The sequence below is a fragment of the Cololabis saira genome, chromosome 21 (assembly GCF_033807715.1).
Source record: "Cololabis saira isolate AMF1-May2022 chromosome 21, fColSai1.1, whole genome shotgun sequence".
NCBI lineage: Eukaryota > Metazoa > Chordata > Actinopteri > Beloniformes > Belonidae > Cololabis > Cololabis saira.
The window spans coordinates 1,227,454-1,292,500 of NC_084607.1; the positions used below are offsets into that span (position 1 = coordinate 1,227,454).

The following is a 65,047-nucleotide window of genomic DNA, read 5'->3' on the forward strand; positions in this document are numbered from 1 at the left end:
TCCACTAGAGGGCAAATAAATGCATTTAAATGCAGTAACCTTTGTGTCCACTAGAGGGCAAAAAAATTAATTTAAATGGAGTATTTTTTGTGTCCACTAGAGGGCAAATAAATGCATTTAAATGCAGTAACCTTTGTGTCCACTAAAGGGCAAATAAATGCATTTATATGCAGTTTCCTTTGTGTCCACTAGAGGGCAAATAAATGCATTTAAATGCAGTAACGTATGTGTCCACTAGAGGGCAAATAAATGCATTTAAATGCATGTAAATGCAGTAACGTATGTGTCCACTAGAGGGCAAATAAATGCATTTAAATGCATTTAAATGCAGTAACGTATGTGTCCACTAGAGGGCAAATAAATGCATTTAAATGCAGTATTTTTTGTGTCCACTAGAGGGCAAATAAATGCATTTAAATGCAGTAACCTTTGTGTCCACTAGAGGGCAAAAAAATTAATTTAAATGCAGTATTTTTTGTGTCCACTAGAGGGCAAATAAATGCATTTAAATGCAGTATTTTTTGTGTCCACTAGAGGGCAAATAAATGCATTTAAATGCAGTAACCTTTGTGTCCACTAGAGGGCAAATAAATGCATTTAAATGCATTAATTCATGTGTACACTAGAGGGCAAATAAATGCATTTATATGCAGTTTCCTTTGTGTCCACTAGAGGGCAAATAAATGCATTTAAATGCAGTAACGTATGTGTCCACTAGAGGGCAAATAAATGCATTTAAATACAGTATTTTATGTGTCCAATAGAGGGCAAATAAATGCATTTAAATGCAGTAATTTGTGTGTCCACTAGAGGGCAAATAAATCCATTTAAATGCAGTAACGTATGTGTCCACTAGAGGGCAAATAAATGCATATAAATGCATTTAAATGCAGTAACGTATGTGTCCACTAGAGGGCAAATAAATGCATTTAAATGCAGTAATTTATGTGTCCACTAGAGGGCAAATAAATGCATTTAAATGCAGTAACTTTTGTGTCCACTAGAGGGCAAATAAATGCATTTAAATGCATTAATTTATGTGTCATCTAGAGGGCAAATAAATGCATTTAAATGCAGTTTCCTTTGTGTCCACTAGAGGGCAAATAAATGCATTTAAATGCAGTAATTTATGTGTCCACTAGAGGGCAAATAAATGCCTTTAAATGCAGTAACTTTTGTGTCCACTAGAGGGCAAATAAATGCATTTAAATGCATTAATTAATGTGTCAACTAGAGGGCAAATAAATGCATTTAAATGCAGTTTCCTTTGTGTCCACTAGAGGGCAAATAAATGCATTTAAATGCAGTATTTTCTGTGTCCACTAGAGGGCAAATAAATGCATTTAAACAGTATTTTTTGTGTCCACTAGAGGGCAAATAAATGCATTTAAATGCATTAATTTATGTGTCAACTAGAGGGCAAATAAATGCATTTAAATGCAGTTTCCTTTGTGTCCACTAGAGGGCAAATAAATGCATTTAAATGCATTAATTTATGTGTCAACTAGAGGGCAAATAAATGCATTTAAATGCAGTTTCCTTTGTGTCCACTAGAGGGCAAATAAATGCATTTAAATGCATTTAAATGCAGTAACGTATGTGTCAACTAGAGGGCAAATAAATGCATTTAAATGCAGTTTCCTTTGTGTCCACTAGAGGGCAAATAAATGCATTTAAATGCAGTATTTTTTGTGTCCACTAGAGGGCAAATAAATGCATTTACATACAGTAATTTTTGTGTCCACTAGAGGGCAAATAAATGCATTTAAATGCATTAATTCATGTGTCCACTAGAGGGCAAATAAATACATTTAAATGCAGTAATTCATATGTCCACTAGAGGGCAAATAAATGCATTTAAATGCAGTAATTTTTGTGTCCACTAGAGGGCAAATAAATGCGTTTAAATGCATTAATTTATGTGTCAACTAGAGGGCAAATAAATGCATTTAAAACAGTATTTTTTGTGTCCACTAGAGGGCAAATAAATGCATTTAAATGCATTAATTTATGTGTCAACTAGAGGGCAAATAAATGCATTTAAATGCAGTTTCCTTTGTGTCCACTAGAGGGCAAATAAATGCATTTAAATGCATTAATTTATGTGTCAACTAGAGGGCAAATAAATGCATTTAAATGCAGTTTCCTTTGTGTCCACTAGAGGGCAAATAAATGCATTTAAATGCATTTAAATGCAGTAACGTATGTGTCAACTAGAGGGCAAATAAATGCATTTAAATGCAGAATTTTTTGTGTCCACTAGAGGGCAAATAAATGCATTTAAATGCAGTATTTTTTGTGTCCACTAGAGGGCAAATAAATGCATTTACATACAGTAATTTTTGTGTCCACTAGAGGGCAAATAAATGCATTTAAATGCATTAATTTATGTGTCAACTAGAGGGCAAATAAATGCATTTAAAACAGTATTTTTTGTGTCCACTAGAGGGCAAATAAATGCATTTAAATGCATTAATTTATGTGTCAACTAGAGGGCAAATAAATGCATTTAAATGCAGTTTCCTTTGTGTCCACTAGAGGGCAAATAAATGCATTTAAATGCATTAATTTATGTGTCAACTAGAGGGCAAATAAATGCATTTAAATGCAGTAACGTATGTGTCAACTAGAGGGCAAATAAATGCATTTAAATGCAGAATTTTTTGTGTCCACTAGAGGGCAAATAAATGCATTTAAATGCAGTATTTTTTGTGTCCACTAGAGGGCAAATAAATGCATTTACATACAGTAATTTTTGTGTCCACTAGAGGGCAAATAAATGCATTTAAATGCATTAATTCATGTGTCCACTAGAGGGCAAATAAATACATTTAAATGCAGTAATTCATATGTCCACTAGAGGGCAAATAAATGCATTTAAATGCAGTAATTTTTGTGTCCACTAGAGGGCAAATAAATGCGTTTAAATGCAGTATTTTTTGTGTCCACTAGAGGGCAAATAAATGCATTTAAATGCAGTATTTTTTTTTGTCCACTAGAGGGCAAATAAATGCATTTAAATGCAATAACGTATGTGTCCACTAGAGGGCAAATAAATGCATTTAAATGCATTTAAATGCAGTAACGTATGTGTCAACTAGAGGGCAAATAAATGCATTTAAATGCAGTTTCCTTTGTGTCCACTAGAGGGCAAATAAATGCATTTAAATGCAGTATTTTTTGTGTCCACTAGAGGGCAAATAAATGCATTTACATACAGTAATTTTTGTGTCCACTAGAGGGCAAATAAATGCATTTAAATGCATTAATTCATGTGTCCACTAGAGGGCAAATAAATGCATTTAAATGCATTAATTCATGTGTCCACTAGAGGGCAAATAAATACATTTAAATGCAGTAATTCATATGTCCACTAGAGGGCAAATAAATGCATTTAAATGCAGTAATTTTTGTGTCCACTAGAGGGCAAATAAATGCGTTTAAATGCAGTATTTTTTGTGTCCACTAGAGGGCAAATAAATGCATTTAAATGCAGTATTTTTTTTTGTCCACTAGAGGGCAAATAAATGCATTTAAATGCAATAACGTATGTGTCCACTAGAGGGCAAATAAATGCATTAAAATGCAGTTTCCTTTGTGTCCACTAGAGGGCAAATAAATGCATTTAAATGCAGTATTTTTTGTGTCCACTAGAGGGCAAATAAATACATTTAAATGCATTTTCCTTTGTGTCCACTAGAGGGCAAATAAATGCATTTAAATGCATGTAAATGCATTAACGTATGTGTCCACTAGAGGGCAAATAAATGCATTTAAATGCAGTATTTTTTGTGTCCACTAGAGGGCAAATAAATGCATTTAAATGCAGTAACCTTTGTGTCCACTAGAGGGCAAATAAATGAATTTAAATGCAGTATTTTTTGTGTCCACTAGAGGGCAAATAAATGCATTTAAATGCAGTATTTTTTGTGTCCACTAGAGGGCAAATAAATGCATTTAAATGCAGTAACCTTTGTGTCCACTGGAGGGCAAATAAATGCATTTAAATGCAGTAATTAATGTGTCCACTAGAGGTAAAATCAATATATTTAAATGCAGTAACTTATGTGTCCACTAGAGGGCAAATAAATGCATTTAAATACAGTATTTTATGTGTCCACTAGAGGGCAAATAAATGCATTTAAATGCAGTTTCCTTTGTGTCCACTAGAGGGCAAATAAATGCATTTAAATGCAGTAATTTTGTGTCCACTAGAGGGCAAATAAATGCATTTAAATGCATTAATTCATGTGTCCACTAGAGGGCAAATAAATGCATTTAAATACAATATTTTTTGTGTCTACTAGAGGGCAAATAAATGCATTTAAATGCAGTATTTTTTGTGTCCACTAGAGGGCAAATAAATGCATTTAAATGCAGTATTTTTTATGTCCACTAGAGGGCAAATAAATGCATTTAAATGCATTAATTTATGTGTCAACTAGAGGGCAAATAAATGCATTTAAATGCAGTTTGCTTTGTGTCCACTAGAGGGCAAATAAATGCATTTAAATGCAGTATTTTTTGTGTCCACTAGAGGGCAAATAAATGCATTTAAATGCAGTAATTTATGTGTCCACTAGAGGGCAAATAAATGCATTTAAATGCAGTAACTTTTGTGTCCACTAGAGGGCAAATAAATGCATTTAAATGCAATAACGTATGTGTCCACTAGAGGGCAAAAAAATGCATTAAAATGCAGTTTCCTTTGTGTCCACTAGAGGGCAAATAAATGCATTTAAATGCAGTATTTTTTGTGTCCACTAGAGGGCAAATAAATACATTTAAATGCATTTTCCTTTGTGTCCACTAGAGGGCAAATAAATGCATTTAAATGCATGTAAATGCATTAACGTATGTGTCCACTAGAGGGCAAATAAATGCATTTAAATGCAGTATTTTTTGTGTCCACTAGAGGGCAAATAAATGCATTTAAATGCAGTAACCTTTGTGTCCACTAGAGGGCAAATAAATGAATTTAAATGCAGTATTTTTTGTGTCCACTACAGGGCAAATAAATGCATTTAAATGCAGTATTTTTTGTGTCCACTAGAGGGCAAATAAATGCATTTAAATGCAGTAACCTTTGTGTCCACTGGAGGGCAAATAAATGCATTTAAATGCAGTAATTAATGTGTCCACTAGAGGTAAAATCAATATATTTAAATGCAGTAACTTATGTGTCCACTAGAGGGCAAATAAATGCATTTAAATACAGTATTTTATGTGTCCACTAGAGGGCAAATAAATGCATTTAAATGCAGTAACGTATGTGTCCACTAGAGGGCAAATAAATGCATTTAAATGCAGTAACTTATGTGTCCACTAGAGGGCAAATAAATGCATTTAAATGCAGTAATTTGTGTGTCCACTAGAGGGCAAATAAATGCATTTAAATGCAGTAACTTTTGTGTCCACTAGAGGGCAAATAAATGCATTTAAATGCATTAATTTATGTTTCATCTAGAGGGCAAATAAATGCATTTAAATGCAGTTTCCTTTGTGTCCACTAGAGGGCAAATAAATGCATTTAAATGCAGTAACTTATGTGTCCACTAGAGGGCAAATAAATGCATTTAAATACAATATTTTTTGTGTCTACTAGAGGGCAAATAAATGCATTTAAATGCAGTATTTTTTGTGTCCACTAGAGGGCAAATAAATGCATTTAAATGCAGTATTTTTTGTGTCCACTAGAGGGCAAATAAATGCATTTAAATGCATTAATTTATGTGTCAACTAGATACGTAAATGCAGTTTCCTTTGTGTCCATTAGAGGGCAAATAAATGCATTTAAATGCAGTAATTTGTGTGTCCACTAGAGGGCAAATAAATCCATTTAAATGCAGTAACGTATGTGTCCACTAGAGGGCAAATAAATGCATATAAATGCATTTAAATGCAGTAACGTATGTGTCCACTAGAGGGCAAATAAATGCATTTAAATGCAGTAACTTATGTGTCCACTAGAGGGCAAATAAATGCATTTAAATGCAGTAATTTGTGTGTCCACTAGAGGGCAAATAAATGCATTTAAATGCAGTTTCCTTTGTGTCCACTAGAGGGCAAATAAATGCATTTAAATGCAGTAATTTTGTGTCCACTAGAGGGCAAATAAATGCATTTAAATGCATTAATTCATGTGTCCACTAGAGGGCAAATAAATGCATTTAAATACAATATTTTTTGTGTCTACTAGAGGGCAAATAAATGCATTTAAATGCAGTATTTTTTGTGTCCACTAGAGGGCAAATAAATGCATTTAAATGCAGTATTTTTTATGTCCACTAGAGGGCAAATAAATGCATTTAAATGCATTAATTTATGTGTCAACTAGAGGGCAAATAAATGCATTTAAATGCAGTTTCCTTTGTGTCCACTAGAGGGAAAATAAATGCATTTAAATGCAGTATTTTTTGTGTCCACTAGAGGGCAAATAAATGCATTTAAATGCATTAATTCATGTGTCCACTAGAGGGCAAATAAATAATTTTAATGCAGTAACTTTTGAGTCCACCTGAGGGCAAATAAATGCATTTATATGCAGTTTGCTTTGTGTCCACTAGAGGGCAAATAAATGCATTTAAATGCAGTAATTTTTGTGTCCACTAGAGGGCAAATAAATGCATTTAAATGCAGTGTTTTTTGTGTCCACTAGAGGGCAAATAAATGCATTTAAATGCAGTAATTTTTGTGTCCACTAGAGGGCAAATAAATGCATTTAAATGCAGTAATTTTTGTGTCCACTAGAGGGCAAATAAATGCATTTAAATGCAGTTTCCTTTGTGTCCACTAGAGGGCAAATGAATGCATTTAAATGCAGTGTTTTTTGTGTCCACTAGAGGGCAAATAAATGCATTTACATACAGTAATTTTTGTGTCCACTAGAGGGCAAATAAATGCATTTAAATGCATTAATTTATGTGTCAACTAGAGGGCAAATAAATGCATTTAAATGCAGTTTCCTTTGTGTCCACTAGAGGGCAAATGAATGCATTTAAATGCAGAATTTTTTGTGTCTACTAGAGGGCAAATAAATGCATTTAAATGCAGTATTTTTTGTGTCCACTAGAGGGCAAATAAATGCATTTACATACAGTAATTTTTGTGTCCACTAGAGGGCAAATAAATGCATTTAAGTGCAGTAATTCATATGTCCACTAGAGGGCAAATAAATCAATTGAAATGCACTAACTTTTGTGTCCACTAGAGGGCAAATAAATACATTTAAATGCAGTAATTAAGGTGTCCACTAGAGGGCAAATAAATGCATTTAAATGCAGTAATTTGTGTGTCCACTAGAGGGCAAATAAATGCATTTAAATGCAGTAATTAAGGTGTCCACTAGAGGGAAAATCAATGTATTTAAATGCAGTAATTTGTGTGTCCACTAGAGGGGAAATAAATGCATTTAAATGCAGTTTCCTTTGTGTCCACTAGAGGGCAAATAAATGCATTTAAATGCAGTAATTAATGTGTCCACTAGAGCGGAAATAAATGCATTTAAATGCAGTTTCCTTTGAGTCCACTAGAGGGCAAATAAATAATTTTAATGCAGTAACTTTTGAGTCCACTAGAGGGCAAATAAATGCATTTAAATGCAGTAACTTATATGTCCACTAGAGGGCAAATAAATGCATTTAAATGCAGTATTTTTTGTGTCCGCTAGAGGACAAAAAAATAATTTGAATGCAGTAACTTTTGTGTCCATTAGAGGGCAAATAAATGCATTTAAATGCATTTAAATGCAGTAACGTATTTGTCCACTAGAGGGCAAATAAATGCATTTAAATGCAGTAATTTATGTGTCCACTAGAGGGCAAATAAATGCATTTAAATGCAGTAACTTTTGTGTCCACTAGAGGGCAAATAAATGCATTTAAATGCAGTATTTTTTTGTCCACTAGAGGGCAAATGAATGCATTTAAATGCAATAACGTATGTGTCCACTAGAGGGCAAATAAATGCATTTAAATGCAGTTTCCTTTGTGTCCACTAGAGGGCAAATAAATGCATTTAAATGCAGTATTTTTTGTGTCCACTAGAGGGCAAATAAATGCATTTAAATGCAGTAACCTTTGTGTCCACTAGAGGGCAAATAAATGAATTTAAATGCAGTATTTTTTGTGTCCACTAGAGGGCAAATAAATGCATTTAAATGCATTTAAATGCAGTATTTTTTTGTCCACTAGAGGGCAAATGAATGCATTTAAATGCAGTATTTTTTTTGTCCACTAGAGGGCAAATAAATGCATTTAAATGCAGTATTTTTTGTGTCCACTAGAGGACAAATAAATAATTTGAATGCAGTAATTTATGTGTCCACTAGAGGGAAAATAAATGCATTTAAATGCAGTAACGTATGTGTCCACTAGAGGGCAAATAAATGCATTTAAATGCAGTAATTTATATGTCCACTAGAGGGAAAATAAATGCATTTAAATGCAGTTTCCTTTGTGTCCACTAGAGGGCAAATAAATTCATTTAAATGCAGTATTTTTTGTGTCCACTAGAGGGCAAATAAATACATTTAAATGAAGTTTCTTTTGTGTCCACTAGAGGGCAAATAAATGCATTTAAATGCATTTAAATGTAGTAACGTATGTGTCCACTAGAGGGCGAATAAATGCATTTAAATGCAGTATGTTTTGTGTCCACTAGAGGGCAAATAAATGTATTTAAATGCAGCAATGTTTGTGTCCACTAGAGGGCAAATAAATGCATTTAAATGCAGTTTCCTTTGTGTCCACTAGAGGGCAAATAAATGCATTTAAATGCAGTATTTTCTGTGTCAACTAGAGGGCAAATAAATGCATTTAAATGCAGTTTCCTTTGTGTCCACTAGAGGGCAAATAAATGCATTTAAATGCAGTATTTTCTGTGTCAACTAGAGGGAAAATAAATGCATTTAAATGCAGTAACGTATGTGTCCACTAGAGGGCAAATAAATGCATTTAAATGCAGTAATTTATATGTCCACTAGAGGGAAAATAAATGCATTTAAATGCAGTTTCCTTTGTGTCCACTAGAGGGCAAATAAATTCATTTAAATGCAGTATTTTTTGTGTCCACTAGAGGGCAAATAAATACATTTAAATGCAGTTTCTTTTGTGTCTACTAGAGGGCAAATAAATGCATTTAAATGCATGTAAATGCAGTAACGTATGTGTCCACTAGAGGGCAAATAAATGCATTTAAATGCATTTAAATGCAGTAACTTTTGTGACCACTAGAGGGCAAATAAATGCATTTAAATGCAGTATTTTTTGTGTCCACTAGAGGGCAAATAAATGTATTTAAATGCAGCAATGTTTGTGTCCACTAGAGGGCAAATAAATGCATTTAAATGCAGTTTCCTTTGTGTCCACTAGAGGGCAAATAAATGCATTTAAATGCAGTATTTTCTGTGTCCACTAGAGGGCAAATAAGTAATTTAAATGCAGTCATTTATATGTCCACTAGAGGGCAAATAAATCATTTAAATGCAGTAATGCATGTGTCCAGTAGAGGGCAAATAAATCATTTTAATGCAGTAACGTATGTGTCCACTAGAGGGCAAATAAATACATTTAAATGCAGTAATTTATTTGTCCACTAGAGGGCAAATAAATACATTTAAATGCAGTCATTTATGTGTCCACTAGAGGGCAAATAAATGCATTTAAATTTAGTAATTTATTTGTCCACTAGAGGGCAAATAAATTCATTTAAATGCAGTAATTTATCTGTCCACTAGAGGGCAAATAAATGCATTTAAATGCAGTAATTTATCTGTCCACTAGAGGGCAAATAAATGCATTTAAATTTAGTAATTTATTTGTCCACTAGAGGGCAAATAAATTCATTTAAATGCAGTAATTTATCTGTCCACTAGAGGGCAAATAAATGCATTTAAATGCAGTAATTTATCTGTCCACTAGAGGGCAAATAAATGCATTTAAATGCAGTATTTTCTGTGTCAACTAGAGGGCAAATAAATGCATTTAAATGCAGTTTCCTTTGTGTCCACTAGAGGGCAAATAAATGCATTTAAATGCAGTATTTTCTGTGTCAACTAGAGGGAAAATAAATGCATTTAAATGCAGTAACGTATGTGTCCACTAGAGGGCAAATAAATGCATTTAAATGCAGTAATTTATATGTCCACTAGAGGGAAAATAAATGCATTTAAATGCAGTTTCCTTTGTGTCCACTAGAGGGCAAATAAATTCATTTAAATGCAGTATTTTTTGTGTCCACTAGAGGGCAAATAAATACATTTAAATGCAGTTTCTTTTGTGTCTACTAGAGGGCAAATAAATGCATTTAAATGCATGTAAATGCAGTAACGTATGTGTCCACTAGAGGGCAAATAAATGCATTTAAATGCATTTAAATGCAGTAACTTTTGTGACCACTAGAGGGCAAATAAATGCATTTAAATGCAGTATTTTTTGTGTCCACTAGAGGGCAAATAAATGTATTTAAATGCAGCAATGTTTGTGTCCACTAGAGGGCAAATAAATGCATTTAAATGCAGTTTCCTTTGTGTCCACTAGAGGGCAAATAAATGCATTTAAATGCAGTATTTTCTGTGTCCACTAGAGGGCAAATAAGTAATTTAAATGCAGTCATTTATATGTCCACTAGAGGGCAAATAAATCATTTAAATGCAGTAATGCATGTGTCCAGTAGAGGGCAAATAAATCATTTTAATGCAGTAACGTATGTGTCCACTAGAGGGCAAATAAATACATTTAAATGCAGTAATTTATTTGTCCACTAGAGGGCAAATAAATACATTTAAATGCAGTCATTTATGTGTCCACTAGAGGGCAAATAAATGCATTTAAATTTAGTAATTTATTTGTCCACTAGAGGGCAAATAAATTCATTTAAATGCAGTAATTTATCTGTCCACTAGAGGGCAAATAAATGCATTTAAATGCAGTAATTTATCTGTCCACTAGAGGGCAAATAAATGCATTTAAATTTAGTAATTTATTTGTCCACTAGAGGGCAAATAAATTCATTTAAATGCAGTAATTTATCTGTCCACTAGAGGGCAAATAAATGCATTTAAATGCAGTAATTTATCTGTCCACTAGAGGGCAAATAAATGCATTTAAATGCAGTACATTTTGTGTCCACTAGAGGGCAAATAAATGCATTTATATGCAGTAACTTTTGTGTCCACTAGAGGGCAAATAAATGCATTTAAATGCAGTAATTTATGTGTCCACTAGAGGGCAAATAAATGCATTTAAATGCAGTAATTTATGTGTCCACTAGAAGGCAAGTCAATGCATTTAAATGCAGTAACTTATACGTCCACTAGAGGGCAAATAAATCCATTTAAATGCAGTATTTTTTGTGTCCACTAGAGGGCAAATAAATTAATTTAAATGCAGTAACTTTTGTGACCACTAGAGGGCAAATAAATGCATTTAAATGCAGTAATTTATGTGTCCACTAGAGGGCAAATAAATTCATTTAAATGCAGTATTTTTTGTGTCCACTAGAGGGCAAAAAAATGCATTTAAATGCAGTAACTTATATGTCCACTAGAGGGCTAATATACATGAATACTGCAGTATTTTTTGTGTCCACTAGAGGGCAAATAAATGCATTTAAATGCACTATTTTTTGTGTCCACTAGAGGGCAAATAAATAATATAAATGCAGTAATGTATATGTCCGCTGGATGGTTACGCTCTTTAATGAACAGCTGGATTGTTACGCTCCTTGGTGAACAGCTGAATGGTTACACTCAGCAGGGGATCCTGATAAAGAGCGACTCTCTCTCTCTCCTTCTCTCCTCATCTCAGTGTGGATGAGTGGTGCATTATGGGTACTGCAGCTGGGCCTCCTTCAGCTCCAGGTCGGTTCAAAGGCGTTCACATCGAGGCGTGCAGGGTCCCTGGTTAAGCTTTCTGGGGCTCAGAACGTCGGCCGGTCACTCGTTGCAGCTACAGACAGACGATTCTTCAGTCACGATCATGGAGGAGGCTGGTCCGTAGCTAGTAGCTCTTCGTGCTAAAATAGGAGCTGTGACCTACTTCATGGCTCACAGAGAACTCCATTGGACTGTGGACAGGTCCAAGGTAGGAAAGACCTGGAGGGAAAAGAGAAAAAGAAAGAGAATTGGTCGAGAGAGAGAGGGGGGGCTGCTCTTTATAGCTGGCCCATGCTGCGACTGCGGCCCCCCCTGCGGTTTGGGGTCCAGGCCCAATGAGAGGGCGATTCCTCATCACGGAAGGGCCGTAAATGCAAATCCTGCTTGGACTTTGAGTCATTATGATGGTTCCTTTGTTCCAACCATGCGGTCAGTTTGTAAGAAAATCCAGGCTGGTCTAAGAGTTAGACCTCAGAGCTGGGCCTTAAAGTTCAAATGAAGGCTTCCCATGTTCACATAGGACTATGGCCCGACAGGATGCAATCCTACAATTTTAGAGTCGCCAACTACATAATGCAATCCTCCGTGTTGTGCTAGTTAATGAAAAATAGTAACTAGTTACCTTTACTAGTTACTTAATTAGAAAAGTAACTCAGTTAGTAACTCAGTTACTTAGACCAAGAAGTAATGCGTTACTATGAAAAGTAACTATTTAGTTACTTTAAATAAAAAAATGTTTTTAAATGCTCCCATTAATCCCCTCTAGCCTTCATTTCAGCAGGTTCTGCATGGATTTACATTGTGCATCGTGTTCTGCATTCTGATTGGCTCAACAGTCTCCCCGCTTCTTCACTTCCTGTGTCAATAACGTTGGTTGCTTAGCAACAAGCTGAGAACGGCCAATGAGCCTCAGCAGCAGCTCAGGAACAGAACCCTTTGATGAATCGTTTATTACAGTCTCCAATATAATCAATGGTAGCATGTCGGTTTATAAGAATCTTTTTGCCCAGAAGAAAAAACAGCGACAAAACGACCTATAACTATTTTCTTCTCTTGAAAAAACACACCTGCACCGTGGCTTTAGGAGAAAAATACGCTACAGAGTCGGGATGCAGAGGCTCAGAAGAGCAGTGGAATACGTGCAAGGCGGTGCTGATCTCTGCAATTTGAAGCCTTCTATAATAATTGTAAAAAGAATTTCACTTACCACGGGTTCTTTTTGGAACGTAACCCCTGCGAAAAACCAGGGATTACTGTAATGACAATATCTCCACGTTGCAAAACTCGCCTTCTCTTGGCTCATGACCGTCATGTTTTTGAATGCACACAAAAAATCCAAATCCGACAGCACTCGATCACAAGAGGGTTATACTGTACAAACATAGAACACAAAACCTCCACATCTCAACTTCCAATAAAAAATTAAGTCAGTCAAAGTCCAGACACACCAAGACATATTTCATAGTGCTATAATCATGCCAAATATTCTAACCAAAAATTCTACTCATTGCACTAATTGAAAATACCAGATGTAGGAAACACTTCATGTCATAATTTTCCTATCCTAAGTTGGGGCTGGTCCGTTAAAGAACCAAAATGATGTCCAAACATAAACCCTCAAAACAAAACGGAAACAAAACCAAAAACCTAACAAAACAAACAGAGGGAAACCCCACTTAAAACAAACAAGACAACAAAACAACACAAACCATTGCACTCACTATGCCTTACCTTGCCTTACCTTGACTGGCACTATGTAACTTTGAGGAGCATGGTAGGAACCCTGCCACACTAAAAAACTACACATTTTTACAGCTTTGACTGCTTTACGGCATACGTCACTTCCCCCTCCTTCCCGATTCGCAGTCGAGACGAAAATGGGCGGGGACCTGTTGCTGTGTTGTAGCTGCAGCAGCTCCACACAACAGACGTGGGGAAAAGATCCTAATGGTTTAACTTTTCAACGGTTTCCTGCTCGGAGGCAGAACCACGCAGGCCAAGTATCTGACATAACAAAGTAAAAGAGTGAAAGAGTCGTCGGCTCGCTTTGGATCGCGGCTGTAACGACCAAACCTTCCACACAGTAAAGCCTGAATTATGGTTCTGCGTTAAATCAACGCACACCTACGGCGTAGGGTATGCGGCGACGCGCAACGTACGGTGCGTGTCGACGCGTACCCTACGCCGTAGGCTCTGCGTCGATTTAACGCAGAACCATAAACAGCCTTAAACCACAAACACTCACAGACCGGGTCGGATCAAAACACGGGTTTTATTCCCCACTTCTCCAGCTAAACGCAGTTGCTGGCCAGCTCTCTGCGGTGCAATTAACCCCAATCTTCAGATAAAACTAGTTTGTTGAGGAAAAAATATTAACTCTTATTTGTAGCTGCAGAGGAAAAAAATAATCTCACGAGGAAAAAAAAATATTGCTCACGCCTCTTCACCATAATATAGCGGTCAAAAAAAAGAAAAGAGAAGTAAGAGGGATACAAAACATGTACTGTATGTTGTACTATTATACAAATTTATTGAAACACATGGGTCTTCAGTAGGGATTTCATATGGATCCAGACCGTTAATAATAATAATTTTCTCCATATACCGCTGCCTGCCTTCCTTGTTTAAGGTATCCCGGTAAATTCCAGTTCCTTTCCAGCAGTTTAACATCTTTTTTTTTGCGTTCCGTCTGTTCACTTGGTGAAACAGAAAAGTCCGTCCCGGGACGGCCGTCTTGATTCGTTTGTTTGTTTGTTTGTTTGTTTTGATTCACTATCAAAACAAATGCAGCGACGGGACAGGAGTTTTCCGGCAGTACCCGCTGATGCTCATGGGAAACGTAGAGTTCTTTCTGGTAAAACACTACCGCTTTTGTCCAAAAGATGCCGCCAAACTCAGAAAAGCTGAAAGTTACGTTGTGCCAAATTCTATATGAGATTGCCATATTTTTTTAAAAGTCTGAGGATCTGCCTTTACTCTTGTAATAAATCGTTCCACCAGTGGATTAATACTTGGGGGTTTAGATTCTTTCCAATTTAAAGTTATACATTTCCTGGCTGCCAACATAGCAAGATCTATATATCTGCATTGATATTTGTTCCACTTGTCTGACATACTATTTCCCAAAAGACATAAACGAGGTGACAGAAAGACAAATACATGTAAACATTGAGATATCAACTTGGTAACAGAATTCCAAAAAAGGAAAGTGACCAAAACATATGACAAAATGTTCCTTTTTGTTTATTACAATGCCAGCAGAGAAATTACATCTCAGTGTTCATTTTATGCATTTTCTCTGGCGTATAATAAATCCTGTGTATCATCTTAAATAGAGCTAGTTCATGCCTTAGATTGTAAGAACATTTATGAACTTGCCTACAAATGTAAGACCAATCCTCTTGGGGGTCGGCTTCTCAACGGGTGTGTCGCTGAGTAGGGAAAAACGGTTAGACACATGAAGCGGGTGGTGGTGGTCCGTGCGCCCTTTAGGACTACGCTTCCTCCGAACCGTCAGCCATCGGCCCTGACTGGCCGGCTGCTCGGGAGCTGCAGGGGAGCGGCTAGCAGCTGCTGCTACAGGCTGGTCCGCCGCTAACTTAGCCTGGCTAGCTGAGCCTCGCCTCCAGCCCTGCAAATAGACTACACTTTAAGCACTTATCGTCTTCACTAAAGGAGGCAGAGGACTAAACATTTCACACAGTGAGCAGCAAAGAGGTGAAACGGTGGGAGAAGGGGAGGCCATGCTAAGATGCTAACAGACAGAAATTACCGGCGATTGGTGAGAGAAAAATGTGCGAGTGTTGAATTAAAGACAGAACTTTAACAGATATAAGATAATTTTACCAGAAAACAATCTAAGTTTAGACAGAAAAGTCTGGAGACATCAGAGCCTGCAACTCCATACAACGGCAACAGACTGCAAACACCAGAATGTGACGCAATACGTTACCGAATCAGGACCGGCCCCCACATATGAATGAATGAAGTTTATTCAATCATGACAACACAAAAACAACACAACACCAAAAAACATTGTGCACAGCATTGACATTTCACACAAAACCAATAATCATGTTGTAGCAACCTCGTGCCACTGGGGTCGACCGACAGGACAGACGACACGGGGTTTCATGGAGGAATTATAAACTTTATTTTGAATCACCCAGACACAGACGTGAACCGGCAGCTCTGTGTCATCCCTCCTTGTCTCCAGGGCCCGCACACTACTGATGTAGTACTGAAGCAGAGCATAATGAGGCACTCCTGTGCACCATCAGCTGTTCCAGCTGGGTCACCTGTGCTGCTCCCTCGCACACCCTCTCTCCCCTGCAGACCACGCCCCTATCATACAGACCACGCCCCCATCCTGCAGACCACGCCCCTATCCTGCAGACCACGCCCCCATCCTGCACCCTGCCGCACATGTGTTGAACAATGACTGAAAAGGCAGAAGCAAACTGCTTAGAAAAGCCTATCCTATATTACCAACTTTCTTTTTTTGGCTACTGACCGCCAGAAAAGCAAAGAAACAACAAAAGGCAAAGAAACATTTACAGATAGTCAATCACACTTATAAGCTTCAAAAATAGCTTTACAAAACATTTTCTTAAAATTCAAAAGAGAATGACATGTTTTTAAATGTATGTTGGCATCATTCCAGAATTTAACTCCGGTAATGGAGACACGTCTCCTTTTCATACTTTTTTAGCTTTTTGTACAGTAAAATGGCTGACACCTCTAAGATTATATGGAGTCTCCTGAATCCTGAATTGAAAAGAACCTTTGTATTGAGTCATGGAGCATTTTTGGATTTTGCTCTGAACATAATTTGCATGATTTTAAACTTAAACTTAAATTTAAACTTTATTTATTTATATAGCAATTTTCATGCAGCTGGAGTGCAACACAAAATCCATCCATCCATCCATTATCTTACCCGCTTTATCCCTTGCGGGGTCACGGGGGTCTCCTGGAGCCTATCCCAGCTCATTTTAGGTGAGAGGCAGGGGTTACACCCTGGACAGGTCACCAGTCCATCACAGCAACACAAAATGCTTTACATTAATATATGAAAAGAAACAATCTCCCTTGACCCCCCCACTCCCCGTACCCTCATTTATGCGACAAACACACATATACACACAGCACACTCACACAAACACACATATACACACAGCATACTATACAGATGGATACAGGACAGCAGGACCCCCAACTATCCAGGCCAGCAGGACCCCCAACTATCCAGGACAGCAGGACCCCCAACTATCCAGGACAGCAGGACCCCCAACTATCCAGGACAGTAGGACCCCCAACTATCCAGGCCAGGACAGCAGGACCCCCAACTATCCAGGACAGCAGGACCCCCAACTATCCAGGCCAGGACAGCAGGACCCCCAACTATCCAGGACAGCAGGACCCCCAAATATCCAGGACAGTAGGACCCCCAACTATCCAGGACAGCAGGACCCCCAACTATCCAGGACAGTAGGACCCCCAACTATCCAGGCCAGGACAGCAGGACCCCCAACTATCCAGGACAGCAGGACCCCCAACTATCCAGGACAGCAGGACCCCCAACTATCCAGGACAGTAGGACCCCCAACTATCCAGGACAGCAGGACCCCCAACTATCCAGGACAGTAGGACCCCCAACTATCCAGGCCAGGACAGCAGGACCCCCAACTATCCAGGACAGCAGGACCCCCAACTATCCAGGACAGCAGGACGCCCAACTATCCAGGCCAGGACAGTAGGACCCCCAACTATCCAGGCCAGGACAGCAGGACCCCCAACTATCCAGGACAGCAGGACCCCCAACTATCCAGGACAGCAGGACCCCCAACTATCCAGGACAGCAGGACCCCCAACTATCCAGGACAGCAGTACCCCCAACTATCCAGGACAGCAGGATCCCCAACTATCCAGGACAGCAGGACCCCCAACTATCCAGGACAGGACAGTAGGACCCCCAACTATCCAGGACAGCAGGACCCCCAACTATCCAGGACAGCAGGACCCCCAACTATCCAGGACAGTAGGACCCCCAACTATCCAGGACAGCAGGACCCCCAACTATCCAGACCAGGACAGTAGGACCCCCAACTATCCAGGACAGTAGGACCCCCAACTATCCAGGCCAGGACAGCAGGACCCCCAACTATCCAGGACAGGACAGCAGGACCCCCAACTATCCAGGACAACAGGACCCCCAACTATCCAGGACAGCAGGACCCCCAACTATCCAGGACAGCAGGACCCCCAACTATCCAGGACAGCAGGACCCCCAACTATCCAGGACAGGACAGCAGGACCCCCAACTATCCAGGCCAGGACAGCAGGACCCCCAACTATCCAGGACAGCAGGACCCCCAACTATCCAGGACAGCAGGACCCCCAACTATCCAGGACAGTAGGACCCCAACTATCCAGGCCAGGACAGCAGGACCCCCAACTATCCAGGCCAGCAGGACCCCCAACTATCCAGGACAGCAGGACCCCCAACTATCCAGGACAGCAGGACCCCCAACTATCCAGGACAGGACAGCAGGACCCCCAACTATCCAGGACAGCAGGACCCCCAACTATCCAGGACAGCAGGACCCTCAACTATCCAGGACAGCAGGACCCCCAACTATCCAGGACAGCAGGACCCCCAACTATCCAGGACAGTAGGACCCCCAACTATCCAGGACAGGACAGCAGGACCCCCAACTATCCAGGACAGCAGGACCCCCAACTATCCAGGACAGCAGGACCCCCAACTATCCAGGACAGCAGGACCCCCAACTATCCAGGACAGCAGGACCCCCAACTATCCAGACCAGGACAGCAGGACCCCCAACTATCCAGGACAGCAGGACCCCCAACTATCCAGGACAGCAGGACCCCCAACTATCCAGGACAGCAGGACCCCCAACTATCCAGGACAGCAGGACCCCCAACTATCCAGACCAGGACAGCAGGACCCCCAACTATCCAGGACAGCAGGACCCCCAACTATCCAGGACAGCAGGACCCCCAACTATCCAGGACAGCAGGACCCCCAACTATCCAGGACAGCAGGACCCCCAACTATCCAGGCCAGCAGGACCCCCAACTATCCAGGACAGTAGGACCCCCAACTATCCAGGACAGCAGGACCCCCAACTATCCAGGACAGCAGGACCCCCAACTATCCAGGACAGCAGGACCCCCAACTATCCAGGCCAGGACAGCCCCCCGTAGGCAGACCAAGCTCCCGGCGTGGAGGGGGCCCATGAGGAGAACACTGGAGCTGAGAACTAAGAAACAATAAACAAGATATGAACAGAACTAAAAGGAGTGTAAAACATACTAAAAACAGCATAAATGAATGCTAATATAAAAGATAACTAATGGGCACTAAGGCAGTAGAAGCAACATTACAAAATAAATAAGTAAATAAGAAAATAAATAAGTAATAAATGAAAGCTTTAAGAGGAATAAAATGACATAAAGGAAAAAATGAGTAAGTAGTGCTAAACAAGTAAAAGGAGACTCAGTTAAAAGCTAATTTAAAAAGTTGAGTCTTGAGCCTTTAAAAGCATCGACAGACTCTGCAGCCCTAAGTTCCTCCGGCAGGCTGTTCCACAGGCGTGGGCCATAAAAGTGGACAAGAAATTTTATTTTATGATATAACAAATCATAAAATTTAACAACATGAGAATTTAGAAAAAGTGTCTCTGTGTGAGCAAAGTAATCAGTCTTATTGATGATCCGTACGGCTCGTTTTTGCAGTTTTATTATTGATTTTTAGTTGGTTTTAAAGGTGGATCCCCACAATTCCACACAGTGAGATAAATAGGGAACAATCAATGAGTAGTATATATCATCATATCAGAGGACTGTCGTTCCTGAGAGGATTATCTGGGTGTGGCGGCAGCTGCTTCTTCAGAGGGTCATTGTTTCTCCGGTAGGGAAATGTCCTCCTATGTTTGCTCATTCAAATGTCTGCTAACGGCAGCTGGTCGGAGGTCGGCCTCCCCAACGGCAACGAGTTTATCTCAGCTCAGACTGGTTCGTGTCGGCCGGTGGTTCCTCTCTCACCCTCTCGTTCACATGTCAGAGGTTTCCTGGAGGGAGTGATGAAGGCTGGAAATGCTTTCTGAGCTGCAGACGTCCCACAGCCTTCAGGCAGAACAAAACCGCCAAAGAAACGGTTTCAATCAGACACAGAAGGAGTATTTGGAGAAATAACTTGTTTTACTGTTTAACCATCTAATGTCTTTAGTCTTCTTCATGAAGTCAGAGGAAGATGAGGCTGAATAAAGGACGTTTTCCCCGTCAGCCGAGACCCAACCGCCTTCTAGATAGAGATTCAGTCTCAATACTGTCCTTAAAAATAAAAAAGTGCAACATGGATTTCATGATGATGGTTCAGTTCAGTTTGATGGAAGTCTACATTTGGAACATGATATAAAGTATAAAGTAAGAGTCGTACTGAATGAATCCAAGAGACACGTTTCTCCAGCAGCAGCAGATATGTTCATGAAGGAAGAAGTAAAAGACTTGTTCTTTCAGATGGAGCCTCGTTATGAAACATCTGGACATAATTAGAGTTACTCAGATTAATAGTAACAATCTCACGCAGTATAAATATATATTGTGGTACAGCTGAGTATAAACTAGATACCTGGGTTAGTTTTAGGGCAGTTACATGCTACTGTATATAAACACTGTTTACCCGGAGTAATAAATTAATCTGTTCATGAGAGCAACATTATCAACGACGTGTATTTATATTCACCTGTGTACAAACGTATTCATTACAAACATTCCGACTCAGATGTTTCTACACGTGTTAAAGGGTACAAGTACACATGTATGTTACTGTCCATATATGCAGAGATACACACATATACACACACGTTACACACATGTATATACACACATGTATATACACACATGTACACACATGTACACACATGTACACACATGTACACACATGTATATTGACACATGTATATACACACATGTACACACATGTACACACATGTATATACACACATGTACACACATGTACACACATGTATATACACACATGTACACACATGTACACACATGTACACACATGTACACACATGTATATTGACACATGTATATACACACATGTACACACATGTACACACATGTATATACACACATGTACACACATGTACACACATGTATATACACACATGTACACACATGTACACACATGTACACACATGTACACACATGTATATTGACACATGTATATACACACATGTACACACATATACACACGTATATACACACATGTACACACATGTACACACATGTATATACACACATGTACACACATGTATATACACACACGTATATACACGTATATACACACACGTATATACACGTATATACACACATGTACACACATGTACACACATGTATATACACACATGTACACACATGTATATACACACACGTATATACACGTATATACACACACGTATATACACGTATATACACACACGTATATACACGTATATACACACATGTACACACATATACACACGTATATACACACATATACACACATGTACACACATGTACACACATATACACACGTATATACACACATGTACACACACATATATACACGTATATACACACATGTACACACATGTATATACACACACGTATATACACGTATATACACACACGTATATACACGTATATACACACATGTACACACATGTACACACATGTATATACACACATGTACACACATGTACACACATGTATATACACACACGTATATACACGTATATACACACATATACACACACGTATATACACGTATATACACACATGTACACACACGTATATACACACGTATATACACACATGTACACACATATACACACGTATATACACACATATACACACATGTACACACATGTACACACATATACACACATGTACACACATGTACACACATATATACACGTATATACACACATATACACACATATACACACGTATATACACACATGTACACACACATATATACACGTATATACACACGTATATACACGTATATACACGTATATACACACATGTACACACACATATATACACGTATATACACACGTATATACACGTATATACACGTATATACACACATGTACACACACATATATACACGTATATACACACGTATATACACGTATATACACACATATACACACGTATATACACACGTATATACACGTATATACACACATATACACACATATACACACGTATATACACACATGTACACACACTTATATACACGTATATACACACATATACACACATATACACACGTATATACACACATGTACACACATATACACACATATACACACACTTATATACACTTATATACACACATGTACACACATATACACACATGTACACACATGTACACACATGTACACACATGTACACACATGTACACGTATATACACACATGTACACACATGTACACACACGTATATACACATATATACACCAACCGTCCTCCCCATTCATGCAGACATAGTACTAAAACTACTACTAAAGCGGCGGCTTATGCTAACCGACGGCTTTAAACTAATTTGTAATAAAAAATGATGTAAAAGTCTTTATCATGGCTGATTAAAAACAAACTTTTATTCAAACATGTGAAGCTGATGAATGGAGGACCCTTGGGTGGACCAGATCCCCAACCACTGAAAAACCCCCATGATCCTGGTCCTGGTTCAGGTCCTGGTTCAGGTCCTGGTTCAGGTCCTGGTCCTGGTTCAGGTCCTGGTTCAGGTCTGGTTCAGGTCCTGGTTCAGGTCCTGGTCCTGGTCCTGGTCCTGGTTCAGGTCCTGGTTCAGGTCCTGGTTCAGGTCCTGGTTCTGGTTCAGGTCCTGGTTCAGGTCCTGGTTCAGGTCTGGTTCAGGTCCTGGTTCAGGTCCTGGTCCTGGTCCTGGTCCTGGTTCAGGTCCTGGTTCAGGTCCTGGTTCAGGTCCTGGTTCTGGTTCAGGTCCTGGTTCAGGTCCTGGTTCAGGTCCTGGTTCTGGTTCAGGTCCTGGTTCAGGTCCTGGTCCTGGTCCTGGTCCTGGTCCTGGTTCAGGTCTGAGGGTTTAATCCCTTTTACGGTTTATCTTCACTCCTCAGTTAAACCTAATTAGTCCAGCAGTTTTATCAGCTTCACCTTCTGTCCTTATAAGGACATGTGGTCGCTTTAGACTCCACCTGCTGCAGGTGGACCGTCGTTGGTGTCGGGGGGAGGTGGGTGGACCATCGTTGTGGGGAGGTGGGGAGATGGGTGGGGCGTTTCGGTAGGGAGGGTGTTGGGTGGGTGGCGCCAGTCTCCTATAACAGGGACTCGTCCCGTCCTGTTGAGCTCAGAGCATCTTCCTCTGAGAAGCTCCCAGAAGTCCCAGACCAGGTCCAGGACCAGGACCAGAACCCGGACCAGAACCCGGACCAGAACCCAGACCAGGACCCGGCTCTCCGGTCTCCCTCCAGCTCTGCAGGCTCCTTCTCATCTGCTCCAGGTGAGGATCCTGTTCCTGAAGTGCTGTGAGATGGTATTGGTCGGGATTTGACGATATACGGAGAAAGCTGAACTGAATGTTTGTAACTGCAGCGGTGAGAAATGTTTTGGGTAGTTAGATCTTTGAGCTGGGATTGGCTTTTTGTGAAAAATAAGTCTTGGCGACCTGTCCAGGTGGATGGATGGATGGATGGCAGGGGCGTCAGTCGGGTATGAAGGTCCGGCAGCCGCCACACCTCGGCTTCAAGGGTTAAATGTAAATGTTTGTTTTTTCAAATACTTTTATGGAATTACTCTGTGTCTATTTGTATTGATTATTCTATTACTTAATACATATAGAATAACTACAAATGCAAATCAGAACAACATGATCGATTTCATTAGTTATTACACTGCAAAAACTCAAAAGTAAAAAAAAATCTCATTACATTTAAGACAAGACTCAAAAACAACCATTTTCACCTGTTTCAAGTAGATTTTCACTTGAAATAAGTAGAAAAATCTGCCAGTGGAACAAGATTGTTTTGCTTGTAATAAGAAGATAAATCTTGTTCCACTGGCAGATTTTTCTACTTATTTCAAGTGAAAATCTACTTGAAACAGGTGAAAATTGTCAAATAACAAGTTATTTTTCTGGTGATGACTCTTGTTTTAAGTGTAATGAGATTTTTTGACTAAAAATGAGACATTTTAACTAGAAATAAGACAAATATTCCTGGTAAGATGTAGAGTTTTTGCAGTGAGTGAGACTGCATTGTAAAAAGTTCCAGTTTTCTTGACCACACAGATCAGATACATAAACTTCTGTGATGAGTATTTGCTGGACGTGTTGATTGATACTCTAGTTCAGTTCTGTGACTCGTAACCTTGCCGTACCTTAGTAAGACTGAATTGACGCCACTGATGGATGGATGGATGGATGATGGATGATGGATGGATGGATCCTCCCTAGGTAGGTGTTCCAGGCATGTCCCTCCGGGCTTGGGAACGTCTTCGACTTCCCTCGTGTCTGGGGTGAGGGAAGCAATTGAAAAGGCTCGGTCCCCCCGGCGCTTGAACTTTGACCTGGGCTCCTCCAACAACAGTTGGTTTGAGGATCTCAGCCCTGCCAGCCTCACGCTCCGTTAAAAGCTCAGATAAATAGGGGGGGGGGGGGGGGGGGGGGGGAAACCGTTGAGGGCTTTAAAAACAAACATTAAAAGGTTAAAATAAATTCTAAAATGGACAGGAAGCCAATGGAGTGAATAGAGGACCGGAGTCATGTGCTCACGTCTTTGTAGATGTTCCTAACCAACCGTACTGGTTCAGTCCTCTTCCAGTCGTGCCGTCATGGACTTTAACTCGGGGCTCGGTGCAGCATCGCTAAAGAAATTAATGCATGCCGTTTTGTGTGTTTTGCAGCGATGGCTCCTCCACAGTGGACGACCTCCGTCCTGTTGGCTTCCCTGATCCTCGTCCTCTGCTCCGCCTCTGCGTGGTCAGATTCCTCCGCCAACCCATCGGCTCTCGCCCGGTTCAAGAGAGGTCAGATTACACCTGAAATCAGAACTAAAATTGACAAAGGCTTCGATGTCGTGGTGACATCCCTGCGTGCTTTCAAAGACGTGATGACTCACGTTGACCCGGACCAGGTGGCCACTGTGATGAGTGCCCTGGGGTCCTTTGCTGCGCTGGCGCCGGGCATCGGCACTGCGTTCGCTGCCACCATCAGTCTGATCCTACTTTTCATACCAACTGAGGACAAAGTGATGAATGAGTTTGCTGAGGTCAACAATAAGCTGGACTCCATCTCCATGCAGATCTCCCAACTCAAGACTGACGTGAAGGTTTCCAGCTTCCTCAGTGCCTACACTACAAACGAAGCTACCATCGTCAACGCCTGGAAGGAGTTCGAAAAGTTCAAAAAGAAGCCAACGGATGATGATAAGGAAAACAACATTAACATTAAAAATTTTATTAAATACTACAAGGACACAAATGTGAGGAAGGAGGTTGATAACTTATTTTACTTCCTGACAGTGGAAGGCGTATCCATCAGTGAAAACATCAACAATTTGTACAAAGAGAAGTTTGAATGTCACGTTAAGTACATGGGTATATATAGCTTGTATTTAAATGATCTGATGTTGAAGGGAATGATTCTGAATCAGGTTTATTTACAACTGACTCATCAAAGCTCACCTGATGACCACACACAACGGGTTAACAATCTAAAGAAACTCTATGAAATTCAAAAAAATACATTAAGGGAGTGCTACGACTCCTATGAGGAACAGATGGAGAAGGATGTGGAGAAGATCGCTAAAAGCTTCAAACCTGAGGAAAAAAAGGACATCGCTGAGAAGGTGAAGACTCATCTTGACGATAAGTACAGCTGGTACGATTGGCTGGTGGTGGTGTACAACACCGAAGACGAGAAAAAACACAAGATACATAACATGATAAAGATTATTGCCAACACCGTGACGGTAGCTGTGACCTACACCCTGAAGGTCAGTCCGGCTGAGGAGGAAATTGTTAAACAAGAAATCAGTACAATATCCCAAAAATGTGACGTTGAACAACTGAAAGATTATACTATAACTCTCTCTTCTCCAGGAAGTGGTCATGAAAGATTCGTCGATTTGACTGAATACGTCATGATAGGAGAAGTGATGAATAGACATAAAGACGTTGCAGAATTACCAGAGCCCTTACGTATAATTACATGTAAAAATAAGTGGCACAAGAGTGTTGCTCTGCACTACTCCAGGAAGGTAGAGGTCTGCAAACCTAACCCGTGTCAGAACGGCGGAGTGTGCAAGAGGCTGCTGGAGTCCAACAACTTCCTGTGTGAGTGTCAGGACAGTTTCTGGGGAGACTTATGTGAGAATAAAGTTGACACAGACCAGATTCGTGAGATGCTCAAGGACATTCCCGACACCGTCCCCGTCCCTGAAAGACAACCACCAAAGGCAACGAATAGCCAAGGTGGAGGGATGGGAGGAAAACCACCAAAGGCAACGAATAGCCAGGGTGCAAGGAAGAGCGGTTAGCTGTAGTCACCTCGGCCAATCAGAATGCAGGAGTATTTAAGCCCCTTACGCTGCAAAAACTCAAAATCTTAACTAGAATATTTGTCGTATTTCTAGTTAAAATGTCTAATTTTTAGTCAAAAAAATCTCATTACAATTAAAACAAGACTCATCACTGGAAATAAACTATTTTCACCTGTTTCAAGTAGATTTTCACTTAAAATAAGTAGAAAAATCTGCCAGTGGAACAAGATTTTTTTGCTTGTAATAAGAAGATAAATCTTGTTCCACTGGCAGATTTTTCTACTTATTTCAAGTGAACTTGAAACAGGTGAAAATTGTCAAATAACAAGTTATTTTTCTAGTTATTTTTTTGGACTAAAAATGAGACATTTTAACTAAAAATAAGATAATATTCCCGGTAAGATTTTGAGTTTTTGCAGTGTAACCCTCCCCCTAAAATACCATAACACATTTAAAAGTAAAACCTTTTGTTCGTTAACGTTATGCACTGGCTGCAACACTGAACAAGCAGTTTAACAGTTAGTTTCTCCCTGCAGCGAGTCACAGATGGAGGCACCAATAAGCTCATCACGTCAACGTCAAACCACCAGAAAAACCTCTCTGTATGCTTAGCAAAGATGAAAAGTTTTACTCTGAAGTTTTGTGTTTCTCATCAAATGTTTGGATGATAAAGAACGAGGCTCTGATATGCTTTCTGTTGGATTACGAGTGAATAAACGAGTGAATAAAAAGAATTGATTTGATCATTGTGTTTGATCAGCGGTATTTCTTTCAGCCACACAGAAACCATCGTTTGGAACAACCAAGGAAAAGCATGCCTTTATTATCATGTACTTCGAGAAAAAAGTTGAGATTAATGTTGAAATACAATTTCAAGAACAAATACGAAATTTTGTGAATAAAGTCGAAATTTCGCCTCTTTTCTCAACAATTCAAATTTTTTGACTTTTTCCTCGAAATTGTACTTAGGATTGTACAATGTACACATTAATCTCGACATTTCAACTTTTATCTCGACATTTCGACGTGCATAATGAAAAAAAAATCTTCCTCCTCTAAAATATTATTTTTATTTTTCTCCTGCCTGGCCCTAATACTCTTCTGTAAATAATATTGTGTGTACTTTAATATATCAATAATATAGTTTACTAAATATATAATAATGTAGAATATCTGACCTACTTTACTAAACTGTGCTGGGAAAACTGGAATCTATAGAATAAATCTGACCTAAAACAGGCTGATGTAGTTCCTTTAATACCAATAAAATATCCAGGAATCTGTAAGAGAATATTGTAATATTTGTATCAATAGTTTATATAGACTGAATTTATTGTTTAATATAATTTAAATTCAAAATGTAAGCATGGTGACCAAAACTATGTTAGTTCCAGGCTGTAAATGTGTTTATTTCTGCTGTAAATGTGTTTATTTCTGCTGTAAATATGTTTATTTCTGCTGTAAAGTTGCACTTTTCCACCTGGAGGTGGGGACTCTCTGGCGGCCTCTGGCGGCCAGTCGGGGAACTGCAACGGAACTGTACTGCGCATGCGCGTCAATGCGGAAGTCAGGTGGTTGGCGCTTGACTGGAAAGTGTTTTTTCTTTAATTACTTTATTTAACAAGAACAATGACAAACTCGGATGTAAACATAAGAACATTAAATTGAGAGAAATTGAGATTGTATAAAAGGGAAAGGAAGAAAATAAATAAATGAACATAAAATAAATAAATAAAAAAAGAATGAGGAAAAAAAAATAAATGAATGAATGAAAAATGAGTACTAAAATACTAAATAAGGAAGGGCAATCATAAGTACAAGGGTTTCAGGATAAATTGACTGTTGTAATCAGAGTATTTATGTGTTTGTGACACTGTTTAAATAAGGATATTTCATTTTTAAGAGAAGTCAACGAAGGGAATATAGTATTAGTATAATAGTATAATATTGTGAATATAGTATTTTGTAAGAATGATCAAATTATTCACTAAAGAGTAGAATAGAATAGAGTAGAATAGAATAGAATAGAATAGAATAGAATAGAACTTTATAACAGCAAACACACACACTCTCAACAATTTTACAAAAAAACACACGAAGTATGAAAAGGTATATAAAAAAGAGTATATCCTAAAAAGAAAAAGAAATAATAACCAATAAATAGCTAAATAATTTTAAAAAAGCAATATAAAAAATGAGCAATGTATTCAGAATGACACCAAATTGAATGTTTTGTAAATACTTCCAAATTAATATTAATTAATGACACATTTAATTAATTAATGTCATATTTAATTCCCATTTTAATTAATCAATAACACATTTAATTTATTAATTCATTATTTGTGTATTTATTTAATTTTGACACAACAAATTCTCCATACATAGCAATTATATAGCATTTATTTTGTGAAATAAAGTTTTTGAAAAAAAAAGAATAAAAAGTAAAGCCTGAAGAACTACAGAACTACAGAACTCCACTACCCAGAACCCCCCGCGGCTCCCTCTCATCATTCCACTGAACTCCGTTAGTTTTTTTTTTGTTTCTTTAAAAAATATTAAGTCAAATAACTCTTTTAATTTATATCAAAATATCTTTTATTTTAAGTCTCTTTCTGAAATGTCGATGCTATTTGCTTTAAAATGCCTTACTGTTCCTTTGTATTAACTTTACTTGTCTATCTTATTTTTGTTTATATGTCTCTAGTTAATAAAACCTCCAAGATGTTCTTTTTTCTTATTATATTTCCTCTACAAGCCGTTTTGTATAGCCTAAAGTGTGTTTTTCTTGTTTAAAAGAATTGTGTTCAATAAAAAAAAAAAACTCCGTTACCCAGAACCCCCCGCGGCTCCCTCTCATCCCAGTGAAATTCCGACTCCCGAGGACAAATGGAACGCGGCATTTTCAGTCGGAATTTTCAACTGGAACGCCGGAATGGGATTGGAAGTGGGATTTCCTACTGGGAAAGTGGGAGAAGCTTCACCACCCCTGAGAGTTATGCCGCATTCCATTTACCTCGGAAATCGGTACTGGGAACTGGGAATGGCAGCCATCATGGAGTGGTAACTCGGGGTGGTGAAGCTTCTCCCACTTTCCCAGTAGGAAATCCCACTTCGAGGGGCGTTCCAGTTGAAAATTCCGACTAGGAACTAGGAAATTCCGAATTCCGAGGAAAAAATGGAACGCGGCATTAACATTCCAAGATGGCTGCCATTCCCAGTTCCAATTTCCGAGGCATAAGAACTCCGTTACCCAGAACCCCCCGCGGCCCCCTCTCATGATTCCACTGTAAGAACTCCGTTACCCAGAACCCCCCGCGGCCCCCTCTCATGATTCCACTGTAAGAACTCCGTTACCCAGAACCCCCCGCGGCTACCTCTCATGATTCCACTGTAAGAACTCCGTTACCCAGAACCCCCCGCGGCCCCCTCTCATGATTCCACTGTAAGAACTCCGTTACCCAGAACCCCCCGCGTCCCTCTCATCGTTCCACCGTAAGAACTCCGTTACCCAGAACCCCCCGCGGCCCTCTCATCCCAGTGTAAGATGGCGGACCGGCGGCGGCGGCGGCGTCGCGCCTCCCAGGACAGCGACGACGAGGACGGCTCGGGCTCGGGCTCCGGGTCCGGGTCCGACAGCGGCAGGTCGGGGTCTCCCGCCCCGAACAGCAGGGGCCGCGGGGTCCGCAGGACGGGGTCTCCCTCCCCGAGCAGCAGGGGCCGGGACGGCCGGGACCCGGAGAGCCCGCCCGAGGCCGCGGCGGCGGCGGCTCGAGCCGCCCCGGCGGAGAAGGACGTGCAGTCCGAGTGTGTGAGTGTCTGGGGGGGCCTGGGGGGCCTGGGGGGGCCCTGGGGGGGGCGGACCCGGGGCCGGGGAACCGGGGGAACCGGGAACCACGTGGTACAGACCCGGGACCGCAGGGGGTTCTGGGAAATCCCCCTGGAAGGAGAACTGGGACCGGCTGGGGAGACTAGGGACCAGTTGGGACCAGTTTGGGGCCAGTTTGGGGGGACTAGGGACCAGTTTGGGGGGACTAGGGACCAGTTTGGGACCAGTTTGGGGGGACTAGGGACCAGTTTGGGGGACTAGGGACCAGTTTGGGGCCAGTTTGGGGGGACTAGGGACCAGTTTGGGGGGGACTAGGGACCAGTTTGGGACCAGTTTGGGGGGACTAGGGACCAGTTTGGGGGGACTAGGGACCAGTTTGGGGGACTAGGGACCAGTTTGGGGGGACTAGGGACCAGTTTGGGGGGACTAGGGACCAGTTTGGGGGGACTAGGGACCAGTTTGGGGGACTAGGGACCAGTTTGGGGGGACTAGGGACCAGTTTGGGGGGACTAGGGACCAGTTTGGGGGGACTAGGGACCAGTTTGGGGGACTAGGGACCAGTTTGGGGGGACTAGGGACCAGTTTGGGGGACTAGGGACCAGTTTGGGGGGACTAGGGACCAGTTTGGGGGACTAGGGACCAGTTTGGGGGACTAGGGACCAGTTTGGACCAGTTTGGGGGACTAGGGACCAGTTTGGGGGACTAGGGACCAGTTTGGACCAGTTTGGGGGACTAGGGACCAGTTTGGGGGGACTAGGGACCAGTTTGGGGGGACTAGGGACCAGTTTGGACCAGTTTGGGGGACTAGGGACCAGTTTGGGGGGACTAGGGACCAGTTTGGGGGGACTAGGGACCAGTTTGGGGGGGCTAGGGACCAGTTTGGACCAGTTTGCGGGGACTAGGGACCAGTTTGGGGGACTAGGGACCTGTTTGGGGGGACTAGGGACCAGTTTGGGGGGACTAGGGACCAGTTTGGGGGACTAGGGACCAGTTTGGGGGGACTAGGGACCAGTTTGGGGGACTAGGGACCAGTTTGGGGGGACTAGGGACCAGTTTGGGGGGACTATGGACCAGTTTGGGGGGGCTAGGGACCAGTTTGGACCAGTTTGCGGGGACTAGGGACCAGTTTGGGGGGACTAGGGACCAGTTTGGGGGACTAGGGACCAGTTTGGGGTGACTAGGGACCAGTTTGGGGGGACTAGGGACCAGTTTGGACCAGTTTGGGGGACTAGGGACCAGTTTGGGGGACTAGGGACCAGTTTGGGGGGACTAGGGACCAGTTTGGGGGGACTATGGACCAGTTTGGGGGGGGCTAGGGACCAGTTTGGACCAGTTTGCGGGGACTAGGGACCAGTTTGGGGGACTAGGGACCTGTTTGGGGGGACTAGGGACCAGTTTGGGGGACTAGGGACCAGTTTGGGGGACTAGGGACCAGTTTGGGGGACTAGGGACCTGTTTGGGGGGACTAGGGACCAGTTTGGGGGGACTAGGGACCAGTTTGGGGGACTAGGGACCAGTTTGGGGGGACTAGGGACCAGTTTGGGGGGACTAGGGACCAGTTTGGGGGGACTAGGGACCAGTTTGGGGGGACTAGGGACCAGTTTGGGGGACTAGGGACCAGTTTGCGGGACTAGGGACCAGTTTGGGGACTAGGGACCAGTTTGGGGGGACTAGGGACCAGTTTGGACCAGTTTGGGGGACTAGGGACCAGTTTGGGGGGACTAGGGACCAGTTTGGACCACTTTGGGGGGACTAGGGACCAGTTTGGGGGACTAGGGACCAGTTTGGTGGGACTAGGGACCAGTTTGGGGGGACTAGGGACCAGTTTGGGGGGACTAGGGACCAGTTTGGACCAGTTTGGGGGGACTAGGGACCAGTTTGGGGGACTAGGGACCAGTTTGGGGGGACTAGGGACCAGTTTGGGGGGACTAGGGACCAGTTTGGGGGGACTAGGGACCAGTTTGGGGGGACTAGGGACCAGTTTGGGGGACTAGGGACCAGTTTGGGGGGACTAGGGACCAGTTTGGGGGGACTAGGGACCAGTTTGGACCAGTTTGGGGGGACTAGGGACCAGTTTGGGGGGACTAGGGACCAGTTTGGGGGGACTAGGGACCAGTTTGGGGGGACTAGGGACCAGTTTGGGGGACTAGGGACCAGTTTGGGGGGACTAGGGACCAGTTTGGGGGGACTAGGGACCAGTTTGGTGGGACTAGGGACCAGTTTGGGGGGACTAGGGACCAGTTTGGGGGGACTAGGGACCAGTTTGGGGGGACTAGGGACCAGTTTGGGGGACTAGGGACCAGTTTGGGGGGACTAGGGACCAGTTTGGGGGACTAGGGACCAGTTTGGGGGGACTAGGGACCAGTTTGGGGGACTAGGGACCAGTTTGGGGGACTAGGGACCAGTTTGGACCAGTTTGGGGGACTAGGGACCAGTTTGGACCAGTTTGGGGGACTAGGGACCAGTTTGGGGGGACTAGGGACCAGTTTGGGGGGACTAGGGACCAGTTTGGACCAGTTTGGGGGACTAGGGACCAGTTTGGGGGACTAGGGACCAGTTTGGGGGGACTAGGGACCAGTTTGGGGGGGCTAGGGACCAGTTTGGACCAGTTTGCGGGGACTAGGGACCAGTTTGGGGGACTAGGGACCTGTTTGGGGGGACTAGGGACCAGTTTGGGGGGACTAGGGACCAGTTTGGGGGACTAGGGACCAGTTTGGGGGGACTAGGGACCAGTTTGGGGGGACTATGGACCAGTTTGGGGGGGCTAGGGACCAGTTTGGACCAGTTTGCGGGGACTAGGGACCAGTTTGGGGGGACTAGGGACCAGTTTGGGGGGACTAGGGACCAGTTTGGGGGACTAGGGACCAGTTTGGGGTGACTAGGGACCAGTTTGGGGGGACTAGGGACCAGTTTGGACCAGTTTGGGGGACTAGGGACCAGTTTGGGGGACTAGGGACCAGTTTGGGGGGACTAGGGACCAGTTTGGGGGGACTATGGACCAGTTTGGGGGGGGCTAGGGACCAGTTTGGACCAGTTTGCGGGGACTAGGGACCAGTTTGGGGGACTAGGGACCTGTTTGGGGGGACTATGGACCAGTTTGGGGGACTAGGGACCAGTTTGGGGGACTAGGGACCAGTTTGGGGGACTAGGGACCAGTTTGGGGGGACTAGGGACCAGTTTGGGGGACTAGGGACCAGTTTGGGGGGACTAGGGACCAGTTTGGGGGGACTAGGGACCAGTTTGGGGGGACTAGGGACCAGTTTGGGGGGACTAGGGACCAGTTTGGGGGGACTAGGGACCAGTTTGGGGGGACTAGGGACCAGTTTGCGGGACTAGGGACCAGTTTGGGGACTAGGGACCAGTTTGGGGGGACTAGGGACCAGTTTGGACCAGTTTGGGGGACTAGGGACCAGTTTGGGGGGACTAGGGACCAGTTTGGACCACTTTGGGGGGACTAGGGACCAGTTTGGGGGACTAGGGACCAGTTTGGTGGGACTAGGGACCAGTTTGGGGGGACTAGGGACCAGTTTGGGGGGACTAGGGACCAGTTTGGACCAGTTTGGGGGGACTAGGGACCAGTTTGGGGGACTAGGGACCAGTTTGGGGGGACTAGGGACCAGTTTGGGGGGACTAGGGACCAGTTTGGGGGGACTAGGGACCAGTTTGGGGGGACTAGGGACCAGTTTGGGGGGACTAGGGACCAGTTTGGGGGGACTAGGGACCAGTTTGGGGGGACTAGGGACCATTTTGGGGGGACTAGGGACCAGTTTGGGGGGACTAGGGACCTGTTTGGACCAGTTTGGGGGGACTAGGGACCAGTTTGGGGGGACTAGGGACCAGTTTGGGGGGACTAGGGACCAGTTTGGGGGGACTAGGGACCAGTTTGGGGAGACTAGGGACCAGTTTGGGGGGACTAGGGACCAGTTTGGGGGGACTAGGGACCAGTTTGGGGGGACTAGGGACCAGTTTGGGGGGGACTAGGGACCAGTTTGGGGGGACTAGGGACCAGTTTGGGGGACTAGGGACCAGTTTGGGGGGACTAGGGACCAGTTTGGGGGGACTAGGGACCAGTTTGGGGGGACTAGGGACCATTTTGGGGGGACTAGGGACCAGTTTGGGGGGACTAGGGACCTGTTTGGACCAGTTTGGGGGGACTAGGGACCAGTTTGCGGGGACTAGGGACCAGTTTGGGGGACTAGGGACCTGTTTGGGGGGACTAGGGACCAGTTTGGGGGGACTAGGGACCAGTTTGGGGGACTAGGGACCAGTTTGGGGGGACTAGGGACCAGTTTGGGGGACTAGGGACCAGTTTGGGGGGACTATGGACCAGTTTGGGGGGGCTAGGGACCAGTTTGGACCAGTTTGCGGGGACTAGGGACCAGTTTGGGGGGACTAGGGACCAGTTTGGGGGGACTAGGGACCAGTTTGGGGGACTAGGGACCAGTTTGGGGTGACTAGGGACCAGTTTGGGGGGACTAGGGACCAGTTTGGACCAGTTTGGGGGACTAGGGACCAGTTTGGGGGACTAGGGACCAGTTTGGGGGGACTAGGGACCAGTTTGGGGGGACTATGGACCAGTTTGGGGGGGGGCTAGGGACCAGTTTGGACCAGTTTGCGGGGACTAGGGACCAGTTTGGGGGACTAGGGACCTGTTTGGGGGGACTAGGGACCAGTTTGGGGGACTAGGGACCAGTTTGGGGGGACTAGGGACCAGTTTGGGGGGACTAGGGACCAGTTTGGGGGGACTAGGGACCAGTTTGGGGGACTAGGGACCAGTTTGGGGGGACTAGGGACCAGTTTGGGGGACTAGGGACCAGTTTGGGGGGACTAGGGACCAGTTTGGGGGACTAGGGACCAGTTTGGGGGACTAGGGACCAGTTTGGACCAGTTTGGGGGACTAGGGACCAGTTTGGACCAGTTTGGGGGACTAGGGACCAGTTTGGGGGGACTAGGGACCAGTTTGGGGGGACTAGGGACCAGTTTGGACCAGTTTGGGGGACTAGGGACCAGTTTGGGGGACTAGGGACCAGTTTGGGGGGACTAGGGACCAGTTTGGGGGGGCTAGGGACCAGTTTGGACCAGTTTGCGGGGACTAGGGACCAGTTTGGGGGACTAGGGACCTGTTTGGGGGGACTAGGGACCAGTTTGGGGGGACTAGGGACCAGTTTGGGGGGACTAGGGACCAGTTTGGGGGGACTATGGACCAGTTTGGGGGGGCTAGGGACCAGTTTGGACCAGTTTGCGGGGACTAGGGACCAGTTTGGGGGGACTAGGGACCAGTTTGGGGGGACTAGGGACCAGTTTGGGGGACTAGGGACCAGTTTGGGGTGACTAGGGACCAGTTTGGGGGACTAGGGACCAGTTTGGGGGACTAGGGACCTGTTTGGGGGGACTAGGGACCAGTTTGGGGGACTAGGGACCAGTTTGCGGGACTAGGGACCAGTTTGGGGACTAGGGACCAGTTTGGGGGGACTAGGGACCAGTTTGGACCAGTTTGGGGGACTAGGGACCAGTTTGGGGGGACTAGGGACCAGTTTGGACCACTTTGGGGGGACTAGGGACCAGTTTGGGGGACTAGGGACCAGTTTGGTGGGACTAGGGACCAGTTTGGTGGGACTAGGGACCAGTTTGGGGGGACTAGGGACCAGTTTGGGGGGACTAGGGACCAGTTTGGACCAGTTTGGGGGGACTAGGGACCAGTTTGGGGGACTAGGGACCAGTTTGGGGGGACTAGGGACCAGTTTGGGGGGACTAGGGACCAGTTTGGGGGGACTAGGGACCAGTTTGGGGGGACTAGGGACCAGTTTGGGGGGACTAGGGACCAGTTTGGGGGGACTAGGGACCAGTTTGGGGGACTAGGGACCAGTTTGGGGGGACTAGGGACCAGTTTGGGGGGACTAGGGACCAGTTTGGGGGGACTAGGGACCAGTTTGGGGGGACTAGGGACCAGTTTGGGGGGACTAGGGACCATTTTGGGGGGACTAGGGACCTAGGTTTGATTCCTCCGGAGGTTGGAGGTTTGATTCCTGTGTACTAAAAATAAAATATTATAATTAGGTGTAGCGTTAAGATGTGACTGCCCCGTCTCAAACACCGGCTAGATTCTGACTACCGTATCTTCACGACCATAAGGCGCATGTAAACGTCTTATATGTTTTTCCAAATATGCCCAGTGTGTGTTGTTATTGTCGGGCTGAGACCAGGACAACAGCTAGAGAGTACAGTTACTGTTATTTAAATAAATAAATAACAGTAACCGTACTCTCTAACGTAGCCAGGACCAACTCGCGACGAGCTGTTGACAGTCCCTTTATTTAACTCCCATAAACAAATTAACGAAAGGCTTGATTATCGTTGTGCGTCAAATCCACGCCCAGCGTGCGCCGCAGGTTGCGCCGCGATGAGCTCTCCACGGTGCACACCACGCCGTAGCCTGCTAGCACCTCCCACAAATTGTAACTACGACCCAACGCAGACCGAGAGGCTGTGATTGGTTCGCTTGGTAGCAACGCATTTCTGGTTCGTGAACCAGTCGTGAACTTTCAGCCTCTTCATGTGTGTGATTTTTTTTTTTTTATATAGTTGTCCTTATCTCTTTGATTCACTGTAACCGGAAAAGTCGGATAAACCATTCAGGAAAAGATCGCATCCCTCTAGCGCTCTGGGGGGGTTTTGCACCGCGGAGAGATGGAGTGATGGAGAAGTCCGGAGGATTCGCAACAGTGTCACGGCAACGGCGTCAGGGCCACGGCGTCGCGGCAACGGCGTCAGCTCTGCCTCGGTTTAACGCAGAGCCATAAATTAGGCTTAACGTGTCTGCTGGCACTGTTGTTCAAGCTTTCGCAAAAGCCGGCATCATTTCTATTTTTAAATACGCACACTTTTATGCTTGTGAGTGTGTTGTTGTAAGGCAGCGCCATATGTGTGTAGACGGCACCTTTTCGTACGGTGCGCCGTATGGTCGTGAAAATATGGTAAATACCCTGGTGGATTCCTGAGGGTAGATTCCTGCTAACTGCCTCCAGTGGTATTTCCTACCCCAGTTTTACCCCTAACGTTGTGTCTCTGTGGTTGCAGGAGAGCGAGGACGACGCCGGTGAAGGTAAGCTTCTCTTCAGCGTCCAGCTGGTCATGTGACTGTAAACGCCGGTTGCAGGTTTGATTCCCACTGACTCTCGTCTCTCGTTACCAGCGGTTCTGTCGGACTACGACAGCGCAGACCCCGAGGACAACGGATCCCACTCAGAGGTGAGTCCTAGCTACTAGCATCTACTAGCACCTACTACTAGCACATGCTAGCACCTACTACTAGCACATGCTAGCTCCCACTAGCACCTACTAGAACCTCCTCCTTGGTGGTCCATGGTAGTGGAAGGTGACGTAGCTTCCTTCAGAATCAGATCAGGTGCAGTTGATTCCAGATCTGGAGTCAGATCTGGAGTCAGATCTGACTCCAGATCTGATGTTGCATCTGAGTTGATGCTTTGTAGAGGCGGCCACGCCCCCTTCTAGATGCCACGCCCCCCCAGGACACCTGAGTCTGAGTTTTGGGAATGCAGCGTTGGCGGTGGGTTGTTGTAAACGTCATCAGATCGGCGTTGAGCTATTGTTTTGAGAATGTCGATCAAAACCGACAGGGGCGTTATCGGGCCGATACCAATCGGTTGCAGATTGGTAACCAGATTGCTAACCGATCAGTGAATCTCTAGTCTCCGGGTCGGCCTTTTTCTAACCGGAATATCAGCAATAACCCGGTTACACGGCCATGTAAACACCAATAACCCCTTTGAATAACCAGAATTTGCTCATATTCCGGTTTTTAAAAACCCCAATATGAGCCCTGGGTTCCTCCTTTTAAAACCCTAATATTGGGTCATGTAAACACCAAACAGAATATCCCCATCAAACGGAACAGGAATTTGTTTTCTGCACATGCTCTGTTCACAAGGAATCCTGGTCTTTTGAGTCCAGGAAGTTCTTCTAAACACGGAGAAACAAGACCAGGAGGAGACTAATCACTTCATAAATGTAATGAAGGATATGAACATTTCTGCATTTGTAGACGGTAGAAAGTACCGGGATAGAAGATTTACAAGAAGGTGAGAGAAAAGTTATGCGAAGCAGGATTTGTAGGAACGCCAGACCAGATCAAGCTCCGCTGGAAGACCCATAGGCGACTTCTACTGGGCTGTTGATTTTCCTCCGTGCTGCTGCTGTTGTTGTTGTTGTTGTTGTTGTTTTGAATTTGGATACAGGAAGAAGAAGCGGAAATGACGGGAATTGCGTCATCACGTTCTCCACGCGTCACTGGTTTGATCCAGATATCCTGAATGATTAATTACCGTGTAAACAGGGATAACACCGTGTCCTAACTGCACGCGAGCGAGCGTCAGCGACAAAATCAATTCTATGTCTTTATTTTCTATTGGACTGTCCTAACTGGACGTTTTGAGCTGAACATTTGTCGGACGCCCTGCTTCTATTTCCTTCCTGACGCTCGCGTTGAAAGCCGGTTGAAAGCCGGTTGAAAGATGGTTGAAAGACGGTTGAAAGATGGTTGAAAGCCGGTTGAATGCCGGTTGAATGCCGGTTGAAAGCCGGTTGAAAGATGGTTGAAAGACGGTTGAAAGATGGTTGAAAGCCGGTTGAATGCCGGTTGAAAGGCGGTTGAATGCCGGTTGAAAGCCGGTTGAATACATGTTGAAAGCCGGTTGAAAGCCGGTTGAATGCCGGTTGAATGCCGGTTGAATGCCGGTTGAATGCCGGTTGAAAGCCGGTTGAAAGCCGGTTGAAAGCCGGTTGAAAGCCGGTTGAAAGGCGGTTGAATGCCGGTTGAAAGGCGGTTGAATGCCGGTTGAATGCCGGTTGAAAGCCGGTTGAATACATGTTGAAAGCCGGTTGAAAGCCGGTTGAAAGACGGCTGAAAGGCGGTTGAAAGGCGGTTGAAAGCGCTGTAGGAAACAGTCATGATGAGGAACGGCTGATCCTGTTAGTGGAAATGAGAAGTTATCTCTATGATTCCTCCTCAATTCACTACAAAAACCTCAATAAAGTTCAGCTGCTGGAGGAGACGGACAGAGAGATGGAAGTTTGGGTGTATTTACAAGCATGCGATGTGAAAAAGACATTGTGTGACATGTTTGCACGCACGTTACTCTTAAGGCTGAAATATGGTTCTGCGTCAAAATGACGCCGTGCCTTCGGCGTGTGGTTTTCGTCCACGCAGACCACGCGTCGTCACCTGCGGCGTCACTGACGTCACCCCCCGAAAACTGTAACTAGGCGTGGAGGCCACGCAGACCACACGCAGACGGAGAGGGCTGTGATTGGTTCGCTTGGAAGCAACGCATTTCCGGTTTCCGGTTTGAATCAGTAGTGAACTTCCAGCGCTCTTTTCTTCGTTTATATGTTATTTTTTTTGTTTAGTTTTTTTGCACAATAGTTGTCCTTATCTCTTTGATTTACTGTGACCGGAAAAAGTCGGATAAACCATTCAGAAAAAGATCGCTAACTAGCGGCCGCGGGGGTACTGCACCGCGACGAAATGGAGTGACGGAGAAGTCCGAAGGGTTCACGACGGCGTCACGGCTGCGGCGTGTGCTCTGCGTTGGTTTAACGCAGAACCTTAATTCGGCCTTTAGTTGCTGTAATGTGGCTGAAGGCAGAGACGAAATGCATGCCGTTATAACACGGTGTTACTCTTTGGACAGAGAGCGTCCGATGTCACGCAGTGTGACGCGATAGTCGGACGGTCTCATGCAGTTAGGACACAGTGTTACCCTGGCCGCGTTCAGACTGCCAGCCAATATCCGATTTTTAGCCCATCCAGATTGAAACTGGATGACTCTTTTGAAGTCTGAACAGTCCCAAACCGCATGAGATCCGATTCTTGTAAACCAGATGGAAACCACCTCCGGGAGGAAGTTTCATATCCGATCCATATCTCATTTGTGCAGATGCGTCTCAGTCTGAACATCCAAACACTCAGATCGGATATGACTGTCCCAGACGCTCCAAACCACCCGCCCTTTTCCAGTTGTGGAGCTACTCATCCTTTCACAGAGAGCATGTACAATTAGGGCTGAACGATTAATTGCATTTGCGATAATATCGCGATGTGATAAAACGAGATTTTCTAACCGCAAAGGCTGCGATTTGACCAGTCACGTGATCTGGTCACGTTGCCGGCAAAGAAAAAAAGTCAACAGTGCCGCGTGTCCGCCTGTAACCTACTGTATCTACCGTGCCCTCAGGGTTGGGGCTCGGCCAGGCGGGGCTGTATAAATATATGGGCTTTATAAATGTATTAAATATATGAACGCGGAGTCGGCGTGGCGAGGAGCTGCGCGCGGCGCCGAGCACGAGCCGGGTGGACAGTTGTGCTGTGAAGCCTGAATTATGGTCCCGCGTTAAATCGACGCAGAGCTTACGCCGTAGGTTACGCGGCGACGCGCTCCGTACGATGCGCGTACCGCATACCCTACGGCGTAGGTTCTGCGTTGGTGTAACGCGGAACCATAAATCAGCCTTAAACCAGCTGCAGCCCTTTCAGCTCATCAGGAGAAGTTAAAGAGCGGCTGTGAGTTGTTAATTGCTGGTTCGTTTTGTTAACTCTGAGCTTTATTGGTTTGTTTGTTAGTTTGCTGGTGGTTTTTTCTCTCTGTGATTTTTGAGTTATTTATGAAGACGTTCTGAGTTCCCTGTGAGCAGTACTAAAGTTGAGGGGGGATGAAATAAAAAACGGTCAAAATCATCCCCCCCTGAAATAAAAACGGTCCAAATCATCCCCCCTGAAATAAAAACGGTCCAAATCATCCCCCCCTGAAATAAAAACGGTCCAAATCATCCCCCCCTGAAATAAAAACGGTCCAAATCATCCCCCCTGAAATAAAAACGGTCCAAATCATCCCCCCTGAAATAAAAACGGTCCAAATCATCCCCCCCTGAAATAAAAACGGTCCAAATCATCCCCCCTGAAATAAAAACGGTCCAAATCATCCCCCCTGAAATAAAAACGGTCCAAATCATCCCCCCTGAAATAAAAACGGTCCAAATCATCCCCCCCTGAAATAAAAACGGTCCAAATCATCCCCCCTGTAAAACTGCCATCCCTCCTTTCCATCCCTTATGTCATTTCATCAATGAATGTGGTTTTACTGCTATTTCAACATTTAGAGTCATCACCAGAAAAATAACTTGACAATTTTCATCTGTTTCAAGTAAATTTTCACCTGAAATAAGTAGGAAAATCTGCCAGTGGGACAAGATTTATCTTCTTATTACAAGCAATAAAATCTTGTTCCACTGGCAGATTTTTCTACTTATTTCAAGTGAAAATCTACTTGAAACAGGTGGAAATTTTTCCAGTGATGAGTCTTGTTTTAAGTGTAATGAGATTTTTTTACTAAAATGAGACATTTTAACTAGAAATAAGACAAATATTCTTGTTAAGATTGTGAGTTTTTGCAGTGATCCATGTTACTTATCCTGTGAAGGACAGAGTCATATTGATAAGTTCAGAAAAGTGTTTTTTATTGTTGTGTTTTGATGTATTTGATGTAAGCCCAGTGGATATTTAAAGCTTACAGAAGGCTGCATTTAACTGCTGCTATGTCATTCCTGCAGTATTTCTGCAGGTGTTTTGGTCACTGCTATTATTTGTAATATATTATATTATTTGTAATCAGCACAAATTATCTGTCCCCATATGATCAAATCCACCATCCCCCCCGATTTTTTTTCGAGTACTGCCTGTGAGGAAGGTTTTTTGTTCCCTGTGGGTGTTTTTCTATTAAACTACGCCTCGTTTTGGCTAAAGTTTAACCCGGTTTGGGTTCAGAGAGAACGACCCATAACACTCGTGTGTACAGACGTGTGTAGACGTGTTAAAGAGGTAAAGGCACACATTTGTTTTCTTAATTGTTGTAATCTGTGCTTTAAATAAATCTGGCATTGTTTATTATAAAACAGACTGATTTATTGCTTGTGTAGTTGAAAAATACATGAGAACAGGACCTTGAAAAAAATAATCGCATATTAAATCGCAATCGCAATATTGAAGAAAAAAATTCGCAATTAGATTATTTTCAAAAATCGTTCAGCCCTATGTACAATCTCTGATGTCATGTCAAAAACTATTATTTGTAGTTTAAGTGTTGCAAATTCACATTACAAATCATGTTTTAATAGCAGAAAAAAGACCGCATTTCCACGACACGTGCGGGTCGTGTACCCTACGCCGTAGGTCTGCGTTGGTGTAACGCGGAACCATAAATCAGCCTTCAGTCGCGCTGTGAGCCTGAACCTGCAGCCCGTCAGCTCATTTGTTGTTCATTGCTGGTTCGTTTTGTTAACTCTGAGCTTTGTTGGTTGGTTTGTTAGTTTGCTGGTGGTTTTGTTCTGAACACTTTTCTCTGTTTCTCATTTTGCTGGGACCGCCGAGACACAACTTTTGCGGTATGCGTTCATTGTTGTGTCTAAAAATGATGCGCAGTGCCAACCCAATCAGAAACGGTACAGATATATTGGGATTTTTTTATATATATAAAAAAAAATAAAATTGTAAAAAAATAAAGGATCCATAACCTTTGATCGGGTGGGCAGGACGCACGTATTGTTATTGTTTTTGATGTCGCAATTACATGACTTCACACAATACACGCGCTGGGTGACGCCTCCGCTCCGACGTCGTTGCTACGGCAACCCGTCAGATCAGTCAATGATGTGGCCCAGTCTGAACAGCCAGATCCGATATGGACACTTGCTAAAAACAGTGTGGACAGTCAGCCCTGAAAATCGGAATCAGATATGAATCAGATATGAATCAGATTTGCCTGCAGTCTGAACGCGGCCCCTGTTTGTTCACCCATGGAAACGGAATATTTCCAATGTTTCAGTAACCGGAATATTAGCAGTAACCCCAATTTTGACTGATGTAAACGTAGTCAGTAACTGGTTTTGGAAAAAAAAAAAAAAAAAAGTATCAGGTTCTGGTTCTGCAGGGCGTAGAGGAGGAGGGGACCGGGTCAGTCCTGGTCTCGGGTAGTGATGCACCGATTGTTCGGTAACCGAAATTGTTCGGCAAGAAAACACTTTGGGTGTTCGGTGGAATAAGTGGGAAAAAAACCGAACAATTAATAACGGCGTTGTAAAATAAGGAAATAGACTGGCCGCTCCGTAACGGTTGCACCACAAACATAAATCGTTGGCCAACCAAAAACTAACCCCATAAGAATTTTACCAACATTCACCAGGAGGTGGAACCAAAACAACATAATGCTGGAAATTAAAACATGTTCAGTTTTTTATGATCAATAAATATTTTCTACCTTGTAATTTTGTAAAAGATTTTTTTCTTTGAAAAGCCTAAATCAAATGTATTTGATTTATGCAATGGTGAAAAAATTGGCAAAGTAAATGAAAAACTGCTGAAGAACCATGTTCGGTATTCGGCCAAGTGTTTATTATTATTTTCGGTTTCGGTTTCGGCCACAAATTTTCATTTCGGTGCATCACTAGTCTCGGGTACCAGGGGTACCGGGTCAGTAACAGGTTCTGGTTCTGGTTCTCCAGGGCGTAGAAGAGGAGGGGACCGGGTCAGTCCTGGTCTCGGGTACCAGGGGTACCAGGGGTACCGGGTCAGTAACAGGTTCTGGTTCTCCAGGGCGTAGAAGAGGAGGGGACCAGGTACCGGGTCAGTCCTGGTACCCCGGTCATTAACAGGTCTCTGTTTCAGGGCGTAGAAGAAGAGGGCTACAGCGAGGAGGAGGCTCCAGCAGCAGCAGCCAGCCAGACCCAGACCTCTGCTGACCCCCCCACGGAAGAGGGTCCGGGGGACCAGCAGGACCAGGAGGATCCAGACCAGGACCAGGACCAGGACCCGGACCAGGACCCGGATGAGGGGGTGGAGGAGGTGGAGGAGGAGGTGGATGTGGAGGTGGAGGACGGAGGGGGAGCCGGGAAAGAGGAGAGCAAAGCTGAGGAGAAGGAGAACCTGGCAGGAGAGAGACAGAGTGGAGACGGACAGGTGAGAATCCAACCATCATCCATCCATCCATCCATCCATTAATCCCTCCATCCTGACCTGTCCTCCCTCATCCCTCCATCCCCCCATCCCCCAGGAATCCACAGACGACCCTGAGACTAAAGTCGGGGTGAAACCCGGGCAGCGATTGGACGATGACGAGGACCGGAAGAATCCGGCCTACATCCCCAGGAAGGGTCTGTTCTTCGAGCACGACGTCCGCGGACACCCGCAGGAGGAGGAGAGGTACAAACTCTGATTCTTCTCCTCTGCAGCCCGGTTTAATATATATATATATATATATATATATATATATATATAATATAAATTAAATATTAATCCATCCCGCCAGGCCGTGGTATACGATCATTATATCACAGCTGAGCGGCGTCTCCGGCCGACGACATGTGATTATTGCTTTTATAAAACAGTTACCAATAATGTAAATATGAAAGAGGAATACACAATCTATTTGATGTAGTTTTTAATTAATCATAAATACATATTATTCAGTAAAAATATCCCACTGTGTAAAACAATAGTCCATATCTCCAGATGTAGCTCCGCTTGTCGGAGACAGGAACTCCTCCATCCATCCATCCATCCATCGTTAGCTCCTCCCCGCTAACGTTAGCTCCTCCCAGCTAACGTTAGCTCCTCCCCGCTAACGTTAGCTCCTCCCCGCTAACGTTAGCTCCTCCCTGCTAACGTTAGCTCCTCCCCGCTAACGTTAGCTCCTCCCCGGAGAGCAACGTTTACCTCAACATGCCTCATTAATTGTTAACGAAAATAAAGAATAAACTTTAACACCAGCTACTTTTTGCTACAACGGAGTATTAGGGCCAAACTAAGACAAAAAAAATGGTATTGCGACAATAAAGTCGTAATATTTTGAGAATAAAGTCGTAATATTAAATATATTATAAATATATAAATATAACTTCACAAGATGCTCAATATTCATTTTAACACAGGGAGAAGATGCTCTTCCTGTTAGAGTTGTCATAAATTACGACTATTCTCGTAATATTACGACTTTATTCTCGTAATATTACGACTTTATTCTCGTAATATTACGACTTTATTCTCGTAATATTACGACTTTATTCTCGTAATATTACGACTTTATTCTCGTAATATTACGACTTTATTCTCGTAATATTACGACTTTATTCTCGTAATATTACGACTTTATTCTCGTAATATTACGACTTTATTCTCGTAATATTACGACTTTATTCTCGTAATATTACGACTTTATTCTCGTAATATTACGACTTTATTCTCGTAATATTACGACTTTATTCTCGTAATATTACGACTTTATTCTCGTAATATTACGACTTTATTCTCGTAATATTACGACTTTATTTTCGTAATATTACGACTTTATTTTCGTAATATTACGACTTTATTTTCGTAAATTACAGCTTTATTCTCGTAAATTACAGCTTTATTCTCGTAAATTACGACTTTATTCTCGTAATGTTAGGACGTATTCTATTTTGACTTTATTCTCGCAACATTATGACTTTATGAGAATGATATATTATTATTATTATTATTATAAGTTTGGCCCTAATACTTCGTCGTACTTTGCTCCCTGCTGTAACCGTCATAAATCTGTACCAGTTGGTTGTTGTCATGGAAACATTGTTGCTTCCCTGACGTGGAATGATCTGCTGTGATGAGACTTTAGAATAGAAGCCTTGGTATAAGCTCATTATAGCACAGTTAACAACCAATCAGATCATTATACCACAGTTAACAACCAATCAGATCATTATACCACAGTTAACAACCAATCAGATCATTATACCACAGTTAACAACCAATCAGATCATTATACCACAGTTAACAACCAATCAGATCATTATACCACAGTTAACAACCAATCAGATCATTATACCACAGTTAACAACCAATCAGATCATTATACCACAGTTAACAACCAATCAGATCATTATACCACAGTTAACAACCAATCAGATCATTATACCACAGTTAACAACCAATCAGATCATTATACCACAGTTAACAACCAATCAGATCATTATAGCACAGTTAACAACCAATCAGATCATTATACCACAGTTAACAACCAATCAGATCATTATACCACAGTTAACAACCAATCAGATCATTATACCACAGTTAACAACCAATCAGATCATTATACCACAGTTAACAACCAATCAGATCATTATACCACAGTTAACAACCAATCAGATCATTATAGCACAGTTAACAACCAATCAGATCATTATACCACAGTTAACAACCAATCAGATCATTATACCACAGTTAACAACCAATCAGATCATTATACCACAGTTAACAACCAATCAGATCATTATACCACAGTTAACAACCAATCAGATCATTATACCACAGTTAACAACCAATCAGATCATTATACCACAGTTAATGACGATGTGGCTCTTTTCAGTATTCAGGCCACGTTTACCCATAGCCGGGTATTTACAAAAACGGATATTTTCCCCTCTACGTTTTCAAAAATATCCTCGTTTACACGGACCCGCATGAAAATGCTGTTAACGTCATGCCAGCCAATCAGAATCCTGGAAAAACATCAACAAATGACACGTGTAACTTCCAGTTAAGGCTGATTTATGGTTCCGCGTTACACCAACGTGTAGCCTACGGCGTAGGGTACGCGGCGATGCGCGCCGTACGGTGTGCGCCGTAGGCTACACGTTGGTGTAACGCGGGACCATAATTCAGGCTTTACTTCCAAGACGGAACCAGAGTCTGAGAGAATTTAAAAACAGGTAAAATAAAAGAAAATATTGACGGTGGCAAAACAAATTGTAAACACAGGTCGCACTGATGACGCTGCTGGTGACGTTTATGTCGCATAATGTGACGTAAATCTCTGTTTTCCTCCATTTTCCTCCGTTTAGACGCAAACGTGAAAACTGAGTTTTTGAAAATCTCCACTTTGGCCGGAGTTTTCAGAAATTATCGTTTCGTTGGAGACTTTGACCTCCGTTTTCGTGTAAACGAACGGCCAAAACGCATGAAAACGCCTCCGCTTTTGCCCCGTGTAAACGGGGCCTCAGTAACACAGTAACCAATCGTGGCTGTTAGCCTCTGATTGGTTGGCTAACCCTGATCTAACCGCCCCGTCTCCTCCTCCAGGCCCAAGGGCCGGAACAGGAAGCTGTGGAAGGACGAGGGCCGTTGGGAACACGACAAGTTCAGGGAGGAGGAGCAGGCGCCCAAGAGCCGCGAGGAGCTAATAGCTATCTACGGCTACGACATCCGCAACGGAGGAGGTGGTGGAGGCGGTGGTGGGGAGAGAACGTTCCGGCAGCGCCGGCCCAGGTACGTCCACAACCCGGCTGGGGGGCCGTTATAGTTTAGTTTATTGATCCTTTCAATTTCCACAACACAAATAACCCAAAGTTCAGGTGTAAATCCCCACTGTAACACAAAATAATGTAATTTTTGATGTGTGTGTGTGTGTGTGTGTGTGTGTGTGTGTGTGTGTGTGTGTGTGTGTGTGTGTGTGTGTGTGTGTGTGTGTGTGTGTGTGTGTGTGTGTGTGTGTGTCTACCGTTTTCGCTTTTAAAAACTATTGCATTTAGGATTGAAAGAATGAAACAAAATACATAGATAAATCCATATGAGAAGTTAGTTTATTGTTTTGCACAGTTTTAAAAATATACAGGAAATATCAAATATAAATACTATACGGTGCAGGAAGAGGCAGAAAACCCAACGGGCTTATTTGAAACCTCCACCCAAGTTATTAACATTTCACATGTTATAAAGAACACAAGATTAACATACAAAAAGTATAACTACACAAAAGTGATGGCAAAAAAGTAATGCAATATATAAATAATAAAGACAAAAGAATAAGTGTGTGTGAGTGTGCATGGGATATTGTTATTCCAACTTGTATTGACTCCTGAGCAAATAAGACTAACGGTAGAAACCCTCACGTCACTATGAGTGAAACACAAACTAAACATGGAAACATATGACACAATTGGGGTTTCCCCCAAAGCATTATAGCATAGCATCTCTGTTAGCATAATGTTTTTCAGAGGAAAACCCTTAAAAAAACAGTCAGTTTTAATACAAAGCCTCGTGCCAAATGTCACACAGGTTCCTTTATTAACAGAGGTCTGCACAATATCAACATGTATAAAACAAATATCCCTTTCCTGCATAACAATTAAATTAAAATACACTGTAATTAATACAATGTAGACAGTAACAGGCAGACTTTTCCACTGAGGTTGACAGTTGTGCAAATAACAAAACATTTGTGACAATCTCAAATAAAACATTCAAGTCAATTTGTCACAAAATAAGCTATATCAAAATCATTAAAAAAATAAATAAATAAATAATCGATATAAACTATATTGTCTCGTTCCATATCGCGTTTGAAAATATATCGATATATATTAAAATCTCGATATATCGCCCAGCCCTAATATATAAATGTGTGTATGTGTGTGTATGTATATATATATATAAATATATAATATACACACACACATACACACACACGTCCATAGGTACCTGCCAGTATTATTGATAGTATTATTACCTGTCTGTCCTCTGACCGGTACTTTCCCTCCAGCAGGCCGACGCCCCCCCACCGAGACCAGAGGGAGAAGCGTTGGGGGGCGGAGCGTCCGGGCCGGTCCTGGCAGGCCCCGCCCCCTTCCATCCCCCCGTCCTCCTCCTCCTTCCCCCCCCTCTCCTCCTCCCAGCAGCACCGCAGAGCCCCGCCCCCTCGCAGCCGGCCGCCCAATCAGCACCCGGCGCACCCGGCGCCCGCCCCCCAGTACCGGCGGGACGACCCGGACCAGGCCCCGGGCCCGGCGACCCCCAGGGACCGGCAGGGCCCCCGACAACACCCCGACCTATCGGGGGAGAGGGGCGTGGCCAGCCGCGGGGGGCGGGGCCACCCGGGGGGGCGGGGCTCCTCCCGGCCGGTTGATGATGTCATCACGGCCAGGGAGCAGCACACGAACTCTGAGCCCAGCGGGTACCGGGCCGACCTGGGCCCTGGCTCCGCCCCCTCCCCTGGCCCCGCCCCCCAGACGCCCGTGTCATCGGCGCCCTCGGCCCCTCGGGAGGCGTCCCCGCCCCCGGCGGCGGCGGAGCGGCCCGTGGAGAGGAAGTCGTACTCGGCGGCCCGCAGGACTCGCTCGCGGCCCTCGGACCTGGGCAGCAAGCAGGCCTCGGTGGACGAGGCTAACGCCGCTAACGCAGCCCCGCCCGCCGCAGGCTCCTCCCCCAGCAAAGGGGGCGGGGCTAAGAGCTGGGCGGGCGGAGAGGGGGCGGGGCTAGCCGACCTGGACCAGGACGTGGCTCGGCTCAACCTGGCCCGGCAGGGCTGGAGCCAGAACCCCACGTCGTACGTTCGCTCCGAGATGAGAGGTGAGTCCGCCGTCCGTCCGTCCGTCCATCCGTCCCCCAACAGCTGATAGAACCTTTCCTGGGATGGGAATTGGACGTTACTTGCGAAGGGAATCCGATCTTACATGCGAAGGGAACCAGACCTTTTTTGGGGATGGGAATCGAATAGTGATGCACCAATTGTTCGGTAACCGAAATTGTTCGGCCGTAAATCTCAAAAAAAACACTTTGGGTGTTCGGTGGAATAAGTGAGAAAAAAAAACCGAACAATTAATAACGGCGTTGTAAAATAAGGAAATAGACTGGCCGCTCCGTAACGGTTGCACCACAAACATAAATCGTTGGCCGACCAAAAACTAACCACATAAGAATTTTACCAACATTCACCAGGAGGTGGAACCAAAACAACATAATGCTGGAAATTAAAAAATGTTCAGTCTTTTATGTTCAATAAATATTTTCTACCTTGTAATTTTGTAAAAGATTTTTTTCTTTGAAAAGCCTAAATCAAATTTATTTGATTTATGCAATGGTGAAAAAATTGGCAAAATAAATGAAAAACTGTGAAGAACCATGTTCGGTATCGTTTGGTATTCGGCCAAGTGTTTATTATTAGTTTTGGTTTCGGTATCGGCTACAAATTTTAATTTCGGTGCATCACTAGAATCGATGGTCCGTGTATTTCGCGGCCATCCATTTTTTGTTTTCAAATGACAAAATAAAAATAGTGACATAAACCAAAATAATCCGTTCCCCATCTTTTGTTTTGATAATAAAAAACGGAAAACGGATCATTATCCGTTTTCCGTTATCCGATTTCATTGATGTGTTATAAAATCGAAATTGGGAATTAAAACAGCGAGTGGAAAACTCTTTTCTCTATTTCCTATTCGGTTCCAAGGATACTGAAAACAAGGATTGGACAAATGGGGGGATTGCACATGCGCAGTAATACATGAAGAAAGTTGTTTCTGGTTCTTTTGTTCATCAGATTGAAAATTAAAAGTTTTAGATTTTTTTTAATGTTGAAACAGAAAATAAATCAAATATGAAACCTGGGAGTGAAACATGAGTGTAATCTGTCTTCACTCCGTCATGAAACTGCAGTGATTTTGTGACAGTCCGTTCAGCTGCAGCGTCCAATCAATAATCAATAACTCTAACATACTGCCCCCCGTTGGAAACGAACAGGAAATAGAGAAAAGAGTTTTCCACGCTGTTTTAATTCCCAATTTAAATTTTCAAACACATCAATGAAATCGGATAATGGATAACGATCCGTTTTCCGTTTTTTATTATCAAAACAAAAGATGGGAACGGATTATTTTGGATTATTTCTCTATGTTTATTTTGTCATTTCAAAACAAAAAAACCATGGCCGCGAAGTCCGCGGACCATCGAACCTTGCCTGGGTTGGGAATTAGTGATGCACCGAATGTTCGGTAACCGAAATTGTTCGGCCGAAAATAGCAAAAAAAACCACTTTCGATGTTTGGTGGAATAAGTGGGGAAAAAAACGAACAATTGATAACGGCATGTTTAGATGACACAAAAGAAGTGAATAAAACAAAATGAAGAAAAAGAAAAATCAATCCCTTTCCCATATTAATACTTGTATGGGAAAGGGATTGATTTTCTTTTTCTTTATTTTGTTTTATCCACTTCTTTTTCACTTTTTTTACAATGCACTTTAATGTATTAAGTGCATTTTTTTTGTTTTAAAGCTTATGTTACAATTTTTCAGCAGTCAGCTTTAGGTCTAATGTAAGCTCAAAGATGGCCCAAAAAATAATTTAACTAATTTATTTATTTGAAGTTATTGTGCCTTGTTGGTATAGTGTCTGCTGGAATATTTAAAAATGCTGGGAAACTAAAAAATGTTCAGAATTCATGTTCATCGGAAATGGGATGGGAATTGGACGTTACTTGGGATGGGAATCAAACCTTTTTTGGGTTGGGAATCAAACCTTGATTGTGACGGGAATCAAACCTTTTTTGGGACGGGAATCAAACCTTTTTTGGGACGGGAATCGAACTTTTTTGGGACGGGAATCAAACCTTTTTTGGGACGGGAATCAAACCTTTTTTGGGACGGGAATCAAACCTTTTTTGGGACGGGAATCGAACCTTTTTTGGGACGGGAATCGAACCTTTTTTGGGACGGGAATCGAACCTTTTTTGGGATGGGAATCAAACCTTGTTTGGGCTGGGAATCGAACCTTGATTGGGTTGGGAATCAAACCTTGTTTGAGACGGGAATCAAACCTTTTTTGGGATGGGAATCGAACCTTGTTTGGGACGGGAATCGAACCTTGTTTGGGACGGGAATCGAACCTTGTTTGGGTTGGGAATTGAACCTTGTTTGGGTTGGGAATCGAACCTTGTTTGGGACGGGAATCGAACCTTTTTTGGGACGGGAATCGAACCTTTTTTGGGATGGGAATCAAACCTTTTTTGGGACGGGAATCGAACCTTTTTTGGGATGGGAATCAAACCTTGTTTGGGACGGGAATCAAACCTTTTTTGGGACGGGAATCAAACCTTTTTTGGGACGGGAATCAAACCTTTTTTGGGACGGGAATCGAACCTTTTTTGGGATGGGAATCAAACCTTTTTTGGGATGGGAATCGAACCTTGTTTGGGACGGGAATCGAACCTTGTTTGGGACGGGAATCAAACCTTTTTTGGGATGGGAATCAAACCTTTTTTGGGATGGGAATCGAACCTTGTTTGGGACGGGAATCGAACCTTGTTTGGGTTGGGAATCGAACCTTGTTTGGGTTGGGAATCGAACCTTGTTTGGGACGGGAATCGAACCTTGTTTGGGACGGGAATCGAACCTTGTTTGGGTTGGGAATCGAACCTTGTTTGGGACGGGAATCGAACCTTGTTTGGGTTGGGAATCAAACCTTGTTTGGGATGCGAGTGGTATACTGGTTATACTGGATACCTCAGACCCGTGACCCCCCCCTGACCCGTGACCCCCACTAACACTCGTCTCCCCGCAGGCCTCCCCGCCCCCCCGCTGCACCTCTCCGGGGCTCCGCCCCCTTTCTCCAGCATGGAGGAGATGGGCGTCGGCTCCAGCCGGGCCAAGCGCTACTCGTCCCAGCGGCAGAGGGCGGTGCCGGAGCCGGCCCCGCCCCTCCACCTGGGGGTGATGGAGGGACACTACTACGACCCCAGTGAGTATTGATCCCTGATCGGCAGCAGCGTTAGCGGCAGCAGCGTTAGCGGCAGCAGCGTTAGCGGCAGCAGCGTTAGCGGCAGCAGCGTTAGCGGCAGCAGCGTTAGCGGCAGCAGCGTTAGCGGCAGCAGCGTTGGCGGCAGCAGCGTTAGCGGCCGTTTCCTGCCGGATACATGATGACATCACTGTTGTGGAGGGATGTATCTCTCACCTTTCCCACCTGTGTCTCCAGTGTCGTACCAGGGACCAATCTACACCCACGGGGAAGGCCCCGCCCCCATCCCGCCCCAGGGCATGCTGGTCCAGCCGGAGATGCACCTGCCCCACCCCGGTGAGTCCCCCCCCCCCGGGGCTTTTATTCTTTTCTTTTTATTATAAACGGTGGCATCCACAATGATGTCAAACTATTTTCTTAAAAACATCTACGAAATTGTTCTTAACGATATCCTCCAGAGACGCATATATTTAAATTCCAGAATAAGTAAAATATGCACTACCGGTAATGTGAGAGGCAAGTTAGCACTAACATTATTTAGTGGTAATGGTAGAAGTGCTGATTTCTGACAGTTAATCTTAAGGCCACATATTCTACCAAATGTTTCAAAAATAGCAAGCAATGGAGGGATAGAATTAGTTATATCCTCCAAAAATAATATGTCATCAGCATATAAAGAAATAGAATGTTGAGTTTTGTGAATCCTAACAGGACAAATATTGTCATTGATGAGGCAAATAAAAGACTTAAAGGGCTTTTATTCTACTAAAATGTATTCTTCTAAATCCACTGGTGTTATTGGTGAAAAACACCAGAAGAAATGAAGAGGAAAGAAACACTTGCTTTTAGTTTTTTAGAGCAGCATTAATTACACAAATAACAAGAAATTGGTTAAAGGAGGATAATTTAATTAATTCTAAATGGAAGGATCTTGTAAATGACAAATATGGAATGGAAAGAATAACAATGAGACGTAGAAATCAAGTTTATATTTTTGAAGAAAGAAGGAAAAATGGGTGAGTTAACGATAAACAACAGCCTAATGACCCATAACATTTTATTGTGTATGTTTTGTCTCTGAATACGTTTATACTTCTGTCCATGTAGTTATTCGAGGAATGTTGAGCCGCATTTTGTAATAAACGTCCAAAATGTAATAACCTTTTCATTTAATTTTGTAATAAAGACACATTTTGTAATAAACTATCCCATTTTGTAATAAATTTTGTTATTGCATTTTGAGAAGATTATTATAAAATGCACTTACAACTTTTTTATTTTCTAGGAAACGTAATAACATGGTGCATTATTTAATAATACCTGTTATTGTTGTTTGTTTAACAATTAATTTATACAAGAGTGACTTTTGTTGTTTTTTATGCAATTTCACTTAGAGTTATGTAGCCCAATAAATCTATGTATAAAACTCCAAATATAACTTTAGTTTGGAATTATACAGGCCAATATCAAACAAATAAACTCTGCTTTAGAATTTTTATTACATAAAGGTCCATGTTATTACATTTTCTAGAGAAGAAAAAAGTTGCAAGTGCATTTTGTAATAATCTTCTCAGAATGTAATAACTTATTACAAAATGCGGCTCAACAAGGTGTGTTTGGCTAGCGCTAACACCCCCCGTGTCCCCGCAGGGCTCCACCCCCACCAATCCGGAGGCCCCATCACTAGCCCCGCCCTCTACGGCGGCCCGCCCGTCTCCCTGTCGCCGGGGCAACCGCAGCAGCTGCTGCCGGCCCCCTTCTACCCGCCGCCGGGCGTGGTGACGTTCCCGTACCCGGCCATGTACCCGTCCCCGCCGGTGCACCACGCGGTGCACGCGCGGCAGCTGGAGCTGCTGCCCCCGGGGGGGGCGGGCAGCCACAGCGAGGAAGTGGTGCAGCAGGTGCAGCAGCAGGTCACCTACGGCGGCGTCACCTACTACGACACCATGCAGCAGCAGCAGCAGCCCAAGCCCTCGCCGCCGCGCCGCACCTCGCAGCCCGTCACCGTCAAGCCCCCGCCGCCCGAGGTGCCCTTCGCCTCCGAGTGACCCGGTACCCGCCCCCCCACCGCCCACGGCCCGGCCTCAGCCCCGCCCCCCGACCCGGCCTGTCCGGTGAGTGGTGTGTGTGTGTGTGTGCGTGTGCGTGTGTGTATACACGTGTGTGTGTTAGGGCTGGGCGATATATCGAGATTTTAATATATATCGATATATTTTCAAACGCGATATGGCACGAGACAATATCGTTTATATCGATTAAAAAAAAATATATATATATATATATATTTTTTTTTTATTTAGATATAGCTTATTTTGTGACAAATTGACTTGAATGTTTTATTTGAGATTTGCACAAATGTTTTGTTATTTGCACAACTGTCAACCTCAGTGGAAAAGTCTGCCTGTTACTGTCTACATTGTATTAATTACAGTGTATTTTAATTTAATTGTTATGCAGGAAAGGGATATTTGTTTTATTTTATTGAAGAAGCATTTTTATTCTATATATGCAGGCAGTTTATTTTTATTTATTTATTTGTGACATTTGGCACGAGGCTTTGTATTAAAACTTTTTAAGGGTTTGCATCAGAAAAAAATGAAGCTAACAGAGATGCTAACAGAGATGCTAACAGAGATGCTAACAGAGATGCTATGCTATAATGCTTTGGGGGAAACCCCAATTATGGCACAGAAAAAATATCGATATATATCGAGTATCAACATTCAGCTAGAAAATATCCAGATATAACTTTTGGTCCCTAGTATATGTCTGTGTATACGTGTGTACGTGTGTATATGTGTCTGTGTGTGTACGTCTGTGTAAATATTAGGGATGTCCTGATACCATTTTTTTCACACCGAGTACGAGTATTTTAATTTGTGTACTCGCCGATACCGAGTACCGATCCGATACTTCTACCACAAAAATAACTAGGCTTAAAATGCAATGAATTGGAAGACAGGTTTTATTTGGAAGAGAAATTCTATTTTAAACAAAACTCAGCCGGCCGGTCTTTCCTCCGCGCTTTAGTCTCATCACAGGAACATCAACTGAGCATGTGCGGGGCTTCACCTGAACTGAGCATGTGCAGTGCTTCACCTGAAGCCGTCCGTGTGAAACAACATAAACAATCAAATAGAATTTATAAAACAGGCTAAATTAAATGATGTTACACACTCTTGTACAGTAGGTGGTGGTATATGCTCCTTATAGTTGGTTACAATCCACCAATAAAACAGAAGAAGAAGAAGATAAACAATCCCATTGCTACAGTCCGGTTATATAGAGTGACAGACTGTGGGCTGTCGGCGCAGCTAACGTGGCTAACCGGCTAACGGCTAACCGGAATGTAACAATGGGATTGTTTATGTTGTACTGTGGGTTACGTGGAGTGTTTAATAAAGTTCCCTGTGAGTAAGGGTAATACTCCACCGTCCAGTTTGTATACCGTAATTAAGGAAGATAGAATTTACTGAAACATGGAACAGCCTGGCTGAGCAGCAGCTCTGCTGCTGCTCAGCCAGGCTGCACACTGACCCGGGGAGCCGCGGGGCGGCTCAACATCTCCCCCTAGTGGCGCTAACTAGAGGTGGGTGCAATTCATCGATGTGTCGGTGAATCGCAAAAAATGAAAAATACATGTCAAATGTTCAAAAAACCTTGTTATTTACTTAATGAGTGTTGTTAGAGGAACTGAGGTAATTGATTGGCTATTTATTTACAAATGTAGCCACAGATGAAGACAAAATCAATCTTGTATGGAAAAAAGCATTAAAAATCACAATAATCCAAGAATTGTGGCACCAAGAATCGAATCGAATCGACAATCGTTATAATCGAAGAATCGAAGCTCCAATAATCGAAATCGAATCGTGAGGTTCCCTTGTTTGCACACCCCTACTATGTATATAACGCCCATGTATACGTGTGTGTATACGTCTGTGTGTGTGTGTGTGTGTGTGTATACGTGTGTGTGTGTGTGTGTGTGTATACGTGTGTGTGTATACGCGTGTGTGTGTGTATATACGTGTGTGTGTATACGTGTGTATATACGTGTGTGTGTGTATACGTGTGTGTGTATACGTGTGTGTGTATACGCGTGTGTGTGTGTGTGTATACGTGTGTGTGTGTGTGTGTGTGTATACGTGTGTGTGTATACGCGTGTGTGTGTGTGTGTGTGTGTATACGTGTGTGTGTATACGTGTGTATATACGTGTGTGTGTGTATACGTGTGTGTGTATACGTGTGTGTGTATACGCGTGTGTGTGTGTGTGTATACGTGTGTGTGTGTATACGTGTGTGTGTATACGTGTGTGTGTGTATACGTGTGTGTGTATACGTGTGTGTGTATACGCGTGTGTGTGTGTGTGTATACGTGTGTGTGTATACGTGTGTATATACGTGTGTGTGTGTGTATACGTGTGTGTGTATACGTGTGTATATACGTGTGTGTGTGTGTGTATACGTGTGTGTGTATACGTCTATGTCAGTGTTTCCCCTGGAATTGTTTTCAGGCCCGGTGGTACCACCGAAAACAAACAAACAGACGAGGCTCGTGGGACGGCGTGTTGGACATGTGACATGTAGCAATATAACAAAGTTTTACATTAAAAATCATTGTAGGCCTATATTGCTGAATTATATCACTTCAATGAAATCATTAGATTTAATCTAACCTTTAACCAAAGTGTCCTGGGCCTGAAAGGTCTGACCAATATGAGCATTGATCTGTTCTAGATATTTCAGAGGGATCTCTATGAAAACCCTCTGGTTCTCTTTTAAGAGAACCTCAGGACCGCAGAGAACGTTGATATTTTTAAAAGGAGGCTCAAGACACACCTTTTTAGCTTGGCTTTTATCTTATCTCATTTATCTAGTCTTTTCAGCTATTTATTGTATCTATTGTATTTACTTTTTTTTTTTTAAATCTTTTTTATTATCTTTAAACCTTTAATCCATTTTAGTGACTTTGTATTTTATGTTATTTATTATTCATCTTAAGTTTTGTATAGATTTTTCTAAAATTTTACACTTTTTAGGCATTTTTTTTACTCTCTTTTAATCCTTTAGTTTTTAGCTCCAGTGTTTCCTCAGGGGGGTCGTTCACACTGGGAGGTGTGCCTGCTCCGCCCATGGGGGTGTCGTCATGGGGATCCCTCAGGCCTGGGTAGCTGGGGGGGGGCTCCACCTTCTGTGTGGGGTCTGCCCCGGTCTGTCCGGGTTGGGGGGGTCTCTGTGGGGATGCTTCTGGTGGTCGTGGTCGGTGGAGCTTCTCAGTGTGGACGGCCACCCATAGGTAGTGTTTTCCTCACCTGGATCGTTAGTGCTAAGCCATGTCACCAGTCCACTTACTGTGTGTGTGTGTGTGTGTGTGTGTGTGTGTGTGTGTGTGTGAGTGTGAGTGAGTGTCTGGGGAAAAATGAACCTTTAGTGGTTCTAGTGGAAAGACAATCTATTGCAACTAACTGTTCATGCTGTTTTCATGCTGTTTTCATGCTTTTTCATGCTGTTTTCATGCTGTTTTCATGCTGTTTTCATGCTGTTTTCATGCTTCCATGTCTGCAGGAGCCGGGTGGGAGGAGCTACAGGGGCGGGACGCCGCAGAGGCGGAGCCTCGTGGAGGCGGAGCCTCGCCGGCCGACGACGACAACTTTCCTTCTTCCCCAAGCAGCGAATATCACGAGCAGCGCCGGGGGCGGAGCCTCGCTATCACGGGGCGGAGCCTCACTGGCCGGGGGCGGAGCCTCCCCTGACGGGGGCGGAGCCTCGCCGTCGCCACGGAGCCTGAGATGATTCCAGAAATATTCCAGCTGTTGTAGATTCCACAAGTTTCTAACATCGACCGCAGGCCTAAGCCCCGCCCACGCCGTGATGTCATCACAGCGCCGCCCCCCCCGACCCGGAACCTCCAACGACCTTGTCGGTCGCCGTCGGCGACGGAGAGATTTGATTTAGCGACGTAGCATCGAGCTGCTGCCTCCGGCTCCGTTTCTGTTTCTGTTTAAACCCAACCAGAGCCGTTTCCAGCTGAACCGGGGGGAGGGGGGGGCAACGGTCGCCATGGAAACGGAGGACAAACCGTCTTCACTCGTCCCAAACCGACGTCTCGGTTTAAACGGTTTAAAGGTCAGAAGTCAAGAGTCCTACAGAATATTCTAGAAGTCACCAGTGATGTTTCAGGATGTTTCGGTTCCGGTTATTTCCGGAGGCCCCGCCCCCAAAACCCCCCAAGACTTTTGTTTTGAAATGTTTATTGAATCTGAAAATCTAGAATTTCTTTGTAAACTAAAAATGTCCTTTAGAAAATATTGAAATTGAAGGAACTAATGACAGAACGTGTTTTTTTTACTCTCAACTTCAGTTTAAACGTTTAGAAAACGTCACTTTTGTCTAGTTTTGTCCTGGAGACGGTCCTGGTCCTGGTTTAGTCCAGGTTCTGGTTCTAGTTCTAGTCCTGGAGACGGTCCTGCTTCAGGTCCAGGTTCAGGACCTGGTCCTGGTCCTGGTTCTGGTCCTGGTCCAGGACCAGATCCTGGAGACGGCTCTGGTTCTGGTTCTTGTTTTCTAAGTGTATTTTTTAAAAGCAGCAGATTCAGGTTTGTCTTGTTTTGTCCGACAGGAACGACCGTCGTTATAAATGTTTTAGTTTAAACTTTCCGTACAGATGTTTGTTGTTTTGGTGTCTGATCATTAAAGTGGTTCCTCTCAGTCCTCTCTTTAGTATTATTATTATTATTATTATTATTATTATTATTATTATTATTACTACTATTATTATTACTATTATTATTAACATTATTATTATTATTATTACTACTATTATTATTATTATTGGTAACACTTTACAATAAGGGTCCCTTAATTAACGTTAGTTAATGCATTATTAAGCATTAATTAACAGTTTAATAATAGTTAAATAACCATTATTATGTATTACTTAACATTAATTAGCATATTAGTTAATGCATTAATAAACAGTTAATTAATGCATTATTAAGCATTAATTAACAGTTTAATAATAGTTAAATAACCATTATTATGTATTACTTAACATTAATTAGCATATTAGTTAATGCATTAATTAACAGTTAGTTAATGCATTATTAAGCATTAATTAACAGTTTAATAATAGTTAAATAACCATTATTATGTATTACTTAACATTAATTACCATATTAGTTAATGCATTAATAAACAGTTAATTAATGCCTACTGCTCAGAGTTAATTAATACATTAGTAAGCATTAATAAACGTTACATGATGTAATTATTTATCCTTATGTATGCATTACTTAGTATTAAGTAATACATTAGTTAATACATAAGTAAAACGTTAATAATGTCCCTAGTAATCATTTACTAATGGTGTTTATTTGGAGTGAATATGCATTAAGTAACAGCTACCTAATACATCTACTAATCATTCGCTAATGGTGTACATGTTTACTGGATGGGCATTATTAAACAACTATTTAGAGTCTTAAGTAATCATTTCCTAATGGTGCTGTGTATGTTATCAGGTAGCTTACCTGACCTTATGAACGGTAACCTGACATAAACCTTAATAAATGTATAGGAGTGGCTCATAACCATTACTTAACCATTAGTAAAGGCTTGCTGGACCCTTATTGTAAAGTGTAACACATTTATCCCTTAGGTAACACATTATTAATGCTTAACTGCCTCATAAGCATTACTTAACCATAATTAACCATTAGTAAATACTATTCTGGACCCTTATTGTAAAGTGTAACACATTTATCCCTTAGGTAACACATATATATATATATATATATATATATATATATATATATATATATATATATATATGTATATATGTATGTATGTATGTATATATATATATATATATATATATATATATATATATATATATATATGTTGTATACATATAACAAATGTTATCTGTTAAAATCTGTTTTATTTTGTTTTAAATAAAAAGTGTAAACTTCTTTATATGTGATTGCTTAATTTACTAATGGTTAATTATGGTTAAGTAATACTTATGAGGCAGTTAAGCATTAATAATGTGTTACCTAAGGGATAAATGTGTTACACTTTACAATAAGGGTCCAGAATAGTATTTACTAATGGTTAATTATGGTTAAGTAATGCTTATGAGGCAGTTAAGCATTAATAATGTGTTACCTAAGGGATACATGTGTTACACTTTACAATAAGGGTCCAGCAAGCCTTTACTAATGGTTAAGTAATGGTTATGAGCCACTCCTATACATTTATTAAGGTTTATGTCAGGTTACCGTTCATAAGGTCAGGTAAGCTACCTGATAACATACACAGCACCATTAGGAAATGATTACTTAAGACTCTAAATAGTTGTTTAATAATGCCCATCCAGTAAACATGTACACCATTAGCGAATGATTAGTAGATGTATTAGGTAGCTGTTACTTAATGCTTATTCACTCCAAATAAACACCATTAGTAAATGATTACTAGGGACATTATTAACGTTTTACTTATGTATTAACTAATGTATTACTTAATACTAAGTAATGCATACATAAGGATAAATAATTACATCATGTAACGTTTATTAATGCTTACTAATGTATTAATTAACTCTGAGCAGTAGGCATTAATTAACTGTTTATTAATGCATTAACTAATATGCTAATTAATGTTAAGTAATACATAATAATGGTTATTTAACTATTATTACACTGTTAATTAATGCTTAATAATGCATTAACTAACTGTTTATTAATGCATTAACTAATATGCTAATTAATGTTAAGTAATACATAATAATGGTTATTTAACTATTATTAAACTGTTAATTAATGCTTAATAATGCATTAACTAACGTTAATTAAGGGACCCTTATTGTAAAGTGTTACCTTATTATTATTATTATTACTATTATTATTATTATTATTATTATTACTATTATCATTATTACTAGTATTATTATTATTATTATTACTATTATTATTATTATCATTACTACTATTATTATTGTTATTATTATTATTACTATTATTATTATCATTACTACTATTATTATTACTATTATTATTATTACTATTATTAATATTATTATAATTAATATTATTATTATTCAATCAGGCTCATTATTATTATTACTATTATTATTATTATTTGGATAAACTGAGCCCAGGTTGGGGATCTTAACGGTTATTTTTACGCCTGAAAAAATATAAAAACTTAATAAAGTGACATATTAACAGCGCTACAGCGGAAATTAAAACAGCTTTTGTCTCTCAGCTTCATGATTTAGTGGTGGTGCTGAAAGTAGGAGTAGGGGGAGGATTGGGACAGAAACCTGGGGAAACAAATGCAAATAAAATAAAAAAAAACAATTTAAGAATAGAAAAAAAAAACAAGAATAACGGCGCAGCCGGAAAAAAAATAAATACAATTTAAAAAAAAAAAGAAAAATGGCGTGGCCGGAAAAAAATACAAATAAAATCCCTTCTTTTTTTGGGCTAGTGGTAGAAAAGTAGGGGAGTATTGGGATTGGGCCGTGGACACCTGGACGGACCAGGTGTCGCATGCACGGAAACACCTGGACGGAAACACCTGGACGGAAACACCTGGACAGAAACACCTGGACGGAAACACCTGGACAGAAACACCTGGACAGAAACACCTGCACGGAAACACCTGGACGGAAACACCTGGACAGAAACACCTGCACGGAAACACCTGGACGGAAACACCTGGACGGAAACACCTGGACGGAAACACCTGGACGGACGGAAACACCTGGACGGAAACACCTGGACGGAAACACCTGGACGGAAACACCTGGACGGACAGAAACACCTGGACGGACAGAAACACCTGGACGGACAGAAACACCTGCACGGAAACACCTGGACGGAAACACCTGCACGGACAGAAACACCTGCACGGACAGAAACACCTGCACGGACAGAAACACCTGGACAGAAACACCTGGACGGACGGAAACACCTGGACGGAAACACCTGCACGGACAGACCTGGGTTAATGTGGCGTAACCACGGCAACGGGCCGGTGATTGATTGATTGACAGCAGCCTCAGCACAGAGAGGATTTAACTACGTTACGTTTATGAATAAAACATTTACTCATTACTGAGAAGCTCAAAATGCTACAGTTTGATAATTAAACAGAAATAATAAAGTCAAGATAAAAGGGATAAAAAGTCAAGACGTGGCAGAAAAGAGAATAAAACAATTAAAAACATTAATTAAAACAACATTGTTTAGGGATTAAATGTTTTACTAAAAGGGTTTTCCAGGTGAAATATTTGATGTAGGAAAGAAGGAGCAGCGACCGCTGGGGGCCACTAGGGGGCCCCAGATCCAGACCTGCAGGTCCAGATCCAGACCTGCAGGTCCTCTACAGACCACTAGGGTCCAGATCCAGACCTGCAGGTCCTCTACAGACCCCCCCCAGGAGGACCAGCCCCCCCCAGGAGGACCAGCCCCCCCCCAGACCCCTCCATTCCCGGGAGCGCCTCTGTCGTCAGGGATTTTTCAATTCCCATCAATTTTTACAACCACCGCAAATAAACTGCGCCTGCGCGCTCCCGCCCGCCGCGGCCGCGGGAGCGCGCAGCTGCAGCAGAACTGTATGGAAAACCCTCTAACATTTACTGACCGGAAAACCCTCTAACATTTACTAACCGGAAAACCCTTTAACATTTACTAACCGGAAAACCCTTTAACATTTACTGACCGGAATTAACAAGCAGATATTTACAACTGCATTCTGACTAGTCAAAACTCTCATTCAAGATATCTGTCAGTACATTTTAAAGAATACAAGAAAAATTTGATTAAAAAAGATAGAAAGAAAAAAACTAAATAGAAAAAAAAGAAAAATTTAATTAAAAAAGATAGAAAAAAAGAAAAGAAAAACAGCGCGACCGGAAAAAAAGAATACAAATAAAATAAAAACAACAATTTAAAAATAGAAAAAATAAATAAATAAAAAGAAATAAATAGAAAATAAATAAATAAACATAATAATAACGGCACGGCGGAAAAACAATTAATACAATTAAAAAAAAAGAAGAAAAAAAAATAGAAAAAAAAGAAAAGAAAAACACTGTGACCGGAAAAACAAATACTAACAAAATAAAAAAATAAAAAATAGAAAAAAAAATAAAAATAAACAAGAATAACGGCGCGGCCGGAAAAAAAGAAAATACAATTTAATTTTTTTTAAAAAAAGAAATAGAAAAAAAAAGAAAAGAAAAATGGCATGGCTGGAAAAAAAACAAAAAAATACAAATAAAATAAAAAAAACTATTTAAAAATAGAAAAAAACTAAATAAATAAATAAACATAAGAATAACGGCGCGGCCGGAAAAAAAATACAATTTAAAAGATGTTTTAAAAAAGAAATAGAAAAAAAAAGAAAAAAAGGCGTGGCCTGAAAAAAAAAAAAATACAAATAAAAAAAAAGAAAAATTAAATTAAAAAAGATAGAAAAAAACTAAATAGAAAAAAAAGAAAAGAAGAACAGCGCGGCCAGAAAAAAGAAATACTAATAAAATAAAAAAAACTGTTTAAAAATAGAAAAAAACTAAATAGAAAAAAAATAAATAAATAAACATAAGAATAACGGCGCGGCCGAAAAAATAAATACAATTAAAAAAAATTAATAAATAAATAAATAAATAGAAAAAAGAAAAACGGCGTGGCCGGAAAAAAATACAAATAAAATTAAAAAAAAAATTAAAAATAGAAAAAATAAATAAATAAATAAAAAGAAATAAATATAAAATAAATAAATTAATAAATAAACATAAGAATAACGGCGCGGCCGGAAAAAAAAATACAATTTAACAAAAGAAAAAAATAGAAATAGAAAAAAAAAAAAGAAAAACAGCGCTGCCGGAAAAAAAATTACAAATAAAATAAAAAAACACAATTTAAAAACAGAAAAAAACTAAATAAATAAATAAATAAACATAAGAATAACGGCGCGGCCGGAAAAAAATAAATAAATACAATAAAAAAAAATTAAAAAAAAATATTTAAAAAAGAAAAGAAAAACGGCGTGGCCAGAAAAAGAAAAATACAAATAAAAAAAAGAAAATTTTAATTAAAAAAGATAGAAAAAAAAAGAAAAACAGCGCG

General features: G+C 42.4%; 2 protein-coding genes across 3 annotated transcripts; both read left to right on the forward strand.

Moving 5' to 3' along the window:
- The first annotated feature begins 23,304 nt into the window (after window positions 1–23,304).
- On the forward strand, window positions 23,305–26,646 carry LOC133422030 (uncharacterized). Its single transcript, XM_061711895.1, has 2 exons — window positions 23,305–23,433; window positions 24,834–26,646. Exon 2 carries the CDS (start codon window positions 24,836–24,838, stop codon window positions 26,465–26,467), a length of 1,632 nt encoding a protein of 543 aa, XP_061567879.1. The 5' UTR covers window positions 23,305–23,433; window positions 24,834–24,835; the 3' UTR covers window positions 26,468–26,646.
- Window positions 26,647–30,002: 3,356 nt separating this feature from the next.
- casc3 (casc3 exon junction complex subunit) lies at window positions 30,003–59,618 on the forward strand. Of its 2 annotated transcripts, none has more exons than XM_061711554.1 (11): window positions 30,003–30,281; window positions 37,377–37,401; window positions 37,492–37,547; window positions 44,035–44,325; window positions 44,420–44,568; window positions 47,485–47,670; window positions 48,944–49,749; window positions 52,737–52,913; window positions 53,148–53,246; window positions 54,561–55,024; window positions 58,476–59,618. In XM_061711554.1, exons 1-10 carry the CDS (start codon window positions 30,018–30,020, stop codon window positions 54,956–54,958), a joined length of 2,451 nt encoding a protein of 816 aa, XP_061567538.1. In that variant the 5' UTR covers window positions 30,003–30,017; the 3' UTR covers window positions 54,959–55,024; window positions 58,476–59,618. The 2 variants fall into 2 exon arrangements, with proteins under 2 accessions (XP_061567538.1, XP_061567539.1); XM_061711555.1 differs by having other exon boundaries at window positions 48,947–49,749.
- Window positions 59,619–65,047: the final 5,429 nt, after the last annotated feature.

Excerpts from the sequence above, each read along its gene's own strand:
- LOC133422030 (XM_061711895.1), top strand. The coding sequence starts at position 24,836 with ATGGCTCCTCCACAGTGGACGACCTCCGTCCTGTTGGCTTCCCTGATC.
- casc3 (XM_061711554.1), top strand. The coding sequence starts at position 30,018 with ATGGCGGACCGGCGGCGGCGGCGGCGTCGCGCCTCCCAGGACAGCGAC. Across the intron at positions 47,671-48,943 it reads TTCCGGCAGCGCCGGCCCAG|CAGGCCGACGCCCCCCCACC; the intron begins GTACGTCCACAA and ends CTTTCCCTCCAG. Across the intron at positions 49,750-52,736 it reads CGTTCGCTCCGAGATGAGAG|GCCTCCCCGCCCCCCCGCTG; the intron begins GTGAGTCCGCCG and ends GTCTCCCCGCAG.